The sequence below is a fragment of the Neofelis nebulosa genome, chromosome 13 (assembly GCF_028018385.1).
Source record: "Neofelis nebulosa isolate mNeoNeb1 chromosome 13, mNeoNeb1.pri, whole genome shotgun sequence".
Lineage (NCBI taxonomy): Eukaryota > Metazoa > Chordata > Mammalia > Carnivora > Felidae > Neofelis > Neofelis nebulosa.
This window is the reverse complement of record NC_080794.1, coordinates 52,911,674-52,981,882: the sequence shown is the minus strand read 5'-3', so window position 1 is coordinate 52,981,882 and position 70,209 is coordinate 52,911,674. Positions and strand designations below refer to the sequence as shown.

At 48.5% G+C, this 70,209-nt stretch overlaps 2 protein-coding genes and 2 long non-coding RNA genes across 5 annotated transcripts; 2 read left to right on the top strand and 2 right to left on the bottom strand.

Moving 5' to 3' along the window:
- The first annotated feature begins 11,938 nt into the window (after window positions 1-11,938).
- RASSF4 (Ras association domain family member 4) lies at window positions 11,939-44,528 on the top strand. 2 transcript variants are annotated; one of them, XM_058697056.1, is made up of 11 exons: window positions 11,939-12,062; window positions 22,236-22,331; window positions 24,525-24,600; window positions 33,805-33,947; window positions 35,250-35,341; window positions 36,024-36,181; window positions 39,725-39,826; window positions 40,112-40,163; window positions 40,679-40,800; window positions 41,650-41,747; window positions 43,020-44,528. In XM_058697056.1, exons 2-11 carry the CDS (start codon window positions 22,270-22,272, stop codon window positions 43,078-43,080), a joined length of 966 nt encoding a protein of 321 aa, XP_058553039.1. In that variant the 5' UTR covers window positions 11,939-12,062; window positions 22,236-22,269; the 3' UTR covers window positions 43,081-44,528. The 2 variants fall into 2 exon arrangements, with proteins under 2 accessions (XP_058553039.1, XP_058553040.1); XM_058697057.1 differs by lacking the exon at window positions 41,650-41,747.
- Window positions 22,679-27,114, bottom strand: LOC131493021 (uncharacterized). The gene is made up of 2 exons (XR_009252398.1): window positions 24,885-27,114; window positions 22,679-24,804 (listed from the first exon to the last, which is right to left on the bottom strand). It is a non-coding gene; the product is annotated as an uncharacterized LOC131493021 (long non-coding RNA).
- On the bottom strand, window positions 29,962-31,457 carry DEPP1 (DEPP autophagy regulator 1). Its single transcript, XM_058697058.1, has 2 exons — window positions 31,217-31,457; window positions 29,962-30,642 (listed from the first exon to the last, which is right to left on the bottom strand). Exon 2 carries the CDS (start codon window positions 30,614-30,616, stop codon window positions 29,990-29,992), a length of 627 nt encoding a protein of 208 aa, XP_058553041.1. The 5' UTR covers window positions 30,617-30,642; window positions 31,217-31,457; the 3' UTR covers window positions 29,962-29,989.
- A 3,701-nt stretch (window positions 44,529-48,229) lies between the features above and the next one.
- Window positions 48,230-52,816, top strand: LOC131493017 (uncharacterized). Its single transcript, XR_009252397.1, has 2 exons — window positions 48,230-48,354; window positions 50,832-52,816. It is a non-coding gene; the product is annotated as an uncharacterized LOC131493017 (long non-coding RNA).
- Window positions 52,817-70,209: the final 17,393 nt, after the last annotated feature.

The window sequence follows — 70,209 nt, the reverse complement described above, 5'->3', positions numbered from 1 at the left end:
TCCCCACCTACTCCTTTCAGCTCAGTCTGGAGCCATCCCTTGCAGCGGTATGTTTATCCTAGGAACAAACTTGAGCCTCTTTTCCTTGGATTCTACGCAGTCCCACTCTTCAGTAATCTCTCAGGGGAAACATACTCATTAGTAAGTCCAAATGGGAAAACTCCCTGCCTCATCCCCTGCGTGCACAAAATGTCAAGCCTTCTCTGTAAACCGCTCAGTCATCGAGCCTGCATCTTCCCCCTCGAAGCTCTGGGCTCAGCCAGAGTCTAGACAGTTGCTGGCCTGCTGGTGAAGAGTCAGTTGTTTGACCACCTGGAGACTGAAGGAAATGTAAGGCTCTTGGAAGACACGGAGGGACTGTCCCCATTGGCTGGAAAGGGGCTGCTTTCCACGGGATCTGCCGGGCTGGCTATCTTATCATTGTCCTGAGAAGAAGGAAGGACAGATAAGTCAAGACCTTTGTGCAGAAGAGAAGGGGAATTTAAAGAAGCCAAGTGTCATTTAAGTGAAACATGATACTTCCAGTTTCACATCATGACCAGGGTGAAAACAGCTTCATAAAAAGAAGCTTCCAGGAGACCAAGAGTATATTCCCATGGGGCTCTGCTGAGATTTGGGGCCTGAGGGAATTAGGTCATCTCCAAAAAGTCCTGCCATCTGCATAAGGGAGAGGGGCACAGCTGTATGCATCAACCGGGAGCATTTGCCCAGACTTCAGAGCGGGCCCAAGGGAAATCCAATTCTGAGTCTAAAGATAGGCTGTGCGATGTTTTGTGCAGCGTGAGTTTCTGGGAAATTTGCATAATCTCTTAGGACAATGATCTGGGACAGAGGGGAGCATTAGAACCGGAGAAGTATACTGGGAATATACTGGGGCAGCTGCAAGAGCCCCTCCAATGGACTGGTTGCCACCTAATTGATACTGAAAGCCTTTGTGAGTCTCGAATCAAATTTCCCCTTAAAGAGAAGGTCACAAGTAAAGTGGATGGGCAATGATTGTGGTGATTCATTTGTCCCTAAACAGCCGCTTCTGTCTGAGGCCGTGCAGGGCTCTGATCGGGATGAGGGTGTGAGAGCTCACTATCATTTCATTTTCCAGTTCCCAGGAAACTCGCTGAGATATTCCTAGGCCTCAGGTCTTGGGTTCCTCTTTCCAGAGTGGAACAGGTTCCTTTCTTGGAAACCAACAGCACCAATATAAACTTAGGACATAGGTTACTAGTGATCAAAGTCAATTTAACCCAACAAATATTCATTAAGCACCTACTGGTGAACCATGCAAAGTGCCGGGCTGAAGGGGTGAGTCAGGCATGCTGTCTGATCTCATAGGATGGCTGTGAAGGTCAGCCTTCATAGGAAGGTCAGCCGTGAGCATGGCTGACAAGACGCAGATATAAACGCTACAATGAAATTGCAAACAATATGCCGTGAGACATGAATTCAAAAGGAAATCTATGAAGGTAGATTTGTGTTGAGCTTCAGAAGTAGGACTAGAATATTATCAGGCACATAATTGTCCATCCTGGGACAAGGGAAGCATGGCCAAGGCCATCAGAGTCCGAAGACTGCAGATGAATTTTCCATCCGTGACAAAGGAGACTTCTGTGCAGCAGAAAGAGCGTAAGACAAAGAGCAGTATCACCAACAATGACAGTAACAACTGATGGAATTGAGACCTGAGTGTGTGCCAGGCTTCAGTGCTTTGCAGAAGGTGAGGAGGCAAGGGACAGGGAGGGATCAAGAGAGTCAGAGACTGGAGAGAACTGGCTGAGGTGCAACACGGCAGAAGGCCAGCTCCCCACTTTGGTGGTGACTGGGTTTACCTCATTTTTCACCCTTGTGCTCACATGCCCGGGCATGGTTTCTATCCCGAGCACAAAGAGCCCTCACCTCAACAGAGTGAGTCTATTCTGCAGCTGCCTTGATGAACTATCCCCACAGTTAGATTCCCTGCAGGTGGTATCAGCTTCCATTCAGAATCGATTTGCCACCTGCTTGGGTGGAAACCTTGGTGACAGTTACTGTGTCACCCAAGCAAAGTCATGGAGTTTATTTGGTTATTAATGTGATTGTTGGCACATCCTATGCAGGTACAACTATAGATAGGAACGAAGCATGTGTATTATCCATGATCATATGTCATTAAAAAATAATATTCTTGAAAAAAGAAAAGGAAAGAGGGAGGGAAAGGGAAAAGGAAAGGAAAGGGTCAGATGGGCTATCCACCCTGTCCCTACACCTGATCAGCATTGGCCTACTCATACTGGAGGGGTGGGTGCACCTTTTGGACTTCCCTCATTGGCTGATGGGCCAGAGCAGAGCCTGGGTGCTATGTCCAGCTCTCCTGCATGGCCTGCCTCCAAGCCCATGACAAAAATCCCAGCCTCAGCAGAGTGTCCCCCACCCCATGCAAGAAGGAATAATTAAGTCAATGTCACCTTGACACCCAGGGACGCGGTTTAAACACCTGGTCTACCCCTCCAGTTTCTTTCTTGGGGCCCAGATCTCTCGCTGCTCCTCCTTGCTGCACTCCAGTCCCTGGAGGCTCTAAAGGAGGTTAGCAGGCAGAGACCAGCCAGTACAGCTGGCTTCCCAAGGCTTCTCGCTTCTCACTCCCCTGAGCCCGGAGTTGGCTGGCAACTGGGTGAGGGAGTGGGGAGCTTTCTGGCCTCAGGTCGCCTTGGAGCTCTTCATTTCTCCACAGGCATTTTCAGTTCCCATTTTTCTGGCTTGGGTGGCTCCGTTTCTCTAGCTAGGGTTCCTTCACAGTTAACCAGAGCCTCCCACCCACCCACCCCTTACATGGCGCTTCACAGAGGAAACTGCTCTCCTGAGCTTCTCTCCAGACTGTTTCCCTTCTTCTCTCCCTTCAAACCCTGCTCGTTTATCACAAGGCAGCAACTTCCCCCACGCCCTCTTCAGCCCCCCTCTTGTGATAGACCCGGGATTAGAGCAGGCATCGCTGGGCTTCTTCCCAGGGGCACTGTTTGTCGCTTGCTTGCTGGTAAAGCCTGAATGTTCATGGTCAATCTATCTTCTTCCTCTTGGCCAGCCATGTTTTTTTTTTACCCATCCAGGCACAGAGGGTCCATCCTGTATAGCAACGCTCACACCCTAATTCTGGCCAGTGAGAACTGAGAGAGATGGTCCAGTACCTTCTGGGAAAGGTTTCCTTGCTACGAAAATGAGCTGCACTGGACCATATCTGTTTTCTTCTTCCATCGAATGTAGTCATGTCTGCCAGGAAATGTAAGAACTATTTTCAAATACCAGGTGAAATTAAACCGACCAATATGCTGAAGGTGACAGAGTACGGAAGTAGAAAGAACTTTGGTCCTTGAAGATGTCTTTCAGACCTTGACTTAACCTTGTAACCACCCATTCTTGGGCTATTTTACTATATGAAATAATAAAATCCACTTTGTTTGGGTTTTTTATGCCTCACAGCTGAAAGCATCTCAAGCCAGAGTGTGGTTTTTCTCTCCCCTTTGCCAGGTTTGCTGGGGAGAAAAGGTCTGATATCACCCCAAACTCTATCTTTACCCATGGACCAAATCCACGCCCTCTGCCTGCTGTCGTAAATAAAGTTTTATTGGAACTCAGCCATACCATTCATTTCAGATTGCCTACGGCTTGATTTGTGGCAGGAGGAATGGTATGGTCAACATATATGAAAATAGTTACTATCTGGCCCTTTACCGAAAATGCCAACTTCTAATTTAGATCCATTAGATAGAGAAGCAAAGTTCCTCAAAACTTGCCATGGATTATATAGGTACATTAAAACATGCAATCCTTGGAAAAGAAGGCACTGTTAATCCTGAAGAGTCTTGGAATGCCTAGCTTCTGCCACAGATACAAGGCCACAGAGTCTGTCCTGAGAAGGACAAGATGGGGTACAAAGTGTTGATCAATCTCACAGCATGTGTTGGTTAATTTTATGTGTCCACTTAGCTAAGCCACGGCACCCTGTTACATGGTCAAATACCAGTCTAAAAGTTACTGTGAAGTTTTTTGTTTGTTTGTTTTGTTTTGAGTAAAGCAGATTACCTTCCTGGAAAACATGATGGGCCTCACGCAGTCAGTTGGCCTTTCAGAAAAGACGGAGGTTTCCCAAGGAAGAAGAAATTTTGCCTCAAGACTGTAACAGAGAACCCCTGGGTGAGGTTTCGGCGTGCTGGCCTGAAGATATTAGACTCAAGACTGCAATATCAACTCTCATCTGAGTCTCCAGCTTGCTGGCCTTCCCCAAAGATTTTGCACTGATCATTCTAATTCTGTCCCAGCTGTAAGGTCGACATCTTATTTATTTTGTTGAGAGGAAGTTTCCAAAACGAAAAGCCAGGGATGATTCCCAAATGGACACAAGAGTCAAGATGTTTATTATTATATGGCACAATCCTGCCTCCAACACACAGATCCTGAGTTCACAGTTACAAAGACTGGGAAGAAACCTTGGGTAAGCCGACCCCTGTCATACCAAGAACTAAATAGAGGTGTCTCTGAGGGCAGGTTCAGAGGTGAGGTCAACCCAGCTGAAACATCTTTTTAAACACAAAGTTCACAGGTCAAGTCCGGCCAGCTTGCCACTTCTCCGTTGAGGATGTCTTACATTCCTTGGGAAACTGCACGCTTGTAAGAAGAGGTAGCGGGGCTGTACTTCCCTCCAGGACACAGCAGGAGCCACAGTCTCCAGCCGGGGAGTCTCCCCAGAGTGCTCTGAGGATGATCTGCTTTGAAATACAAAGCCCAGGAACTGGACAAATGGCCCTTGTCTGGGCAAATGCTCTGTGCTCTCTCAAGGTTCCTTTCTTTTCCATGTCGAAAGTCTCCACTTCCGTTGGCTGTTTAACATCCTGGCTTGAGGGAAGGTTCTAATCGTTGATTAGCTTGCCCCCTTGAGTCTCAGTATCTGTCTATTCATAGGAATTCTGGCTCTCAGGCAACACCAGACTCTTTGTAGAGGGAAATCCTTACTTAAGAAATTATACTTTGCAAAACCGTCCTTCTGTAAATCCTCCTGCCCTTGTACTGTTTCATGCCATGTCCAGCAAACAGTCTTTCCATTTGTTAAATGAGTCAAAATATTGAACAGCATAAAGTCATTTATTAAAATTCTAGTTCCATTGAAAATGCAACTTATTCAGGCATCTGGCATTGCCATAGTTATTTTCATCTTATTTCTGAGATATTAGCAACTCATGGCCATTACGGAGTCCACTCATAATAACTGAGTTTCTGGCAGCCCCACATTGTCAGCATCCCCCAGATCCCCCAGGAGCATAGCCCAAGTAGAAGGTGGCAAAGTGTATGAAGTGTGGGTGCATGTGGGGGGGGGGGCGGTCACATAGATCTACAGGAGGCTCAAGAAGACAGGGAAAGCCTAAGGAAATGTAAAGCTGTGCCTTCTAAATTTTTTTTTTTTACATTTATTTATTTTTTAGAGACAGAGCACTGGTCAGGGAGGGATAGAGACAGAGGGAGACAGAATCTGAACCAGGCTCCAGGCTCTGAGCTGTCAGCACAGAGCCCGATGCGGGGCTCGAACTCACAAACCGTGAGATCATGATCTGAGCTGAAGTCAGACGCTTAACTGACTGAGCCACCCAGGTGCCCCAAAGATGTGCCTTCTAAAGAAGTACATCTTCTTATCTGTACTGTTGGATGAGCCAAAATCATATATATGTATATATATCCAATGTCAGGAAACTAGGGAGGAGAAGGTGAAGGGAAAGACCTTTAACTCATTACAAACCAGACTTATTTATGCTCTCTGACTATGGATGTTCATGCCACCCTTGTCTTCACATGTCTTTTTTTTTTTAAGATTTTTTAAAAATTTATTTATTCATTTTGAGAGAGAGAGCGTGTGTGTGTGCAAGCAGGGGAGGGGCAGAGAGAGAGAATCCCAAGCATTCTCCACACTGTCAGCACAGAGCCCGATGCAGGATTGGATCTCACAATTGTGAGATCATGCCCTGAGCCAAGATCAAGAGTTGGACATCTAACGGACAGAGCCACCCAGGTGCCCCCTCTTTGGAGCAGACCTAGGGGTGGTGACATCTTTTTCTCAAGACCCAGTAGAAAAATAGGGCTTGAGCTAAGCAGATATTTTTCCCCAAAAGGAAGTTACAGCAGCAATTTTTAGCTATCACCTTTAAAAAAATTTTTTTAATCTTTATTTATTTTTGAGAGAGAGACAGAGTGCGAGCGGGGGAGGAACAGAGAGAGAGGGAGACACAGAATCTGAAACACGCTCCAGGCTCCGAGCCGTCAGCACAGAGCCCAACGCGAGGCTTGAACTCACAAACCGTGAGATCATGACCTGAGCAGAAGTCGGCCGCCCAACCAACTGAGCAACCCAGGCACCCCTAGCTATCACCTTTTAAAGCAAGCTCTCTCCGGGGTTCCTTGGTGGCTCAGTCAGTTGAGCGGCTGACTTTGGCCCAAGTCGTGATCTCACAGTTCACGAGTTGGAGCCTCAAGTCAGGCTCTTTGTTGATAGCTCAGAGCCTGAGGCCTGCTTCGGACTCTATGTCTGTCTCTCTCTGCCCCTCCATGGCTTGTGCTCTGTCTCTCTCTCAAAAATAAAAACACTTTTTAAAAATTTAAAGTAAGCTCTCTCCATCCCAGGAAACCCTGTGCCTAAGCACTTATTAGTTCTGCAACATCGGATACAAAGTTTCTCCAAAGCATAACCATAAGGCACAAACAATACGTAGTATATAAAGTGCATGCATGTGTGTGTACATGTATATGTATGTATGTGTCTGTGTAAGAAGGCAATTATGTGGCACACATTATGCAAAGTTATGTCCATTTGGAGAATAAATTCTCATTTTCAGCCTGCCTCTAGCATGGGTTAAAGAGTTCCATATATTAACCTGAAGTTGTTATTGATATGCTAACAAATGGAGTTAATGAAAACCATTTCACATAGGAAGGAAGGGTAGATGGTATGCAGATTGAGAAATCATCTGAAAACTGATGGCAAGTCCTTCTATGTGTTAAGATCATGCAATGGATGACCTCCCCGCTCAAGGATTCCATCAGACCATGTGGTGCAAGGAGCATTCTGTACTTACAGAATGCTGTAAGGCCTCTTCCTGCTGGTGGGTTTAATAAAATGGAGCCCATTAAAGGCAAAGAAAAGTTGCTTGGTTTAAACTGGATCTTACAGATCTCAAACAAGTGCAATCATCCAATTGTTTCCTAAAGAATATACATTTGAAATCGTGAAGACTTTGAAAAAGTGCCTTTAAAAATCACTTGTTCTGAATCTTATGTCAGGGAGAGTAAAGAGGGGAAAAAGTCATACGAAGTCATCCCTAGAAGGCCTTAGATAGTTAACTAGCAATTTTAATGCAAATTAACTATCTTTAGGTTAATGCAAATTAACTATCACCTTTACTGTTTTAAGGGAATGGCCTTGAAAGTGATCCTCATTATTAATAGCATTTATGTCCAATTACATAAACCTATATTTCAAGACTCAGAGAAATCTAAATTGCATCTCGACAACATGTGATTATGCCCAGGCATTTTCACAACTTGCCTCTCAAAGCACCAGAGGGAAGAAGGCAATTCCTCACTCTTCCTTGCCTTAGCTGATGCAATAAGTCACATGTGTTTTATCAGACTCGGGCTCCTGCACACTTACCCCCTCAAAAATCAAACACAAATTCGTTCTTTGTGGCTCTTTCTTGACTAAAAATGTTGGATCCATTTGTGTTTGTTTCCATGTGGCCTTTTACGGATCTTACAAGTTAGTTTGTACTGTTCACAAAATAATGACTTCTCCAAAGACTTTCTGATGCAGGAACAATATAAAACGTGAAACTGCCCCAGGTGAACAGGATAATGCCCTGGTCCTTAATGGACTTTCAAAGACCCCCTTTCCTGGGGCCATGTGCTAGGGTAAGAAGCCTTGCAGAAACTTCTGTGTGGCCTCAGCTCCCCTGAGGCCCAATCTTCCAACAGAGTAGATGTGGCTTTACCCCCACTCCTTGGTGGCACAAACACAGTGTCCCAGACCCAGATTCTTTATTCACTTTACTCACCATGTCCCCTTGGATGGGCAATTGAGCTTCCTTGAATCTGTTTTCTAATCTGAATCTGGCAGAAAAGGGGAAAAAATCATATGCCAGATATTGATTAAACACTACCACATTCCAGAGTCAGTATCTTAGAAAACAGAATCAGTCTTCCTCCCTCAAGGGGCTCGTGGTAAAGAAATGAAACATACAGCTTGCCAGAGAGTAGTACATGTGGGCCAGTGAGGAGCATTCTGGTTAGGGGACCAGGAAAGACCTCAAAGGGAAGGTGATTTGTGAGTAAAGACCTGAAGGAGGCGAAGGAACCAACCCTGTGGACCTGTGGAGGCAGAGCCTTCCAGGCTGAGGAAACAGCAAGTGCAAAGGCCCTGTGGTGGGAGTGGACCTATGCAGGAAAAAGAGTATGACCAGAGCAGAGAGAAGGAGGGGAAGTAGGAGATGAGGTCAGAGAGGCAATAAAGGGGGGAAGATCATCTAAGAAAAGAGGTGGAAAACAACAGCCTGGGGTCACGTGACCTGCCACCTGTTTTTGTAAATAGTCTTATTTGAACCACAACCATGCCCTTTGGTTTCCACGTTGTCTATGGATGCGTTCAAACTACAACAGCAGAGTTAAGTAGTTGCAACACAGGCTATTTAGCCCACAAAGCCCAAAATATTTAATATCTGTCCTTTTACAGAAAACACTTAGGAGTCTCCAGTTTAAACAAATAGGTTTATTTTTCTCCATGACAGGTCTAGAGTGGGCAGTGCAGGCAAGGTACAGGAGCCCCATGATGTTAATAAGGCCCAGACTCTTTTTATCCTTATGGTCCACTAGTCTTAGCCTATGGATGTGTTTCATCATGTTCTCAAAATAGCTGTCAGTGCTCCAGAAATAGCACATTCTATCCACATCTGAGATAGAAAGGCAGGTGAAAGAGGTATTTGTTCCTTCTCCTAGGAAAGCAAAAGTTGACTTCACCCCCACCCCCGGAATGCTTTTCCCTGTCTCTTTGCCCAGAAGTAGGTCATATGGCCCTTCTAGCTTCAAAGGAAGTTGGGAAAGCCACGGAAAGGACCGTCAAGATTGACTTAATCACTTTCAAACTTTTTTGACCATAACCCACAATGAGAAACATGTCATATCATAGCCTAATGCACGTAACTGAAATACTGCAAACAAAAGTTTCGTAAGAGGCAACTTACATTTATATTGTGTGCTGTAAACTGATATTTTCTCTTCCAGTGTTTTAAATATGAGTCACATCATCTACTCACTTAATTTCATCACCCACTGTGGGGATGGTGCAGGTGCCTTATGAAAAATGCAGTGGTCACAATCTGTCACTAGGGACTGGCACAGCTCTGCTCCAAACAAGTTCCTGGCTCTCCCTCTCTCTCTCTCAACTTTCTTCCTTTTCCATTCCTTTACTTCCTTCCTCTCTTTTCTCCAAAGAAGAGAATGGATAATGGATTGGCAACTAACAATAGCCACAACACCCACCATAAGTGAGCTGGAGACCAAATACAGTTTCATTGAATACTGAGTGAAAGGAAAAGGTGATCATCCTTCTGAAGGAACTGAGGACCCTGATGACGGACACTTGTCTTCCATGTAAAATCCAGGTGGAAACACCTATTCCCCAGGGGGTGTCGAGGGGATTGCGTGGGGTCCCCGATGTGTAGCACTAGCACAGTGCCTGACACACAGTGGGAATGCAAGACACATCAGGTTGCTTCCTCAAATGCAATCATCTCTCCAGACCGGTCCTGGCCCTGGACACAGAATCAACCAGATAAGAGGGAATGATTCATTCTCAAGGGCTGGAAAGTCCCAGGGAAATTGCATGTTACCCTGGTGCTGTGCTTACTTATCCTATTGGGCACAGGATGAATACTCAGAGGTTAAGGGCTATGTTAAATTTTGCCCACTGTTTTTGTCTGTTTGTTTTGTTACATAATTGTTTTCCAAGTTAGCTATCATACTGTGTGGTCTTGGTTTCAGTAGTAGAACCCAATGATTCGTCTGTCACGTATGACACCCAGTGCTCATCCCAAGTGCCCTCCTTAATGCTCATCACCCATTCAGCTCATCCCCCTATGTCCCCACCCCACCCCCATCAGCCCTCAGTTTGTTCTCTGTATTTAAGAGTCTCTTATGGTTTGCTTCCCTCTCTATTTTTATTATATTTTTCCTTCCCTTATCCTATGTTCATCTGTTAAATTTCTCAAATCCCCCATATCAGTGAAATCCTATGGTATCTGTCTTTCTCTGACTGACCTATTTCACTTAGCATAATACCCTCCAGTTCCATCCACGATATTGCAAATAACAAGATTTTATTCTTTTTCATCGTCAAGTAGTATTCCATTGCGTGGTGTGGTGTGTGTGTGTGTGTGTGTGTGTACCACATCTTCTTAATCCATTCCTCAGTTGATGGACACTTGTTGCTCACTGTTTTTGAAAATTTTTCAGAAGCACCAGTTACTGGCCTTAGCTTTGATGACCAGAACTTTTGGCTATGCAGGAGTGGAAGTCCCTGACCACAGGCCCTAAGCTGGCAGAGGATGGGCCATTCTCCATGAACTCATGTAAGGGCAAAGGTGAAGTATTTCTGGTTACCTTTAGCCTCCTCATTTTTGCAAGTGGGGAAATTGAGGCCCTGAGCAGTTGCAACATGGCAAGCTCATGCAGGAAATAGACAGCAGAGCCGATCTCTTGACCCCAAATCCAGCAGCAATAATTAACACAGCCCCTCTCAAGAGGGGTCCAAAGGGCCCATAAATTCAAATCCCAGGCTGAATATACCCACATTTTTCTAGAAGGTATGTATCAGGTTCTAAAATGGACATCTGTTTCTACAAAGTTAGGAACCACAGATTGAATGACACTAAAATGATTCGTGTTGAGAGTTCAAGAGAAGAGATCTGGAGGTCAGGACTAGGGATGGTGATATAAAACAGAAACTGCAAATATTTCCATCAGCCTCTTCCCCACCCCACCCCCACCCCCTCCATACCCCAGAAACAATGAGCTTCTGAGTTCTCTAAAAGGCCTGTGTGCTTTTGTCCCCTCTGCCTCTGTGCAAGCAAATCCCCATCCGGTAGGCGGTGATTGGAAGAGAAGTTTATCTCCTTTTTTTTTTTTTAAGTTTATTTTTATTTTGAGAGAGAGAGAGACAGAGAGAGAGAGAGAGCACACAGGCACACACCAGCAGGGGAGTGGCAAAAAAAAGACAGAGAATCCCAAGCAGGCTCCCCAACGTCAGCACAGAGCCCAACGCAGGCCTCCATCACAGGAGCCATGAGAACAGGACCTGAGCGGAAATCAAGAGTGGACGTTTAATTGGCTGAGCCACCCAGGGGCCCCGAGAAGTTTACCTCCTCTTTACCATCGGATCGCATTTCTTAAACTCAGAATGAGTTCTAAGAGGCCACACCAAACAGTAGGACCACACACAGGTGCCCCTTGAGCGAAAAAGATGACAACGGCCTGGCTTTAACTGATAACATCCTCCCCAGTGCACACTAGTAATTTTGGTACCCACGAAGTGGCCTTTGTTGGAAACCCAAGGGTCCTGATCACCCAAGGGTCCCAGACTCCGCCCACGCACCGGACCCTCCCGGCAGAGTCGGGACTGCTTCCTCCAAGCGTCTCCGGGCGCCCTCGTCGTGACGCGGGGCCACCTCTCCGGCCCGAGTCCCCGAACCTTCTTCGCTGCCTCTCGGGCACCGCCCGAAGCCCACCCTCCCCTGTGTGCCCGGGGCGGGGCGGGACGGACGCGGCGGCGCCATTGGCCTGCGCGAGGCGAGAGGCGGGGAGAGGCGGGGAGAGGCGGGGAGGGGCGGGGCGCAGAGGGACACATGGAGCGGGCCATTGGCCGGCGCCGGGCGAGGGGCGGGGGAGGGGCGGGCCCTACGCGCTAAGCCCCAGGGAACTGGGGCAGTAAGCGCTGCCTACACAGCTCGAGTGCCGGCGAGGGCACAGCACTGGCAGCGGCTTCTGGACGGCGCGATGAGCGGACGGTGAGTGATGCAGAGGCAGGAGAGTTTGGGGGCATCCACGGAGCACCGTCACCCCCGTCCCCGAGCCCAAGACCGCCCCCAACCATGGGCTCTGGAGCCTGGGCACCGGTGCCCCTTGGCTGCCGCGTGCAGAGTTCCCTCCCCCTGCCAGCCTGGCGCAGCCCCGGCCATTGCTGAGGGTGGGCACTGCGCCAGCCACCTTCTCCAGAGGGAAGGCACCTCAGGGGCTCAAACCTGAGCACGATGGGTGAGAGCGGCCGCAGGCTACACCTTTGCCCAGTTTGCCTCTCATCTTAGGCAATATCCTAGAAGCATTGATCTTAGTTGTGGGGAGAGGCTCCAAGAGGCTCTGGCACAACTCTCGGATTTCACAGATGGAAAACCGGCGCCGAGATAATAGCAGACGGAGGGGCTTGCCTCACCACGCCATTTACAGAGGATTTGCCTTGTTCCCAGACCTGTGCAAAGGTCATTAGCACAATATGGCACCTACTTCTCACAGCCCTGATACTTTCATTTTCCCCATTTTCAGATGAGAAAACTGAGGCATGGAGAGTTATGGAACTGTCCAGTTTCACCCAGATGAGTCAGTGGTTGAGACAGGATTTGAACTCAGACTTTGTTGGGCCAGGTCTCATTCATTTCAGCAGCTGACTTCAGAGCTCACCCTGCCCACCATCCTATTCCAACCCCCACGCCCCACCCCTCGCCGCCCCAGCTCCTGACACTCAATCAGGCACTTCTAATCCCCGAGAGATGCTTCAGTGTTTTCACAATGGGACACGGCCCTGTGGGAGGGAGAGCCTCTTCCCACACCAGGATCAGTGCAGGGTTAGTGCTGGTCAGTGCTTTCTTAAAACACTGTAAGGCAAGCTTTAGTAAACTCACTTCATAAGCAAATTAAATAAAGTCCCAGCAAGTGGGGCTAGAATTCTGGAATTTGAACCCAGGCAGGTTAGACTCCAAAGCGTCACACTTGCACTGGCAGAAGAAACCCTTCCTAGCTTCTAACTGCTCAGGGTACGGTCAAGATTTGTTGCCAGTAGTCATGATTTTAAAAAAAAGATACCCGCAGTGAATTAGTAGAACTGACAGGTTAATGCAGGTCTGCTTGCCTCCTGCTCCCCAGTATAATCCCTGAGCTGCTACCACCAGGGTGAGAGGTGTGAAAGGGAAGAAGGGAGGAAGGAGAGACTGAGGGAGAGGAGAGAAAGGGGGGGAGAGAAGGGGAAGGGTGAGCAGAGAAGATGGACCGCATTAAACTTAAGTCGAAACATTTCTGGCTGGAAGTTGTAATGGGGTGTGGTTCAGCTCTCTGTCGGTGGTGAAGTGTATTTTCAGCAGTTCTTGTCATCATTCTCTGTGTGGGTAGTGCTGGAGGTTCGACTTGACAGCGAAAATGAGGTGGACGCTACTGATTAAACATCCCCTGTGAAAGTGGGAAGGGAGGCCATATTTCCACCCTGAGACTCCGGTGGGCGGCCTGGAGGTCGAGAACAGAGTGAAGGTCCAGGGTCCCCCTGGGTCAAGGTCACCTGGACAATGACAGAGAACAAAGGACATGAACAGAACTCAGCATGTCTCAGTTCAGATCCTGTAAGTGCGAAGCCTCACGGGGAGACCCTGACCAGGAGGTCTACCGGAAGGCACTCTGGACTGGGCCTCTGGGGACCTGGGCCCTGGTTTTGAGAGCAAACTCAGCCATATGTCCTTGCTCACAGCCACTCCAGGGGAGGACTGCCACCCTCTTTGAGTCCCTTGTCCCCATCTCCAGAGCACACCCCGTTGTGCCCTGTCATGAGAGCTTCAGTTTATTATGGGTGAGCCTGCTGTGAGGCCCATCTTATAGCAGTCAGTGATTCAACTAATGAGGGACTTGAGGCTGAGAGAGGGAACGGGACTTGGCCTAAGGTCACACAGCTGAAGAATCACAGAGCAGAGCTTGAAACTCAGATCCTTGTAAAGGTTGGGTTGTTATCTGGTCACAGAGTACAGTGAAGGAAGTGTTTTGGAATTGTTTTCAAGTAAATTAAAACCAAATAGAAAGCAGCTACACTTCCCAGAGCTTCTACTCTAGTGAAAGGGGAACTTATAGTTTGCTCGGTTTTCTTTTCTGGCTGTCTGACCTCCTTCCCCAGGAGGCACTGCTGAGGGAGAGATTTGGAACCCCTTCCCCTTGCCCTGCCTGACTTTGGGGGATGGGAGCAGGGAGGCCATGCAGCCCCATAGCTGCAGAGCTGGGAAGAGCCCTGAAGATGCTCTAGATCAGCTGCCGGTACAATCTTGCTTAAACTGAGGCCCAAGGGCTGGCACAACGTGGTGACGTCACATGCCACATTGATGCTGCAGCGAAACCCACACCCAGACTTCTGTCTGGGATGCCCCTTTGCCTCCTCCCTCTCGCTGTGACACGTTTCAGCAGAGTTCTTAACCTGGGCTCTGGGAATCCAGGGGCACATGAATAGGGACTTCCCAAGGCCCCTGCGGTAGTATGCAAATTTGGTGCACACACTTGCACACTCACGCACACATGTGCATTTTTCTGGGGAGTGTGTGTTATTTCAAGAGATTCCAAAGGGCTCTATGGCCCAGAAGATTCTGAGCCCCACTATGTGTCACAAGAAACCACCTCCAGCAACTGCCCTTGGCACACAGGCCTGGTGCAGTAGATAGCAGGGGTGGGGGAAGCCACAGAGGGCACCCGGTGTGGCCCAACAGCAGCTGGCACTGAACCCTTGGAGGGCTTGCCTCCCCCGCCGCACCTCTGGCCCCAGACACTCAGGCTGTTGGTCATTCTGAGCACCTGTCTGGCCCAAAAAGCATGGCTGAGGGGATTCCTGCTTCCATAGGCAAGGAAGGGTCCCACATGGCCAAGTGTGTGTGAGAGAGCGAGCAGGAGGGTCGGAAATGGCTTTCTTGCCTCAAGCTGCCGTGCCTTGAGAGCAAGAGCAGAAGCCCAAAATCCTGCCACAGGGGGCTGGGTGAGCACTGCCTGTGTGCTCGGGTGAGAAGCCGTAAGGAAGGCCAGCCTACGTGTGGACAGAGGGCCAGGCTCTTCAGAGGAAGGGCGATGGTGTCAGGGAGACCCGGGTGCCAGAATGGGCTCAAGGAGACCTGTTGGTGGGAGCCCAGGAGGAGGGAGGATGCAGTAAAGGCGAGTTGGGGTCCGTGAGTCAGCCCAGGAAAAGGCAGTGAGTGGAGTGGCTGCTGTCTCTGCGGCCACCTCTCCTGCCCTCTCTCAGCCACCATCACCACCATCTGGAGTGCGCACAGTGTCCTCCTGGGACCTCCTTCCCAGCTACCGTGCTGAGGCAAGGAGGGCTGTGGCTGAGCCAGCGGGCAGATGGCGGCAGAGGGAGGGGGGTGGACAGCCATGGATACGGAGGGGAGGGTAAGGACAGCAGTGTGGAAGGGCGGGGGGCAGCAGCTGCTGAGTCGCTGTCTGCTGTCTGCATCCCAACAACTGGCTTTCTCAGCAAAAATGTGTCACTGAGGGGCAGCCCATGTGCGGCCAGACGTCCTCTCGGAGGCAGCTGGTACCAGCAGGCACTGCAGCTTCCTTCATGGCCAAGCTCCGCCATTTGCTGGCTGACAGGTGCTGGGGGGTTGGAGGGGGGCCCTTTAAGGCCCCTTCTTTCCAGTGCCCCCTGCTGCCCCTGGCTGGTCATGGGCTACTGAGTGGAGTACATCGGCTTCCCAGGAATGCGAGGCAGTGTCCCTTGCACCTGCCCTCTCTCTCGGAGCCTGCCTCCTTCTGGCAGGAGCATCCTGGGCCCCACACCTCTGTCCTCCTTTCTTTTGCTTCCCACGTCGCTTTATTTACACATTGGATTGTAATCATGCCTAAATAAGAGAATAATCATAACTTGATGAAGCGTTAGAACAGAGGTTACCAAGCCCCCAGATCTCACAGACATCCCCGGAGCATTTTAATTTGGATAGTGACGCATTGACCATTTTGCCAAGTGAGGACAATGACCATCTATTTTTGCCATCATTTCAGGAAAAGAGAGGGCATTGTAAGAGGGAAAAGTAGGCAGCGCGGAGTCGTGAAAGAAAAGGCTTTCAAATGTACTCAGTTGGCTTCTTGGAAACCCCACTCTCTTAGCCTTTCTTTCCCCTTCGGCCCTGGCCAGTAGGAATCGGGCTGTCATGGTGACCCGAAGGGCCACAAAGCTGCCTTCTGTGATAACCGGCTCCATGACCACAAACAAGGGAGAGATGGGCCAAGCCTAGCAGTTGTAAAGGCTTCAGTGTCCTTTGTCCCAAACCAAAGGCCAGAGACAATAGCAAGGGCAGACTGTGGTGCCTGCTGTCCTCAGCAGCCCCTCTGCATGGCTGACGGAGCAGCCACTGAAGTGGAAAGCAAAAACAGTTCACTGCTTGTTCACTGGGGACAGGTAGGTAACCATGGCTGGCAGGTCGCCCCGGGGGCCCTTCTCTGGGGGACAAGGAGCCCTGGCTGCTGTATGAGTCTCTGGTTGGGAACAGAGCCTAGTCTGGCCTGGGGAAGAAAACATGGAGACCTGAGCTGTGTGCCCTGGGGCCCTGGGGGAGGGGTGGAGGCCAGGACAAAGAGGGCTGGATCCCAGAGCCAGAGGGTTGGCCTGCCCAGCTGCATCTGTCACTCTGGTTTTTGGACTGTGCCAGGGTGGCAGGCCAGCCCCAGCCCGTCCTCTCCCCCGCTCCAGCTTCAACCAAAGTAACCTTGCTTTTTTTTTTTTTTTAAGATTTTTATTTTTAAAATTTTTAAATGTGTATTTATTTTTAAGAGTGAGAACAGGAGAGGGGCAGAGAGAGAAAGGGGGACAGAGGATCCAAAGCAGGCTCTGTGCTCACAGCAGAGAGCCTGATGCGGGGCTTGAACTCGTGAACCACGAGATCATGAGCTGAGCCCAAGTTGGATGCTTAACCGACTGAGCCACCTAGGCACCCCACAAAGTAGCTTTGCTATAATCCATTTGTGCGTTGGACTTCTGCCTGTAAATATGAGATTGTGCTTTTTATTAAAGGTTGAAAAGCACTCCACTAAGAGATTCGCTAAGGCCGTGTCCAGTGCACGAAGAGAGTGAATATTTAAAAAGGGGCAGTTTCAGGTACATGTTCCAAACAGAGAGGGATCTCTGTTTGCTTTCTTCCTGTTGCTCTCTTCTCTCTCTCCCTCCCTTGCAACTCTCTCATTCGGCACTTATCTCTAGGGCACCTCTAAGGTGCATTAACACCTCACTTTAGAGCTCTGCAAGACACTGGGCTTATCAAAATGAATGAAAATCATCTCAACATTCAGTCTGGTAAAGGACGCACAAAGGCACAGTGTTCAGATTTGGAGTGGAGATCTTATGAGTGACCGCAAGCTCAGGTCCGGAACTCAGGGAGGTGGAGACATTGTCTCCTCCGGGTGGAAGGGTGGACATGTGAGAATCAGACAGACAGATGATGCATATCAGAAGTCCGTCATTCTCTCAAAGAAGATACTGTTTTTCTAGGGGGCAAGGTTCCCTCCACATAAGGCTCAGACCCAGCCCAGCAAGTTGGAAGAGACCCCCTTTGTTGAAGTGGGCCCTTTATTGCCTACCTCCAGCCTTGCTCACTCATTTCCTATCCTCCCCTGGGACAGTGTACAACCCCATTCTCCATTCCTGCCGAGCTAAGGTATTTACTTTATGGGCTGCCTTCCCCCTTCCTTCTTCACTTGACCACCTATAATCCAGGACCCTTCTCCACTTTCTTCCTGACCCCATCCCCCAGCTGATGCCACCTGACTCCGGCTAGAGCCGCTCGGCCTGTTGGTCATGTCCTTTTAAAAAGCAGATTCTGGAGGGCAAAGTTCTCCTGAAAGCCAGTGCTTGGAAGGTTTCATGTGTTACTTTGTACCGTGCTTTGCAAATAATATTGTACAGAGCCCTAGGCAAAGCCCTGGATGAGGGGGTCTCGGCCACCCACCTCACTGTCAACCTGAGCAGCCCCTTTTAATCTGATTTGCATAAATATTCCATGTGAACAAAGTTCAGTGGAACAGGCTTCCATTTCATCTTGGCCTAGAAAGCGTTTGGGGGAGGGGCGCCTGGGTGGCTCAGTTGGTTAAGGGTCCGACTTCATCTCAGGTCATGATCTCGCGGTTGGTGGATTCGAGCCCCGCGTCGGGCTCTGTGCTGACAGCTCGGAGCCTGGAGCCTGCTTCGGAGTCTGTATTTCCGTCTCTCTCTGCCCCTCCCCCACTTGTGCTGTCTCTCTATCAAAAATAAATAAAATGCAAAAAAAAAAAAACATCGCGGGGTGGGGGCATGGTGGGGTGGGAAGGGGCAGCTGCCATCTTCGAGACAGAAAGATGCAGGACAGCATTTCATACGTAACCATTTGAATGTTTTTGCTGTTTTAAGAATTCAGAACTCTTGTTGGGGAAGCCTGGGAGGTGGGGTACAAAGAGCTTCCGTCTGTCCTGTAGATGGCACAGTAGGGGCTGGTTGCCCAGAGGGACGGCTGCTGACGAGTTTGCAACAACCAGCCCTGGTCTGTGTTGCCTGGGTGCTCACTCAGAGGGGCTGTTGTCCAGGAGCCTGTGGCCCTGGGTCCCTGAGGGTCACGGCTCCTCCCCAGCCAGTCCCCTCTGCCCTTCCCCGCCCCATTCCCACCCTTCTGGCTAGAGCCAGGGCCCATTCTTAACCTTGCCCGTTGATCATTTCAAGAAACCTCTGTTTCCTGTGCGGCACCCAGGGAGAACATGCTCCACAAGCCCCACTTGTATATTTGGCAGATTAAACTTGACATTATCATAAAAAAAAAATTATAATTAAAAAAAAAGTCTTCTATAGTTAAGAAAACGTCTAACCTGCTGGAGATCAATATCCCCATTGTACAGATGGGAAAATGAAGGCTCGGAGAGGAAAAGGCAGGAAGCTAGAGCCATGAGGGTCTTTAGCAGCCCCTGGCCCAGAGCTGTAACTGATCACTGCTTGACTTACAGAGATTTCACTTATAAGTATTCCTCCTAAATAGAGCAAAATCAGCATAGTCCCCACATGCTGTAGGAGAATCAAAGTATTGTAAACTGGGTCCTGTCATGAATCGGAAGTCACACGCCAGAGCCCCGCTAAAGGCATCTGTATTGCAAGTATGTTTTGTCTAGCTACATTTTATTTTTAACTATATAGTTTTAATTGAATAATTTACAGCCTTAGGATAGTGTAGATTATGCTGCAGTAACAGATCCCTGAGACACCAGCAGCTTAGATTTATTTAAATCCCTTTCCCAGTCCATATCCACTGTGGGTTGGCAGAGAGCTCTAGTCCGCAGAGGCGCTCTGGGACCTAGGCTGACCATCTGGAAGCTGCACCAATCGGGACATGTGGCTTTCTGGATCACCACGGCAAAGAACGGGGTCACAGGCTGGCTTGAGTGCACTAGTCTGAGAGTGACACACACAACACCTCTTATGTGTAGCGTGTGACATGTTGGTCACATGGCCACCCGGGGCGGGGGGGGGGGGGTGGGGGGTGGAGGAATGTGAGTTATCACAGGTCATCCCAGGGGCAATGTCTCCGCCACAGTGTCCAACTCCAAACAGTGAAATACAGCCTTTACAGATGCAGATTTCTGGCTTCTCATGAAACGCCAGAAGAGCTGCCCCTCCAGAGAAGGAATGTGTCTCCCTGTTCCCCATGGACTCCACTGACCAGTGTCTCAGCTGAGTCACTTTCCTAACCCCTGGAGACTTTTACGTGTTTTATTCCTATTGGGGATGCACAACTCTGGGAAAGTTGACTTTGGAGGACCCCATGAGGCTTCTCAAATCCATCCAATAATTTAGTAGACATCTATGGGCCTTTTGCTGTGTGTCAGACTCGGGCTCGGGGCTGGAAACAAGAGGTGAGCCAGAAAAGTATCATCCGTGGTGCAGAAGTCTGCGGCTTCAGCCTCCCCTCCCACCTCCCCCACTTGTACTCCCCCATCGTCCTGTCAGCTCCCCACTCAATGGGTCAGGCCCTGCGGGCCCAGAACATCCAGGAGCCCAGAACAGGTGCTAGACTAGAGAGGAGCCTTTCCTGATACTAGAGGAGGGGACCACTCTGGCAAGGGTTTCCTGGCAGAGCTAGCTTGCAGAATACAGGACAAGCAGTGGGCTGTTTTCTGGACAGAGAATAGCTCCATCAAGACCCAAAAGGAGAACAAAGCAGAGAGCACAGTAGGCGAGATTAGAGCAGCTCGGGGAAGCTAGAGCTGAGAGCAGGAAGTGAGAAGGGGTGGGAGAGAAGCTGGCTACAGAGGAGGCCAGAGGGAAAACCGCCTGCTGTTACTTCTGGGTAAATCCAGCTCTTCCCTTCCAGTAATGAGCCTGTGTAAAGCAAGACACAGTTGTGCCAGGGACCCACAGAAACAGTGTTGAGTGAGAAACTCAGATACTTTTTTCTTGGGCTGAAGCCAGCTCTGCATGGAAGTGTTTGAGGAACTCCTCAGAGAGGGAGCCTTGCAGAGCAGTTTTTTCCACTGGAGACTGAGGTGCTGAGGAACTGAAACCCGATTTTGAAATCCTATTGCCCAGCAGTGAGGCCCCCCACTCCGGAACCCCACAGTGCCCTGCCCTGTGCCCTATAGAGGTAGGGTCTGACCTCTGTCTAGATCCTGTTTTGCTTCTCTCTAGACCCAGGGAGAAGGGAGGTATTTTTAGGATGATTCTGAGGTCACTGAGAAGCCCACCTCCCTCAATTCATTCCACTTCTCCCTGTTTCCCCTGCTTCCAGAATCAAATGCTCATTCAGGCCTGACACACCAACACAGAAAGCAAGCCTGTGTTGTTTGTGGGTGATATCAAACAAGTGGGAGGAGAGTGTGTTCAGCTAGGGAGTCAGGGCCCAAGGGGACGGAGCACCCTGTCCACTTTGAGGGCATTGACACAGCAGCAGTTGAACCTGACCCCGAACCCCCAGGAACATTTGCACACACACAGAGGTGGGGAAGACCCGACTGAGCCAGGTTTGTGTGAACAGATGTTGGGGTTTGGGGAAGGAGCCACTCTGTGATATGAAGGACAGGCTGTGCGCCCTGTCTGTGCCACTTCCCAGTGTGACTTAACCCCTCAGAGTCCTAGCTGCAACTTGAGAGGAAAGGTAGAGACAGGGCCATGACTGGGATAGGGAGAGAGAGAGGTACTGTGGCTCACTGCCTGACACACGGGGGGCCTCAATAAGAAAGCTCTCAGCCAGGGTAAGTTGGAGAGGGAAAGTAGTAGAAATCTGCGCAGAAGATGCCAACAAGATAGTAAAAAACACTAGTGGATTTCCCCAGGAGGGTTTAAGAAACTCCGTGAAGCCTTCTGGGTTGTGAATACACGGTTTCATGTGTGAATCAACTAGCAATCTTATAATCTTTATAGAGATTACCCCATTGCATCGATAAGAAAAGGAAGTCTGGAGGGTCTAAGTCACTGTGCGAGATGGGTTTTAGTGACCAGGATCTAGGATCCAAATGCTTATGTTCAAACAATGACTTTGCCACCGATTCACTGGGAATCTTGGGCAAAGTTCTTAACTTCTGTCCCTGTTTTCTCGCCCATAAAATGGTATGAGGATAGTACTTACCTTATACCGTTGTTGTAAGGAGTAAAAACTATAATTCATAGAAAATGCCCAACACGGTCTCCAGCATGTAGTGACCCCAGTACCGACTAACCCATCACCAGGAGAGCCGGCCCAGGTGTGCTGGTTCCAAAGGGCCACCAGCCGGAGCTCAGTGGGAATGGAGGAGAAAGGCCCAGGGTGCTTTGCGGGGCTGGAGGAGTGATGGAGGCAGTAGCCATCATTTAGGGTGTCCCAGCTGAGGCAAGAGAGCCTGTGGTCTGAAACGTTTAGGAGACGGATCCAGATCCCTAGGGATTATGGAGAGGTTCGGGGAGGGCAGCTGTTGGGCTGGTACTGGGTGCCAGCTAGCTCAGCAGTTCTGACCTTGTCTCCCGCCGAGGGAAACGTGGCTGCCCCGTGTGGGGTGTGGGACCCCATTAAGTCCTCTGAGCCTGATCCTTCAGAGCTATGGCCACCCTGTGCCCCGGGGTGGAAGGGGGAGGGGGGAGGTGAGGCTGGAGCCACAAGGCCTGCACAACAGGGCTCTGGGCACTGCACTGGCCAGCACTTCCTTCTCCGGCTCACCTGTCTGTATGCTCTTCCTCCTCTTCCCTGCAGGTAGCCTCCCTGATGCTACAGACAAGAGGAGAACATGAAGGAAGATTGTCCACCCAGTTCTCATGTTCCCATCAGTGACAGCAAGTCCATCCTGAAGTAAGCCTTTGTGTACAGGGAGGGGGTCTGGTGGTCACTCCCTGCCATGGGCAGCCTTTGGGTAGAGGGATTCTGGGCACTTTTCATAGATAGGACGATGTGCCTGCCCCAGGGACAGTGATGGGGGCACTTCTTTCTGAAGCCTGGCACCCTGGAGATCAAGGATCTCTTTGGGTTGAGGGTTTGACCCCTGCCCCCTCAGGCCCGCAAAAGCAGGAAAGCATGGCCATGTCCGCTGTGACTCTGCACAGATGGCATTTAATTTATTCAAAAGCTAGAGCAATACTAATACTCTTATTGTGTCAAACAGTTTGGGGAAAAAAATAAAACTCAAAATAGGTTTAGAGTTGTTCTTGAAAAAAGCCTATTTTATTGACATGATGAGTTTTTAGCTTGGCTTATTTTCAATTTTATTTACTCCGTCTTACCATAAAAAAAAATGCTTGGAGTATTTATTCAAATGTATTTCTGCACTAACGTAAGTTTTCATTTTTCTCTTGCTTTTTGCGTGCTGGGTCCAAATATTTTCTAGATTTGGGCAGCTCCTATTTGCCTCCTTGAAGAAAAGCCAGCCTCCTAGCTTTTGCTGAGCTGCTTCCTGGGTCCTCCAGTTAGACACCTGAGAAAACAGACAGCATCCCATTCACAGTGCTGCCCATACTCTCACATTCCCGGTTTAAATTTTATAATGAGAATAACAGTAGGTACGCCTGGGTGGCTCCGTTGGTTGAGCAGCTAACTCTTGACTTCAACTCAGGTCATGATCCCAGGGTCCTGGGATGGTACAGCCTGCTTAGGATTCTCTCATTCTCTCTCTCTCTCTCTCTCTGCCTCTCTCCCCTGCTTGCTCGTTCTCTCTCTCTGTCTCTCTTTCTCTCTCTCTCAAAAAAATATAGTTTTGGGGAAAGTCATAATAATAGCCATAACGTGATTAATTTCAGGTGTATATATCCTAATAAGTTTATGTTCAGCATTGATACACCTACAAGCACAGCGAATATGCAGCATTGACTCTTGCAATGTTAATGCCATAACATTAACTGAACCACAGGTGAATCACTTCCGTCATCAGTTACCGTCATCCCCACATCAGGCAGCACACCAGGGCACCAACGGCGGGTTTTGCTTATCCACTCCCTGGAGTGCTCCAGTGTCAGTGAAGGCACTGCCCAGAGAGGTTCTAAAGCGGCCCCGGCCAGCAGGGGAGTGACTTCCACGTGTGGCCGCCAAGCACGTGACTTACGGGCGGAGAAGTACAGTTAATATAAAAGACAGGTGGCAAGGACATATTACGAAATACAATAATGAACAAGATCTCGTTAATAACGTTTATGTAAAACGTTCATATATTAATACGAAATACAGGTGGCAAACACTTATTACAAAATAAAATAATGAATAAGGCCTCATTCATCATGTTCATATTGATTACATGTGGACATGAAAATATTTTAGATATATTGTGTCATAAAATAAAATGCATTATGAAAATTAATTTCACCTGTTTTGTTTTCCTTCGTGATGTGACCGCTGGAAGGGTTAAAAGCACACGTGTGCCTTGCATTTCTTATCTGTTGGACTGCACTCCCCGGCAGAGCCCAGCTTGGGCGCAGGGACCGGCTTCTATCCGCTAAGGCTTCCCTTTATTCTGGGGAGAAGGAGTTTGGGCAGAGTGGCCTCCCTCAGACCTTCGGGATCTTATCGCACAGCTGTCACCTTCACCTCTTGGTCAGACCTCCAGAAAGCCAGGATGAGGAAGAGGCAGACACCCCTCATGATGCCCCCAGAGCAGCCACACCAGGCACTCACAGGAAGTAATATTGGTGGGGGGGGGAGCCGAGGGGGGAAGCAAGAGTCTTTCAAATGCCAATAATCCAATCCCGGGGGATTTATTGAGGAAATGACTCAGAAGTAAAGTACAGGGAGATGTTCGGGAACTCTTATCTGTGATAGTGAAAGCATGCAAACACCATTTGCACAATTCTATGGGCCGTCTGTGAGCTCACTTCCTTCTTTTCCCAGCCCTACACCTTACACAAGGTCTGTCATGTGGAAACCTCTAGAAGACTAAAAGGCATGTGTCTGATGGCAGAGTCTAGTCTCTAAACTGATTATGTGTGGCTGGAGAGACCAGTATCGTCACGTCCCAAAGCCTGCCACGCCCCAAGATTATATGTGTGTTTACCTTTTTAGGTCGGAGCTCTTAAGCTTGCTAAAAACTTACAACTGCTACCACGAGGGCAGAAGCTTTCAGCTGAGACATCGAGAGGTAAGGCCAGTTTCTCTTCTTTATTCATAGGTCACCGTTTATCTTGGATTGCTGAAGACAGTCCTGGTTTATACCTGCTATTCCAGGGTCATTATTAAGACCTTTCCCTTCACTCTGAGAAGTGTCCCAGTTAGGATAATGAAGTATGAGGCCGCCCATCTTCTGAGTTAGAGACCAGGTTACCAGCTCTCTCTCCCGGACGTCCTGTAAGGGGTGCTGAGGGTCAGAGCGTCCCCTCCCTCTCCCTCCCCCAGCAAGAGTTCAGAGCAGATGGAAATAATCACCTGCAGTTCTTCTCCTTCCACCTGAGATTTTTGCCTACGTGAATTGCCAGGACCCTGGAGACTAAAATCTTTAAGACCGCACAGCCAGTCCCTTCTGTGCCCAGCCCACAGCACAAATAAGGAACTCAGCACAGGGCTCGGGTTTGCCCAAGTTCACAGGGCAATCAAGAAGTGGGCGCAGTCTCTGTGGTTGCCAATCAGAATAGACATCAGAGAAGGCTTGAAACGGAGGAGAGCTCCCCAAAAGATGCTCACGTAGCTGGGCAGGTCAGAACGGGAGAAACAGGGCAGGCGTGGGGAGTGGAGGACTCGAGAGCACGTGCTGTCTGCAGACGCTGTCGCCCTGCGGACCGAACCCGTTGCTGCTGTGCAGGAAGATGGGCTCCAGGGAGCCAGAGAAGTCAGACATCTGGAATTTCATGTGCAATTTCCCAAACCTCGAAACATCAAGCGGGCTAAACAAAACACGTCCGTAGGTGAAACGCAGCCCAGGCCAGGCTACTGTCACACAGCTCCGGAGCCTGGAGGGGAGGGAAGCAGCTGGCTCCCAGTCCAGGCAGCACTGGCCTGCCAGTAGTGCGACCTAGAATTGCACCAACCTCGCACGCCACCTCCCCTGGACCCGCCGCCCTGCACAGGGCCTGGGGCCAGCCCTGACAGCTTGTCTCCCAGCCCCTCTGCACTGTTCCTTCGCTCCCGCTCTTCTTTCTGCAGAGCAGCCTCTCTGATACGCGTCTTATCGGCCACTTACCCTGCTCTGTACTGCTGCTGGAAGGGCTCTGATGCCGCCGCCCTGCTATCTCTGCTTTTGCTGTTTCTTTTCTTGCCGCCCGGCTTCGTGTCCCCCGGCCAGGCACGGTGTAGCACCTGAGCACAGATGCTGGGTGACTAACCGGCAAGTGCAGGCCCAGGGCAAGCTGAGATGAGTCCCGAGCTCCAGTGTGCTGGACAGTTTAATCTATGCTAAGCGAGGAGTTGGACCCACTTCAGTCCTTGTGCTGGAGGCATGCGATGGGGTCTTCTGGCTGCACCCTGCTTCTTAGCCCTGGGCCGTTCAGTGATTGCTGTAAGACCCAGCAGCTCTCAACAGGTGGTTTCTGCTCAGCAGCCTCAAAGTCACCTGGGAACTGGCTAGAAATGCAAATTCTTATCACCCTCCTTCCCCCAGGCCTCCTGACTCAGAAACTCTTTATCTTCCCAGCTGTGTTTTAACAAGCCCTCCAGGGGATTGCGATGAAGGCCAAGTTTGAGAACTGCTACTCTTAGAGTTTGGTCTTGACTCTTGGGATTCCCCAAGACAGTCCCCTCTGTAGGAGCAGTTGTGTGGGGAGCAGGGCTGGGAAGCCCCAAACCTGTGCCCTGTGTTTGTGTGTGATGGGACAGGCCACGTGGAAAAGTGAGAGACCCAAAAAGGGGAAGAGGTATTCTCCACGGGCCCCCGTGGTAAGAAGTTAACGCCCCGCAGTTGGGGATTTTCATGTTCCTAACCTAAAAAAGGTATGAGGACCTGACGTGATCTCCCCGGAGCCAGAAAGCACCTTGCAGGAAACTTCCACAGCCTTAGCCATCAAGGGGATGCCAGCCTGAGGGAGTATGTGTCTTCGGGAGGTGATCGCCACTATAGAGACGGGCTGTAGGCCTGGGCAGCACCGAGTTCTGATGCTGAAATGCATGACTGGTTCCTGGACACCAAGGGCCTAGCGACCCACCCACCACCCGGTGTTCAGGCCTCCGCCGTTTCTCGGAATGCAGCCCCGGGACCTCCTGGACCTCGGAGAATTCCCAGTTGCAGGCACTTGCACTGTGGGGCCACCCCAGGCCGGCTTCTCCTCAGGGGTGGGGCAGACAGGCACCAGGCACTTTGCCTCCGACTCCCTTCTCACAATACAAGAGCTTTGTGACATCAGAATGGCCATTTTCCAGACAAAGAGATTGAGGCCTTCAGAGTTGAAGTCTCCAGCAAGGTAAACACTGCAGCAAGTGGAAGGTGCCAGCGTGGCTGCAAGGCGTGGGCGCCGAATTTGTAACACAGCAACAGCATTACCAGCATTAAGCTTTGAGGGGCCTCGGGGATGCAGGCAGCTGCTTGTCACCTTCAATCAGCAAGCTAAGGGGCCTTCCAGCTACCAAGGGGCTCAGCACAGGCTGCGCCCTCACAGAGCCATGTGGGGCCCAGAAGAGACCTCCCCCCCCACCCATTGTCACTAGGTTTCCCCCAGAGCAACTGTGGCCTGACTGCCACAGTTTGGGGACACCCCCTCTGCCACCGTCTCCTCGGGGGTCCAGAGCCCTTGGAGAGATGAAGTGTGTCAGGGAGCAGGGGCCACGCCCTAGGTCAAGTGTTTCCCTGTGAACTCTCCCCCAGCTTCCAAAGGGCAAAGGAATCCCCACTCAGGAGGCCCAGGCATCGGCTTCCTCTATTGTATTATAAACTTTGCTTTTGGATACTTTTGCTTGTATTACAATGAAGAGCTTGAGCAACCTGGAGCCATCTGTGCCTTTTGAAAGATAGCAAAGCATTTTAACCAGGCTGGGTGGCTTCTTGAGAGAAAAATGGACCACCTGGAAATACCAGTGGGTAAATATATCGCTGTGATGAAAAGCAGGACCCTTATGTCGTGCAGGGGCGTGTGGCCCCCTCAGGGAGCCCGCCTCTGATGCTCCCCCTGGTGGCCGTGAGCACGCACAACACCCAGTCCCCATCCTTGGCGCCAGGCTCCTGGGCAGGGGAAGAAAGGGGAGGAGCATGCCTGGGCTCAGGGTCTCTGTCTCTCCCAGGGTGGGGAAAGTCAGGATCCCCTTCCCTCTTAAAATGACCCCCCCTTCCTCTAAGGCCTGGAGGCAGAAATGACAGGCAGTTGACAGACCACTGGCACCTGGGGTGAGTACTCTGCCGTGGACGAGTTCCCCTGAGAGCTCCAAAGCGCTTGCCAGGCTGCCCCCTGTTCAGGTCATTGTGTCCTTTCCCACTCCACTGGTGGCTGTGGGGAAGAGACTTCTCCATAGGACCCCCATCACAGGGACTCTCTCCTAGGCTGTTGTGTCTCATGGGAAGCTTGGAATAATGCCAGAAACCCCTTCCCCCGGCCCTTTATTCTTTTTTTGGTGGGGGGACACCTTCTGAAGATATCATTAGCTTCTTTCATCTCAGTACACATTAGCAGAGGAGCCAGAGCCCTGTATGATGTCCCAAATGCAGCCACGTGGTTTTGAGCGTGGGGAGAATTGGCCAACCTCACTCATCCTTAGTTGCCTCCCTCTGACCCTGGTTCACACAGCTTCGTAGAAGGGACTACAGCGAGGCAAGCCCAACCCCTGTGGGCACCAGCCAGCACCCACTCCCAGGTCAGCCCTCCCCGCCGCCTCCTACGGATGCTCTGGCTGAAGGCTGCCCCACACTTATTTGCCAGCGAAGGTCAGGGACCAGCAGGTTGTGGCAGATGCAGGCATTCGTATATGCTGTTTCTAACTCCATCTCCAAGAGTACGTGCCCCATTTCCCAACCCTGTGGGGTGTGGAGGGCAGGGTTGGTGACCGCATCTTACAGATAAGGAAACTGAGTAAATTACTTGTCTGAAACTTTTCAATGTATGGTTTACATTCTGCCTCCCCACTCAACACACATAAAAGAGGGCAGATAGGGACGCCGGCTGGCTCAGTTGGTTTCGGCTCAGGTCATGATCCCACGGTTTGTGAGATTGAGCCCCACGTCGAGCTCTGTGCTGATGGCAGGGAGCCTGCTTGGGGTTCTCTCTCTCTCTCTCTCTCTCTCTCTCTCTCTCCCTCTCTCTCCGCTCCTCCCCTGCTCCTGATTGCTCAGTGGCTCTCCCTGGCTCTCTCGCTCTCAAAATAAATAAACTTTTTTAAATGTTTCAAAAAGAGGGCAGATAAACATTTTTAAAGTGAAAAGCAATTTTAAAACAGAAAAAAAAAAGTAGGAAGGGAAGAGGAAAGGAAGAAAATAGTTTGATAGCCCACAGAAGAGACAGAGGACACTGAAGCAGGCTGTGAACTTGAATGTGGCCCCAGCTCTGCCCTCCTCCTCTCCCCTCTGTCCCTTGAGCACTGACCAGGGTCAGCCAGCTCTGACCTGGCCGAAGGGAGCAGGGTAATGGGTCCTCAGGCCTGATTCTTTTGAGTTCTCTGATGCCTCACCTGCCTCTGAGGAAGGAGACCCTTCCTCTCCCCTATTCTTCACCCTCACCTCCTTCCTTGCCAGACGCCTCCAGGCTGGAGGACCCAGGGCTGGCCCAGACCTTAGGTCATGTGAAGTGAGGCCCTGGCCGCTAGACCTGCCGGAGAGCAGGGCTCTGGACAACAACCTGCACTTTGGCCCCACAGCTGAGAAGCCCCCTGGGTGGAGGGAGGGATGGGGACAGTGAGGACGGAGCCACCTGGTCTGCAAGCTGAGCTGGTGCAGGTTCTGTCTCAGCCCTCAGCATGGACAACACACCCCCAATGACACAACAGGACTTGTGAGCTGGAGCCACTGAGATACCCCCAGGTACCCTGGTGATAAGTTCCCCCCAAACCCGAGCAGGCACATTTGGGGAAATGCTGTTTTCTCTTGGGCCACATGGAGCACAGGCTCTGAGGGTGGGAGCCAGGAGGCTGACTCTGGAGTGCCCAGGGCTTCACTCTGAAATCACCATGGGGCTGAGACCTTTGCTTCTTACCTGCCACCGACCTCATTTCCCCACCCTGAAGCCACCACATAGACAGTAGCTGCTCCGAGTATGGGCTTACAACACACCCCCCATGATGCATGTGGGTTTTATCCCACTTACTCATCAGAAACAGGTCCCTTTAATTACCCCATTCTACCCATGAGAAAACCAATGAACAGAAACATTAAGTCACTTGCCCAAGGTGATCATCCAGCAAGGAACAGTGCGAGCGGGGTCAGTAATACCACATCATGCCAGATAGGCTGTTCTCACTCTTCAGAGGAGGGGGTCTCGCTATGAAATGCCAAGGCGGGCAGCCCCTGCAGAAAGGTGTCTCCCTCTCAGAGACCTGCCGGGGACAGTGCCCACCGCAGGGGAAGAGGGCCAGAAGGTGACACAGACCAGCGTGCTCTATACAGAAGCCTTTATTGGGAGGGATCAGAGTTCATGGATCACCGGGAGGTGCAAATAGAGAGTTCTGAGGGTGCTGCCGTGGCGGGGGGGTGGGGGGGAGGCTGCAGTCCCACAGAGTGGCTTGGAAGGCCGGGAGCCCTGGTGCCGGTCCCTTGAGGGCCTTGCCAGAGAGTGCCCCTGCACCCTGGCGTCACAGAGTCTCCCTCCGGGGGTCCCTCGGGCCTTGCCACCATCCATCTGTCTCTGTGGACCCCAGGGGTCAGCAGAGGAGCCAGTCCGCCTCGGTGGGTCCCTCCTACTTGGCTGCTTTTCCTGGGACTCCCCATACAGCCAGTCCAGGGGGTCAGCAGCACCATCCCTGGGCGGTGCAGGCTGCTGGCCACTGAAGCGGGTAGTAATGTCCCGTAGGGACTCAGTAGGGCAGCTCATCTCAAAGGCCTGGGCTGGCTGGGGCGGTCTGCCGAGTTGGGCCCTGGCTGTGGCCGCGTCCAGCACTGAAGTGGGCCGTGCCAGCTGACAAATGGACTTCACATAGTCATCCAGGCTGGGGGAGGCCAGGGGTTCCTGCCCAGGCCCCCCGGGCGGCATCTCCTCCGAGGTCTCCCGAATTGTGGGCAGGTGGGCCACAGGAACCAGTAGCCGGGACCTCATGGCTGCCGGCGATGGGGAGCAGTACCCTGTTGGTGGACAGAGGACCAGCGGTGAGCGTCTGCCATCCTGTCACCCCTCCTGTGTCCCCTCCCTCACCTGAGAGGCTGCCTAGGTGAATCATGGGCCTGAGAGCAGAGTGAAGTCTGCAGCCCCAAGCCCAGGCTCGGATCTCCTGGACTCTCCCTTTCCTGCTAACCCTGGACACCGTGTGCTTAAGAATCTGTCATTCCTGTAGTTTAAGAACCTATACAAATAAGAGAACCCGGCCTAACGGACTGGAGTCAGAGGGAACCTGGGAGTAAAGCCAGTCTCTGCCAGTTCCTGACCTGGGGACCTATGGCAGGGTCACCTCTCCAAGCCCCCCCCCTTACCCGTCCATAAAACAGGGTTATAAATACCCGCTGGAAAGGATGTAAGAAACACATGGAATGACCCTACACGTGAAATCTCTTTTCGAACGGGACGCCCTCTGCAGCTATTAGCCGCTAACCGCATCCCCTGGTCTCTTGTAGCCAGTGAGGCTGTGTAGGTCCCTGCCCTTGAAGAGAAACAAAACCTTTCCATTTTATCTCAAACCAGAAGGAAGTTGCTCCCTCTTACCTGTAGCTGAGGGAACGTGGGGAGAGCAGGGATGCCGGATGAGCAAGGACAGTCCTTGGGAAGACCCACAGAGCTCAGGGTGGAGGGCTGGGGGCCCAGCCGGCTGAGTCCCGCGTCCCGCGTCCCGCGTGGAATGTGGGGACAACTGGCCCCTGTCCGGAGCGCTGGCCTCCGGGAGCCGTCTGGTGAACCTGGAGGTGTGGCAGTTGCTTTTATACTTTTCCACCAGCCATCAATTACTGTCACGAGGGCCAAAAATAGCAGTGCACAGGAAGGCTTTGGGAGGAAAACAGCCGGGTGGGGCGGGGTTTGGCCCAGCAGCCAGCCTGGAGCTACAGGAGGCCCTGGGGGATGTTTACTCTACAGGGCAGGGGAGGGAGGGAGGGAGGGGCACCATTCCTGTGGAAGAGTGGAGTAGGGGCGAGTGGAATAAGGGTGAGGGAGTGGAGGGCAGAGGGAGGAGTAGGGGGCTCCAGTAAGGAGGAAGGTGTTCGCTAACACCCAGAACTGAGGGTACACAATGACTTCCTGACTTACGGAAACATGAGGCCTTGGAACAGCACATTCTAGTCCTGCCTCTGTCTGCATGCACTTCCCCACCTGTGTGGCGAGGGCTGCCCAGAAGCCCGGAGGTCCTCCTCTGACCTTGGTTTCCTCTGATTTGACCAGAGACAGCTGCAGACTGACGGGGCCTCCCCTCCATTCCATAGGGGGCAGGCTGAGGGACAGTGGAGTCGTGGTGGGGGGACAGCGTGGGGGCTCATACGCGGCCCATGCAGGGACATAGGGCCAGCAGTCCCCAGCACAGCTGACCCCTGACCTGGGAGGCTCTGCTCTGCTTTAGCTCCTTGCTTCCAGCCCCAGGGCAATTCCCCCTGCCTCCTTCCCTGCCAGCTCTCCAGAGCCTTCCAATGGCATATCTGAAGCTTCAGCCTCAGCGTGTCGGGCCCCACTGCCCTGCTCCAGCCGTGCTCTCTTTTCCTCCTGACTCTCATACCCAGCACCTGACTGGTTTGATCTCCCTTCACCCGGGTCAGCCGGGCCGGCAGGCATGGGTCTCTGTGAACAGACATGCTGAGGTGTTTTAGGTGGGGCAGCAGCTCAGAGGAACCCCACTTTGGGTTTCCTTACTGCCCCCTCTAACTCCAGTGAATCAATCCAGTCTCTCCTTTGTTGGGAGGGTTAGTTACCTATCTGTGACTGTGAAACATCAGTGGTTATCAAAAATCACTCTGGTTTGTTGTTGTTGTTGTTTTCTTTTTTAACAAGTAGTGCAAGGCCATTCCAGAAAGCTGTGTGTACTTTTGATAACCTTGAACAAAGTGGAACTGTTTTCTCTGTGGATGGCGGAGTGTTTTAAGCGATGACTAACTTAGTATGAAGTCAACACTGCAGGGCACATCCCCCGTAAGTCCTTCCAGGGATATGAAGAAGTTTCTACAGGGTCCCTTCTTCTTGCAAGGCTTCCCATGCCTATAAGGAGAAAGAAATGGAATTTGTGAATCTAGAGTGATGTTCAAGATAGCAATGGGAGAATGATGTTCAAAGTTCACTGCCCAAAGGCTGGTATCAAAGCAGATTAGGAGCCTGGAGCTGGGAGGACCACACCTCTGGGGAAAATAAGGCCGAGAAGAGTTCAGACAGATGCTCTGAAGCAGCCTGGCCAGGCACACGCGTGGGGGCCGTTAGGCTGGGCACGAGGAGCCTGGAGGTGGTCGCGCATACATAGGAGCCTGAACTAGGTCGGAAACAGAATCAAAAAGACCTGAGGGGTGTGAGTGGCACCCCTGAGACCTGAGGGCACTCGCTGAGGGTGCCTCTGGAGGGTTCTGACAACGAGGACCTCAGAGTCTGGCGGAAGGACACAGAATGAGAGCTGTTGTAGACCTTCCAAGTGTTCGTGCCAATGGTGAACCATGGGACTGGCTGTGTCCAGGTGGTGAGGAAAGCAAGACTGGCCCTCGGGAAAGAAAGCAGCTTGGAAATATGGGGGTGGGTCTGGCCCACTCGAGTGGTTACTGTGGCAAATGGCGGCAGTGTGGGGAGAAGGGTGAGGCTGAGACCCAGCACTGAGGACCAGCAGGGAATGGAATCCAGCGCCCTGCACATGTTCGCAGCAGGACCTGGTGACCGTGGGGCCTCCTTCCCAGGTGCAGTGTGGGGGGAGGGGTGTGGGAAGGCTCTCTGCTTGGCACTGGTGTCACTGTGGCCATGCTTCTCTGGAACATGTTTCCTTACTCCTGTGTGGACGTGCTTGCTGGATAGCGGCTGGGTTCCTGTGGGACGCCTGACTCAGCCGCTCTGTCCCAGGCCGTGCCCCTGGCCAGACGAGAGCTGAGCAGTGAAAGGGCACGCCCCAGGTTTCCTCTGGTCAGTCACATGGCCTTACGCCTTGGAGCATGTAGAGGCTTGTGTACCGTCCCCCTGGGGAGAACCCCAAGGAGGAGAGCATGTGTTTGCGGCCAAGAGTGTGCAGGGCGTCCTGTGGATGACAGGCTGGCCCTTACGGGGGCTTGGGGGAGGGTGGGCAGTGACCCCCGAGGAGGGCCGCCCTGGGGACTGAGGCTAACCTGTGTCGGTCCCCACAGGAGGAAGGCGCTTTGATCATTGAGGGACTTCTCAACATTGCCTGGGGACTGAGGCGGCCAATCCGGCTCCAGATCCAGGATGACAGGGAGCGAGTGCATCTCTCGGCAGCCTCCTGGACGCCTGGACAGCCCAGCTGCCACCTGTGAGTGCCGGGATGGCTGAGGCAGGGCCAGGGGGCCTCCCTGACAACTGTTCAACCCCGCTTACTTTTCGAGAGGTTCGGGGGCCGGGGTCCTCAGTCTCAGGGCAGAAGCCCTGCTCCATCATGGGGCACATGAGAGCACAAGCCAGCCTTAATCCTTGTCACCCCGCGACTGCCTGAGCCCATGGCCTCACCTGCCAACAAGTGATCTTTCTAGATGATGACCAAGTCACCTCACTCTTGGAGAATTTTCCAGACTCCCATCACCTCCAGTTGTGTTTTTCATACATTCACGGGAACGACCTTATCTGCAAGGAGGCAAGCTACAGCCAGGGGGCTCCCCCCATCCTGGACAAAATGAATGTTTTTTGGCATCTGTTCTAGCTCAGAAATTCACACAGATTTCACCTCTCACTGCTCTGCTTTTATTTTAATATCAGAATTTGTTTTTATAAATGTACTTGGACTCGATACCAGATTTATCTTAATATCAGAAATACGTTTTAATCGTGACACAACAGGTCCCTATTTTATTGCTTAGTGGACATTTGCCTCCTCTTGCCCTGTCACCCCCAATAAAGGGCAGTTGGCTGCTGTGTTTTGCTTGCTCCTGCCTATAATGAATCCTTCTGAGAGGCAGAAATTCAAAACTTTCTCCCCTTCGAAAATTCAAGTACAGGTGCTGTTCTGAGGGCACTGAACACCACCCCCCACCGCCGCCCCGTTGCACCCCATGCAGACTTAGAGTATAGCATTTGGACGGACTTCTTAGAAAGGCTGCTAGTGCGATTCATGCGTCCCACTCCCTGGGGTAAAGCAGCCACGTGAGCAGACAGACAGCAGGACCCTCAGAGGCCCTTCTCCAGCCTGGCACCAGCTACCCTCGCTTGGAGTCCACCCTGCCCAGAGGCCCAGAGGTTAGCCCCTCAAGGTTGCCCCTGCCCAACACTCCGTCGGGCCTGAGGGAAGCCCAGAAGGCCCGCTCAGCGCTTGGCCACAGACAGCGCCTCCCCAGTCTATGCCTAGGAGTGCATGGGCACCGCCTGTGTCCCTGTGTCTATGCAACAGGGACAAGCTCACTCGGGTCAACGGGCCCGACTCCCTCTCCTTCCAGCAGACACCATGGCACTTCTTTGCTCTTCTTTTAGTATTTTGCATTAACTCGGTGTGAAATCCAGCCTTACCTCAGCCTACCCTGCTTCTCACCTTTGTCCCGTCCACAGAGGCATCCATCCTTGTCTCTCTAACTTGAGCTACTTCTCTCTGTCAGCAGCTCTGTGAGCACCATGATTGTCTTTTCAGAAAGGAGCCGCTTCTTCAGGAAGGCAAGGTCGCTGCCCAGGAGGCAAACGCTCAGACAGTGCACAGCACCGAGAGTTCCAGAGACAGCTCAGGTAAGTGGGGCCTCAAGCTACCCAGGACCGTGTCTCACTCAGCCCGGGTAGGAGCGGAGGGGCTTGGGTCAGGACTGTCTCCGAAGGACAGCTTTATGGAGGGGCACAGGATGGCTTCACTTGTCTTCAGGAACAACACTTGGCTGAATCCCTCCTCAGTATGAGGTAGTCTCATCAGCTCCTCATAGCAAAGGAAGCAGAGGCTTGCAGAGGTGACATTATTTGACATAATTTGCCTGAGTCCCCTGGACCGTGCTGCATTACAGAAAGGAGACATCAGTAGCGGGCATGGTGCCCTCCTGGCCCTGCGAACCTCTGGGACATCTTCACACTCTGGGGTCCAGACTGCTCTTCTGTCCCTCTCGCAGTCAGGGCTCAGAGGGTTGGGACAGGGCCGCCAAAGACCTACCCTGAGTGCCCAGAGACAGAGGCCCACACCACGGCCATGTGGTGTGGTGACACAGGTCATCCTGCCTGGGGGTCACCTTTCCCGTCTGCAAAGTGGGCATCACCCGAGCTGAACCCCAGCCTCTGTCACAGCAGCAGCATTCACATTACTGTCTGCTGTAGCGTGGTGCCACCACAAAGCCCCAGGAAGCCAGGTCCCATGCACGGCAGCACAGCAGGTCTCTGGACCTGTGCACCACCGGGAACCAACTTTCTCATTCATTCCTCCCTGCAGAGCCCGTGGAGGAGGATGAGGAGACCCCACAGCTGATGCGGACCAAGAGCGACGCAGCCTGTGTGATCCAGAGGAGGCCCCGGTCCCGCACGCCTGGCGAGGCCCAGAGGATCCGGCGACATCGGTTCTCCATCAACGGGCACTTTTACAACCACAAGGTGATGTCCCAGCCCGGCCTCTCCCCTGGGCCCTGAAGCTGAGGCCACGGGGAACCAGCCCCCAGCCTGCACGGGTGCAACTGTTGGGCTTTCGCTAGGCCAGGCCGCACCGAAGTCTTGTCAGAGTTCACCGTCACCCTGGCCCTGTGGACCGGGGTGGTCGTATCTGTGTCCTTATGGGGGGATGGGCTCAGGAGGAGAAAGAACTTGCCCAAAGTCACATCAAAGTAGCATTCAAAAAAACAAAACAAAACAAAACAAAACAAAGCATTCCACCTGGTGACCCCAAAGCCTGTGTTGTTTTGTTTTGCTTACCACATGCTTACTCACTGTCCATCCATTTTCATAAGTTGCATGGATTTTTGGAAAGCAATGCCATGTTTATGTCTGATGAGGCAGTTTTCTATGAGGTTTCCACCAGAGCTCAGCTGATGGTTTTGTGGGAACATGACGTGTTACTGGCATTCTTACAGGGCAGATTAGCCCCCTCGGTTGAGGTGCGCCCAGAGGCATGTGCTCCTGTGTCCCAGAGAACCTGCCCTGCTCCTGGTTCCCAGCACTTAGCCTTTTGTCCGAGTGCGCATTGTACTGACCCTAGGAAGAGATCTCCTTCCCCAGATGACATCAGTCCCTAAACAAACCGAAGTGTAAAAGGAGAAGTTGATTGTTGCTATAAATGGCATGAGTGGCAGTGTGGGTGAGGCCCCGGATGGAGTGTCCCGTAACGGGGCCACATCCTGCAGCGCTGCGAAATGGAAGCAGGGGTTTCCAGCTGAGGCAGCTGCCCGTCTTGATAGGCAATGACTCATGGGAGGGGGAGGGGGCCTGGCAAAGGCAGGTCTCAGGGTCAGATCTCAAGAACGGTTACACAGTTGAGGCCTGCCAGGAGCCACTTGAGTGCTCTGGGGGCACCCTGGACTTCGGGGTGAAGAATTCAGCAAGGCAAGCTTGTTGTCAGGACCCGCCTTCCACTCTGTGCTGGGTTGGCGGTGAGTGTTCGGGGTGACAATAGGTTATCTTTGCTAAGTGCAGGAAAACCCAGGACTATTTGAGAGTCAAGTTTCCTGAAAGGGCACAGGGGAGGTAGGGCTGAGGTTAAGCAGAGATTAAGAATGGTTTGGATTAGCCAGAGGACTCACAATCTGGCTTGGATATTCTTTAAATCTGGTTCCAAAGGGGGTTGGTCTGTAAGGCGTTATGTAAGCATATTAGATATTTATATGCTAGTTTAAGGAATTAGTCAAAAATTTTAAAAGAATATTTGCATGGGATTAGGCTCTTTGTATTTCTATATTCTTAAAAAAGGAAACTTTTGATCCATGACTCGAGGTACCAAAGAGTGGGGTTTATCTCCAGTACGTTTACCCCCCTCTTCTGAGAGAGTGACTCATCTCTAAGATGTGTGTCTGGCACATTAAGCCTTATTTTAGTCATTACAAATATCCCAGAGACACGGAGATCTGAGCACTCTGTATCCTTTAAAATGCACAGCAATGACCAGCGAGAGCTTTTGTCTCGGCCCATTGGAGCTGCTCGGGTGAGAAGGGCTCCTCAGCCAGCCCAACACTGAACCCACTAGCCTGTAATCCAGTCAGGGTGGCTCTTTCTCCCAGTGACAGATTTACCTACAGAAGGTGGGTTCCTTCTTCCAGGCAAACTGACTAAACCCCAGGACGTGAGCTAGTGTCTTTAGGAATGTTGGACAGTGGATTCCCATCTCCTGGCTGAGTAAGGGGCTCCCCCTCTCTCACCTTACTTACGATCCATTCAGAATCCGTGTCCTTAGAAATCAGGTGACACAGTATTTGAGTCACAGGCAGCAATGGGAGAAAAGAAGTTCCTAGAATTGACTTCCTGAGGCTGTTAGTTTGGATTTTCTTTCTGAGGACTGCACGCTATTACTTCAAGACTCCATCATTTTTCAAAACTGCTGTGATTCGCAGTGATGTTGACATGATTTCCAGACCGGGTTAAACTTGGTACCTGTCCCAGTGCTTTGCCCTGGGCTGTTGGATTCCAATGTGTTTTACCAGAGAGAAACCCTTGTGGTTAGAGATGGCAAAGATGGGAGCTTCGTTCCTACGTGGAGCTGGTCAGTGTCATCGTGAGAGAAGGCACCGGGCAGAAGCACTGACAACGTCTTGTTGACAAGACCTTTCTTCTCCTTGAAATGGCCTAACTCCTCCAGTCCGTATTTCTTGGGGACTGAAAGCCTATTCCGGCGTTCTGTATCTCCCAGAGTCATTCTACGTCTCAACTTTGGAGGAGGCAGGTCTGGATTTGAGTCTGACCCTGGTGCTTGGGGACACTGAGCAGGTCCTTCATACACCCGAGCTCCAGTTACTTGCTGGGGACAGCGGGGCTGGGACCACAGAGGAGGAATGTGCAAATTTGAATTTGGTGTTGGCAAGTGAGGAAGAGCTCACCTGGTGGGGGAGTGAGTCTCACAGGGAGGATCCAAAGCAAGGGCTTTCCAATGGCTCTGTCCTTTCTAGATGGGTGACCCTGACGGGCTACTTAACCTCTCCGAGCTTCGGCGTCCTTTCTTAAAAGGAGGACTAGTGACAGGTACTTCGAAAAGCTGTTGTAGGAGCCAATCAAAGATTTGGGATGAAATGCTAAGCAGGTCTATAACCTGGCTAGTGTTCATTGAGGACTATGAAGCCTCAGGCGATGCCCTGGTTGGCTGGATATATGGTGTCTCATAGGCAAAGGCAAGGAACATAATGTGAAGAGTCTGTGTGGCTGGACCACAGGGAGACGGGGAGAGAATCATCGTACCACATGTGTAAACAGTGAGAGGAGCTGTGGATGGTGCCGTTTGGGCCATGGGAAGCCTTCAGAGACTTTTAACAAGAACCGTGCTAAGAGACAGTGCTTCTCAAGTTGTCCTGTATGGAAAGCATCACCTGGCGGTTTCCTCAAAATGCGGGTTCTGATTCAGGAGGCTGGGGCTGGGAGCCAAGACTCTGTGCTAACGCAGCTGGTCCAGAACACACAGAGCTGCAAGGTGCTTGAAAGGTTGTTCCTTTGGGCAGCAGGGTGGAGAATGGATGGAAAGTGCTGAGATTGGACAGGAGAAAGGTGGGACACTTAGGCAGTGTAGACGGACAGCCTCTTCTCGGGCACTGCTGGGAGAATGGAGAGGAGTGGACGGATTCGAAAACTTTCCGTCTTAGAATCAACAGACACTTGGCAATTTGACTCAGAGACAGAGTGAGAAGGAGACTGGTCCCCCCCCCCCCCCCGCCCACCCACCCCCTGTGAAGTACTTCCATGGGACTGGCTCCTAGGATCAGAGAGCTGGCCCTGACAGCTTTGGAGGCATCTTTCTTTCAGTCCTCTGTTGCTACAGTTTCCCCAAGTGCACCCAGATGTGGGCACAGCTGTGTGTAGACCTGTGACCGGACAAGCACAGGTGTTCCCACAGCCCAGGTTCACCTGTCTCTCTGGACCACTTGGCTGACAGTGTGCCCAGACCCTGCCTGATGTCACTTCCATGTCCCTCTGGCCCTGCCCTGAACTCTCCGCCTCCCTCCACAGACCTCAGTGTTTACTCCTGCCTATGGGTCTGTGACCAACGTGAGGGTCAACAGCACCATGACAACGCTGCACGTGCTCACCCTGCTGCTGAACAAGTTCCGAGTAAGTCTGGCCATGAGCGGCCTTGCCCCGGGAGGCTGGTGGTTTGCTGTTTTGTTGGAGGAGGGTGCTGGCAAAGGCTGGGGAAGGTGCCCGTGGTTCTTGGGTAGAAGGTCTAGCAAGGTTTCCTGGACTGAAGCAGCATCTCTGGGATTTAGAGCAGGGAGAGGGGAGGATCCTTGGGGACTTGTGTGTGTAGCACTGGGGGTGTGGTTACTGCCAGGGATCCCTTTCTGTCCATCTTGTCCCAGAAAGCCGTGGTCTGACTGCCTATCACTGCCTGTACAGGTGGAAAATGGCCCCAGTGAATTTGCACTCTACATTGTTCACGAGTCTGGGGGTAAGTGTCTGCCTGTGCTTCCAGATCATGACAACAAAAGCCGCTGTCCATTTGGCAGGCTCAATGGCCGTGCTGCTTGGGCAGGGGGCCACGACGAATGCCTCTGCCAGGCCGAAACCCAGGCACCCTCGCTATGCCTCTCATAATCCCAAAGGAAGTCACCACCTCCAGCCTCGCTCAGTTGGGAGGGGTTGGGGGATGTGTGTCGGGGTCCGGGAGTTGGAGCTGAAGGTTCCCCCCCAAGTACGTTTGCCGAACCCGCACGGCCCTCTGTACAGTACTGGCCTCCCCATGGCCACTCTGCCCTCTCTGCTTCTCCCTCGGCTCCTGTTCCTCTCTGACCTGGGTCTTTGCTTTGTGCCACAATCACATGTCATTCCGGGCACCCTTCTCTTCCAAGCCTGGAGAAGATTCCTGGGCCCCCCGGACATCCATTTTCTACCAGATTCCCGGCCTGGAACAATGAGGGGCAGTACTAATGCCCCATGAATTTTGTAAATTGCCTTCTTTTTCAGAGCGAACAAAATTAAAAGACTGTGAGTACCCGCTGATTTCCAGGATCCTGCACGGGCCGTGTGAGAAGATCGCCAGGATGTTCCTGATGGAAGCCGACCTGGGCGAGGAAGTCCCCCACGACGTGAGTTGGGGCTGAGGCTCTGGGAAGCCTGCTCTTGAAGGAAGAGCTGGATGACAGCATGGGGGCCCCAAGGGCTCTGAAGGGCACCTTGGCCAGGCCCTGTCTCCAGGGGCCACACAGCTGTCCTCAAGGGCCCCAAGCCTGGCAGAGTGAGGGCTCCAGCCCTCCCTCCTCCTGTCAGTGACCACCAGCTCTAACAGCAGGCCTAGGGGAAAAAAGAAGTTGGGTCCTAGAAAACCATAGCCTGTGCTTTTCCCCTCGGCAGGTAGAAACTTTTCCTTTGTTAGAGTGTGTTTAGTTATTACCTTAAAGACCTACACAAGGGCTCCTTAACTAGGACCTACCCAGGGCCTGTGGAAGGGAGCCAGCTGGCTAAGTCTTACCACAGCCTGAGTCCTGGGCTAGGAGTGAGCACATTGCCAAACTCCCCTACACAGGAAAGGCCCATAGGGTTTGAACCCAAGGCAAAGGCCGGTGACCCTGTATCCCTCAGACCATTCACAGACTAGTGCAGATTCGTTCCACTGATAGAAACAGTGGTGTTCCCAGCCCCTCTCCCCCCCAACCCCAGAGAATACCCAGTGTGGTCCTGCTCTCTCTTGAATAATTTTCCTCACATCCAGCTTAACCTTTCGTCCCAGGGATGATAGTGGCCTGTGAGGTAAAAATGAGCCGATCCGTCCTCCATCCCAGAGCAGACAGAGTGCTGGGGTTGGCTGGGGAGGAGGGCAGCCACTTCCTTGGCTATAAGACATTGCCGGATTTGGCTGCCGTGGAAGCCACGAGGAAAAGAAAACACATGTCTGGCCTCTAATTGAAAGCACACTCAAATGTTCTTGGATTTTCTAGGTCGCTCAGTACATTAAATTTGAAATGCCGGTGCTGGACAGTTTTGTTGAAAAATTAAAAGAAGAGGAGGAAAGAGAAATAATCAAACTGACCATGAAGTAAGCAGCACAGAAGGAGCCAGTCGTGGGTCCTGAACACCAGGGCAAGCATGCAGGGCAGAGCACCCAGGCTGGGGCCGGGACAGCTCTCCCCTCGCCTTCCAGCCCTGGCTCCCCAGCTCCTCCCTCTGGCCCCCTGCTCAGTATTGACACCAAGATGGGGTGACAGTCTGCCAGAATGGCAGGCTGTGGTGCAAGCCGCCCATCTGGCCCCAGCACCTCACCAGCACGGGAAGGGCACAGCTGTTGAAACTGAGTGGGGGAGTCAGGCAGGAGTGTGGCTGGGTGCTGGGCCAAGGTAACGAGTTCTTCTGGTGACACAGCTCTGTAGGGGCAAGTGAGGAGAGGGCCTGCTCAGGGCGGTTTCAGCCTGGTCTGCACCTTTTGTGCTAGTGGGCTCTCTGAGCCTGCCCCAAAGCGGTGGCTGTTGGAGCTTTCTGTAACAGCCGATGTTTTCGGGCGCAGGGGACCCGGCCAATGGAAAGGTGAGCCGGCTCCTGGGGAAGATACATCAAGGCCCGGCTGGGCAAGGTTAGCCAAGATGCACAGCCCAGTGACTGGTCTGTCCCCCTGCAGGGTGGAGGGTGGGGCAGGGAGAGCACCTGGGGCATCAGCCAGGGCCAGGGCTGGAGTCCCCCTCCTTAGGAAGGGAAGGAGGGAGTCTGCTCACGGCCAGGGCCTGCGGTGGGGAGACTGCTTTGGATTCCGGTTTCTGGCTGAGTGATTTTTGGAAAGCCACGGCCCTCCCCACGCCCCGCGGGCTTCCGTCCATGCGGCGAGGCCTCTTCCGGCAGTCAGCAGAGACCCCCAGTCAGAGAGGACGGTCCACCGTGCAGTCTGCAGTGTCACTGTAGGGTTTTGGAGCTGGAAGGGGACCTGGGGAGCACCTGGTCAGTCTATTCAGTGCACGGAGAGGAAGCCGAGGCCTGAGGTGAGGAAGGTCGCAGCACAGGTCACTGACGAGCCTGGGCTTGAGCGCAGGCTTCCCGATCCCTGCCCTGCCACCTGTCCACTCCAGCACGCCCCTTTCGGAAAGGAACAGCGCGCTCTGCTTTTGAAGCCCAGCGGGGTGTGAGGCCCCGTCTGTCCGCTCCTCTAAGCCGGCTGTCTTGCAGGGTGTGGGCCTGGCTCCTCCCTCTCCTTGGTGGAGGAGAGATGACGGCTGCCAGCCGCGGGCCTACTGGCCCAGGCACCTGTGTGCTCCTTCGTTCTTCTCCCCTCTCCCTGTGTCCTCCCGTGTCAGCGAGTCCCCTTGACTGTGTCTCCCTCCAGGTTCCAAGCCCTGCGTCTGACGATGCTGCAGCGCCTGGAGCAGCTGGTGGAGGCCGAGTAGCCAGCCGGCACCAGCCTCTTCCGAAGCCTCCCACGGCCGGTGCGCACCGAGTGCCGGTGGCCAGGCCCTGATCGGTCACATTGACCGAGAGCCACCGGCTGAGGAGTCTAGCACACGTGCTTCTACATGTCTACCTGCCCGAGCACCATAAGTCCCGTGCCCCTGGCTCCTGGCTCACTCACAGGGCCCAGAGCCAGGCCTGAGGAGCCAGAAATTTGCCGGGTGGGGTGTCTGTGTGAGGCCTGCCTGCGCGGCAAGTAGCCCCGAAGCCGTGGCACTGGCCAGAGTATGGGGCTGGATGTCGCGGCCGGTCCTGTTCACGCCGTACCTCTCTGGCTCAGGAGAGCAGTACCCGATCGAGCCCGTGAGGCGTGCGCCCTGTCTGCTCTCCCCGGGCCTGGCCCAGGGTTTCTGCACAGCCACAAGCCCCCCACCACCTCATCCACGTGACCCACAAGATCCCCGTCTGCCCTCACCTCATGCAGCAGCTCCGGACTCTGCTGGGAAAAGCAGGGGCTGCTAGCAGACACGGGATGTGCCCTGTGTCCGGCCATCACTTCTCCACGGCATCCCTGGCCGCTCACCCCACGAGCCCCATGCAGCCTAGCACCCTGGCAGCAGAGGTCAGACCAGGAGTAAGACCATGAGCACACCATCTTCCCTCTGCAGCACTCACTCTTAACATCCTCAGTGAGACCTGAGGAATTCTTATAAGGAGCTTGCTGCAGGAAACATGTCACTTTGATCACATGGAGGAGGTGGCCCACGTGGCGTTGGAAGGGTGCCAGCCTGTGTGGAGCAGAGTCCAGGGGGCTGTGCGGGGGGCAGCCACGTGGTGGGCTCGGGAAGGCGATGGTCCGTCCCCATCGCGCTGTCCCATGGATGCCTGTGTGCCTCTTGCCCTTTCTGGTCTCTTTCTTCCACTCTCTACGCTTCCCATCAAAGGGGCACAATGAAGAAATGTGTATTTGAGGAGAAAGCGCTTTGAACCCCCCTGGGGCCAGAACAATTTGGGTTTGTCAGCTGTTGGAGAATTTCTGGAATGAACAAGAAGGCCTTTGCACAACTGTGCAACAGTTTACGTTGGTCATGTGAAGTGTTTGTCCAAACCAGAGCAAATTAAAGACAAAATTCTTTTCCCACTGGGGCCTGTGGATAGTGGATTTAAAGAGAAGAACTAGAGAGTCTTCCAGATATAAGAGAGATCCCAACTCTGCTCCGTGCAGTGGCTCCTTACTGGCCCCCATAAAGAGCAGAGCTTGGGAGCAGCCCTGTCCTGTGGATCCACTGTTCAGGGTGAACTTCGTGCCAGGGGTGCCCTGACCTAGTTCTGCCGTCACAGAGACATGCAGAGATGCCCCAGGGAGATCCCCTGCAGTTTCTGTCGTCTCTGTTCTCCTTTGGCAACATAATTTCACAGGTGCTCAATAAAGGTGTGCTGAAGTGAAGGAGTTAGGACCAAGCCTTCTTTTTGTTGTGTGTGTCCACCCTAACTCCCTGCTCGAACCTCTCAAATTTTATCCTACGATACGTGTGGCCAAAGTTGGCAAAAGAACCAACGCTGGGGGCAGCCCGCTGCTCTAGACCCCAACGTGACTCCTTCATTTCAGTGCACATCCTTGGGACTGGTGTGGGGCCTGAGGACAGAGGCAGCCAAAGGGCACAGAGAAAGAATCACTGATGGGGGTCTGTGGGCAGCCCGAATGATAAGCAAAGGGCCACCGTGATTTACAAAATCTTGGCATCAGGACCATAGGAATCTTCCAGGCAGGAGCTCAGATGGGATGGCAGCATCTCTACCTAAGAGAGGGTACAAAACAAATTAAACAGGCTCCCCCAGGTCGCTCTACTCCCCAACCCGTTATTGACAAGCTCAGGTCTAGGACAACCGCCAATCCATTGTTCAGCGGTAACTATGCCAGGCTTGTGCTCAGCCCTGGAGGGACAAAGACAGAGCCACGGTTCACCTCACCGGGAGGTGTTCAGGGGTACCCTCAATTGGAGAAGCAAGCTGGATACCCAGGAGGGTCAGGGGAACAGCAGAGCTGGACCAGAGAGGATAGAGCTGATCTAAGTCCCTGGAAGGAGGCCTGAGGCTGAGCCCGGGTTGGAGTATGTGGCACTCCAGCCTGAGAAACACGTGCCAGCATAGGAGAAAGACAAAGCCCAGGGGAAAGCCATTGGATCAGGAGACCTTCTGAAAGCAGTCCCTGGTTTCATTTTATAGTTTTTTCGGTGTTTGGGATTTTTTTTTTCTTTTTTTGCAGTTGCTACAATATTATTGTTCAAGACATCTCTAGATAAGGATCACTTTTGAAATAGACATTATCAAAATTAACTTGTGACTATCATAGCAAAGAAAAATCACTAGCAAGTTGTATAGGAAAGGGGGGAATGTACACTTCTACAGTCATCTAAGGGGTTAGCAAATCTTTTCATCAACAGCATATTTGCTTTTCAGAGGCAATTTGAAAAGCTGCTAATTCAGCTCACAGTGACACCACACTTGCAGACTTTCTCTGCTGGGCTCTGTGGTTTCCTGCTGGTTTGTGTGGGAGCTCTATTTTCCTCTTTCCATAGAGCTTACGATATTTCTCACGTGCTCCCTCACTAACTAGTATCTCAGGTAATAAAAGTATCCAAAAACAAAGTACAGACTCCTGTGAGTGAGTGTCCTCTCCTAGAACAAACCTGCCTTCCCAGGCCAGGTCTCAACCAGAGAAAATAATAAACACAGGATGAAATCAACATGATTGCAAAAGATGGCCTGGACTCAGGAAAAACAGGGTGATTTGCCCAGAACAAATCATCAGAAGGAACCAAAAAACAGCTTGTTTTTCTCATGTGATAACCATATGCCACCTGCTTGGAATGTTTACCAGAAAACGGATTAAAGACCTTCCTACTTTCACAATAAAGCTCTGTGTTCACCCAGGATACATCTGGGCCTTTAGTCGCAGGGAAACAAAGCACAAGGCTTATTCAGTCTGACCAGGTGATTTGTGGAGGAGCCAGGAGTGTGCAATGTGCCCCAAGGTGGGCAGGATGCAGGCACCCTGCAGCTGTGGAGAAGGAGCGGGACATCCTTCTTAGGTGCCCAGGTGGGCAGCGGCCCCTTTGCCTCAGTCCCTCAGCCGTGATCAGGCAGGAAGTGCAGTCATAGCCAAGCCATTCTAAGCATAAAAACAGCATATGTACATGTGCTGTATTTAGGCCCCACAAGCTGAGATTGTCTGAAAGAAAGTCAGCTGTTGACCTGCGCCTGGACTCAGAACATGCAGGGTGGGGCTCTGCTTATCCCGCCCCCCCTCACCGCCCCCCCACCCCCCCCCCCCCCCGCCAGGATTTTAATAGAATGTTTTCTACAAACCCAGGAGTGGGAATTCCCACAGTTTCCTTTCCCAGGGAACCCAAAGGAAACAGAAAGCAAAGTTTCAGGCTTGGTAGACAGAACTATTGTCCAGGGGTCCCTGTGTGTGGACCACTCCTGTTACTGTGCTTGGGTCACACGTGTGACCAGGCTCCCTTGCATTGTTGCCAAATGCAGCGGCACTCCCTGCTGAGACGGGGCTTCTGTGTCACGTGTGTAGGCGCTTCTTCCTAGAATGAGCTTGTCAAATACCACCAGGCTCAAGGGCACACTGGTCCCTGCTGGGTGGTTTCCCAGAAAAGCCCCAGCCTTCAAGGAGATGACAGCAGCTTGGGGCAGGTTATAGTCGTGAAGGTGTTGAAAGTGGCTCGATTCTGGGTAGATTTTGAAGATAGAGACACCAGACTTGAGGACTGGATTGGGTTTGGGTTTGGGGTGGATAAAGAGACAACAGCGACATCAAGATTTTTGACCTGAGCAACTAGGAAGATGGAGTTGCCATCAATTGCTGGGACGGAGACCACTGAAGGAACAGGTTGGGTGAATGTCATAAGTTCCTTTGTGGTGTATGTTAGGTTTGGGGTGTCCCATCACGCATGCAAATGGCAGCTGAGTAATCAATTGCAGATACAGGCCTGGAGTTCAATAATATTTGCGTCCCAGGATCAGGCTGGAGTTACCAAGTCGGCAGTCTCCAGCTTTAACAGATGGTATTTGAAGCCATCAGACTGGAGTAGCTCAACAGGGGAATGAGGGCACAGAGAGGAAGAAAGGTCAGATGACCCAGCACCTACCAGGCTGGAGAAGGAGGAGGAGCTTGTAAGAGAGAAGAATCAGGAGAGATCATTATTAAAGCGAAACAGGGGACTATGCTGAAAATCAGGAGACTGTTGCTGAAAAGGCCACTCCCAATCCTTGGTCTTCCACTTCACACACTGTGTAAGCCTGAGCAAACTTCTCTAGGTCTTGGTTTCCTGAACTAGAGAGTATGATCATTTCCACTTTGCAAAGGCTTTTTGGTGATAATTAAGGAGTTAAAGAAGCCCAAAATGGGGTCATTTGTGCCGCTCCCCCACAACAGGAACTCAAGACTTAATTAGTTTCAATCTGTCCCAGGACTGTGGCCTTTTAATACCTGAAATGTCCTGATGGGCACTAGTGAGGTCATCTGCATGACAAAAACCCTGCTTTTCCTTCCCTCCCCCCAAAATGTAACAACACTTTTTTTCTTTTGCTGGTAATTTATTGTCCCTCCTTCCTATAAAAATCTTCCATTTTGTTACAACTCCTTGGAGCGTCTCTACTTCCCAGATAGGATGCTGCCCATTCATGAATTGCTTAACAAAGCCAAATCAACATCTTAAAATTTACCTGAAACTAATATAAGACAGTAAATTACCCTGAAATTAAAAAAAAAAAAAAATCTTGACATTTACTTGGTAAAAAAAAAAAAAAAAATTTAACACAGGTGACTCATGAAAAACTATCGGTAACAGTTTCGGCTCTCCAGAAGTACCTCTTATAATTCATAAGTGATCAATACTTGTAGGAAGAATGAGGTCTAGGGGGTCGGGCAGGCCGGCGCTGCCTTAAGAAAGCCCTGACTGATCGGGCTTCGGTTTGCTGGCCCCGTAGGCCGCTGGGCGCCCACAAAGGGGCCCCGCCACAGGTCTTGCTGTCCCGGCGGCCTCCGGATGCCATCAGAGGGGCGAGAGCGGGAAACAAACAAGGAGAAGCATAGGGTTCCTTCTTTCCGGTGGGCCCAGCACCATAGAGGGTCGCCCCCACCGCGTTCCTAGAGCGGCAGCTCGGCGCCGACTGACGGCGCGGCCCTCACTTCCGGCGGCGCGAGGGGCGCCCAGCGAGTGAGCGAGCCAGGGTGGCGGCCGGTGGCCCGCGGCACGGTGAGTGGGCCGGGGGCGCGAGGCCCGGTGCTCGGTGCTCGGAGGCCGCTCTGGCGTCAGCTGGCCGCCGCGGGGCGGCGCGGACCCGGGCCCCCGCTCCCGGAGCCACGGGGCGGGGGCGGGGGCGGAGGGAGCTGGGCGGGCCGGGCCTGCGAGGAGCGGCCGGCGGAGGCCTCGGGAGGGCGGAGGCCTGCGCGGGAGTCCCTGCGAGTCGGGCCGCATCCCCTACGCCGGCCATCGCCGTTTCGGGACTAACTAGTTTGAACAAACGCTTGGGTAGCACGGGGCTGTTAGGGGCGACCCGCAGAGACTGACTCATTTACACCTCTAACACCCTGATGATGTAGCAGCCTTATTGTCTTCCCAGTTCTATGCGAGAGAAAGCAAGGCCCGCTCCGGTACGCGTGTTCGCACGACTACAGTTCCCATCGCTCGGGTTTACCTTAATACCTCCACCCGCCGAGGAATTATGCTGAGCACCGGGGCGGAGCGCTGGACTTGGTGTTAGAAGTTGTGGCTGCAGTCGGGTCTTCCACTGAAGAGCATGAGCTCTGGGGCCTGGCTGCTAGGGGTTGGGAGCCTGGCCGAAGTATGCCTGCCTTTCCTTAGCTGTAAAATAGAGATCGTCGCGTGAAGCTGCTACGAGAATGAAATATCATAGCACAGTCTCTGGCATCACAGGCTACCTCTCAGCATGATTTTCTCATCTGTAGTGTTCTGGGTGGATTGCACAGTCTAAAAGTTTCCTACCAGATCTGACTTCTAGAGTATGAAAAATGATTTCTTTTTTCAATGTGTAAGTCCCATTATAGCTGTTGTTTGAACACAAGACCATGTGCCTAACAAATGTTTCCTTGTAATAGATATTCTGTAAGTAGATACATTCTGTAATAGATACTCCGTAAATATTCACTAAAGGAATGAGTGGTGCCCTCTCAGTAATTGATAGTGTGTGCAGTTTGCTCTTTCTGATACTTACCGTAATTACAACAGACGTAATTATTAAATATCCAAATAAGGCCCTCAGCACTACCAGGCCTAGAGTCTCAATTATACAGTATGAGATGAAGGAAAAGCAAGAACAGTGATGTAATTTGTATTCTCAGTTATTTCCTTCATAAGCTTGTATGCAGAGACCCAGAGTAATTATTCTGATTTTAAAGTCTACTTTCTGACAAAAGATGTGGAAAATAGTTCCAATAATTTTATTACCTTTGTAGCCCATCTTATCCCACATTGTCACCTATTTGGAGTTAGTGACTTACTTGTTTATGGCCATGATTTCAATAAATAGCTAAATAGATGAAATTCATTTATTTGAATTTTCCTAGCATTTGGGTATTTACAAAATTCTGTCCTATTTTTGCATGTAAACTTGCCGCCCTTCCTTTTCTTGTGCCCTGCTCACCCCGCTTTTTTCCTACTCCGTTTTATTCCACTGTCCACTAAAAGTTCTTCTGAAATTTTTTTTTTCCTCTCTCCAAAAACAGTTCCCTTGTTTCAAATTTTCAAAGAATTGTCCTCTTTCTTGGATCATTCGAATCTAGAAAAAATACTAAAGCGTCTCTTCATTTGTATTTTTCTCATCCAGTGTTATTGAATTGATTCACAAACTTGCCACTCCCTAGAGAGGAGCTCCTACTGTCAAAGCAATTTATGCTACAAAGTTAAAGCCAAGTAGTATTCACGCAGTGAAAGTAGAATGGCTAACCAAGTAAGGATAAACAAAAATATTTAATAAAGTAGTATGATTTGTCATTTCATTTTCATTTGGATGCCTTATGTAGTCACCAGTAAGAAAGTAGAATTTTAACATGGGAGTAAATACTAAAATGTAATGATAGTCTATTACCCAAATTTTGACTGTCTTTTGGAGTTATTTCTTCTGTTCCCATGAAGATATTATTTTGTCTCAGCCTTTTCATCCTTCAGAATTCTATATCCATTTGATAATGCCTAATAAAAACATATATTTCACATTATCACTTTTATTTTGGCATGTCTCAACAGACAAAAACTCCATGGGTAAATTGGGTCGAAATTTGGGGATATTTATTAAGTTGAAACCCTGGGAATTATTAGAATTATTTTTCAAGTATTTTTCCCCCAGAATTGTCTTTCATATGTATTGGATACACTAAAAAAAAAAAACTTTTTTTAATGTTTATTTGTGAGAGAGAAAGAGAGAGACAGAGTGTGAGGGGGTGAGGGGCAGAGACAGGGAGACACAGAGTCCAAAACCGGGTCCAGGCTCTGAGCTGTCAGCACAGAGCCCAACATGGGACTCGAACTCACGAACAGCGAGATCATGACCTGAGCCGAAGTCCAGCGCTTAACCAGCTGAGCCACCCAGGCACCCCTGTACTGGATACGTTGTTAATTTAAGCATGGATACAATTTTAGTGGGTTGAAGAGGTATTAAAGTTGAATAATTAACAAATGATCTAAGTTGGCTTTTATTTTTTTCTTCTACGCAGAAAATTCTGAGCTGAGGAGCTCTAGGAGGTGAAACTTCAGAAGAAGAGAGCAGAGTGTTAAGAGTACATCTGGCTCACCACCATGAGGTTAGGAAAACCTAAGGGAGGTATTTCTCGGAGCTCAAGCCAAGGAAAAGCTTATGAGAACCCACGCAAAACAGGCCGGCAGCGGCAAAAATGGGGAATGACTGTTCGATTTGACTCAAGCTTGAGTAGACTGAGAAGAAGGTTGGATGAGAAGCCCTATAAATGTACTGAATGTGAAAAGAGTTTCAGTCAGAGCTCAACTCTTTTTCAACACCAGAAGATTCACACCGGAAAGAAATCCCATAAATGTGCCGATTGCGGGAAAAGTTTCTTTCAGAGCTCTAACCTCATTCAGCATCGGCGGATCCATACTGGGGAAAAGCCCTATAAATGTGATGAGTGTGGAGAAAGGTTTAAACAGAGTTCAAATCTCATTCAACACCAGAGAATTCATACAGGAGAAAAACCCTATCAGTGTGATGAGTGTGGCCGATGTTTCAGCCAGAGTTCCCACCTTATTCAACATCAGAGAACCCACACAGGGGAGAAGCCCTACCAGTGCAGTGAATGTGGCAAATGCTTCAGCCAGAGCTCCCATCTTAGGCAGCACATGAAGGTGCACAAAGAAGAGAAACCTCGTAAAACCCGGGGCAAAAATATTAGGGCAAAAACTCACTTAGTGTCATCTTGGAAAGCTGGTACAGGTAGGAAGTCAGTGGCTGGTCTCCGCTAAGTAAAGGGCACTGCTTCAGCCTTCTTTTAAATACAAAAATAAAAGCTGTCCCTTTTAGAACTGGAGATATTTTGTAATAGAGCACTTAAATACTGTATCCTTTCCTAGCATGGAGACATTGGGAGTTTAATGACCTTGGGCTGAGAAAAACTACAAGTCCAGCTGGTCTCGTTTCTTTTTATGTAACTTGGAAGACAAAAACCCGAAACTATGTTTTGAGAGAATATAAGATCCTTGACCTCATGTGATAATTGCTTCCTGCATCGTTTTGACAAAAATAACTATGTTTTAATGGCACGTGTGGAAGTGCAGGTATTCTAGTGACTCCTCAGTTTTAGGACTTTCTGTGGAAGTAATTAAAAGGGAGAAGAAATTAATTCCGTTAGTGTGGAAGTTCTGCAGCCGATGAGGAGATTTTATGTTTGTAAAGTTTTGTAGTATATTAACCATTTGGTATGTAAGTATGACTCAAGACTCAACATATTAAAATGTACTCCTGTTCACTTAGCTTTTGTTTTTCCCTCCTGCTTATGGACACTTATTAATAAAAGGAATTGAATTTCCCTGTCTTTCACCCAGTGCTCAATAAGAGATCCTCTAGAAGCCAAAGTGAGAACTGAAGTAGACCACAAGTCTCCTATTCCCACTAGCACAGTTCTTTGAGATGGTGTTACACTGTGCCACTTGTTTCTGAGAAGTTGGGGTGGCTTCGTGTTCACCCGTCCCCATGCCTTTGTCTTTCGGCATTCGCTTACCCTCTGACAAACTGAGCCAGCCTGTTAGATCTACATGAATAAATAATTAAACCATATCCTACCAGCACATCTCAACTTGTTAATTAGAAATCTACAATTTACACGCTTCCCTGCTTTCCCCCTTGGAGAGTTTTAGGTAACACTGGTTATCTTAAACAAATGCTTGTCGACAGTGAAAGTCATTTGACTCCAGTGTCCGTGCATCTGTAGCTCAATGTGTAGATTTTGAAATGTAAGTTAACTTCCTCTGAGTCGATACGAATTATTTATGAAGTTGGGCAAACCCGTTTCTTAACTTTCGTCAGGACAGTGCCAAGTGTCAGACATTCTGATCAGCCTTCAGCTCAGGTTTTAATTTCTATTGAAAGCTAACATTCTTCTGATTTTTTTGTATCTTTTGTAATCATACCAGTTCCTGCTGTATTAATGACATCCATAAAAATAAAGAAAATGAAATATTTTGCATACGACCACCTTCTGTTTATTTTGCTCCTGGGAAATTGTTTCAGTGATTTAGGCAACATGTAGAAATCAGAGCTTTTGGAAGAATCCCTGTTTTGCCTGTTTCTTATTTCCTCAAGCTTGAACTTGGCTTCCCTCCTGGCCTTGCATTTGAGTGCAAGTCATAGAAGATGCCTTATTGACAACAGTTTCGTTCAACAGAATATCCACAGAGTGTTTGGTGAGTACCAGGTGATTGTAGTTATCTTCTACAAAAGACTCGATCCCTGATCATTTGCTTAGCAAGTGTCCCCTGAATCACAGCCAAGTCACTTTGTAGTAGGGGCATGGCTCTGGGGCCATTCTGAGGAGTGTTATTTATAGCAGTTTTGTGTCTGGAGTAACTTCTGTCTGGGACCAACACCACTTTCTTTAATGAATTTGCCAATTTTGACAGCAACCTGCAATAGAAAGACCTCTGTATATTGTTAGATTTCATAGTTTATATTTTTACCCTGAAGAGACTTCCATATTCTGTAGAAAAGTAAAGCAAATCCTCTTCAGACTTTTGTGTATTCCCAGTTTGTGGTATGCATGTCTTCTCAGAGCCCTAAAACTGGAAGCAAATAGGTCAATAACATGGTGGCCTTTCGTAGGACCTAACGTACAGGCGGCAGCCTTCATCTGCTTTTGTGACATCTTACCAGAGAAGTATCACAGCTGCTTTAAATTGATTAAAGGATATGTTCCCCTGCTAGAAATTGAGTTACGGGAGAATGTAAATCTGACAGGCACTGCCTCTTTAAACACCGTCTCATGTGAAAATATGCTGCCCCTCAATATTCTGCTGAATCTCTACCTTCACTCACATTTACTAAACCGAATCCTTTTATCCTCCTGGCAGGTTCTTTTCTTATACAGTCTCTGGATGTTGTATTGGAGAAGAGGGGGGAAAAAAAGCTCCAAGGTGTTTTTTTAAAGTATTGTTGAAATTTCATTCGCCCTACACTAGTGAGTAAGCGGTGTTGTTCAGTGTCTTTGCCTTCCACATTCGTTTATTCAGTCATTTCATAACTATGGTAGAAATAAAGCCAATCAGGACACCCTTAGTTTAAAGGAAGTTTGGTTAAATGAGTAGTTGGGTAGAGGAACTGGGAAACTAAACTAGGAGTGCAAGCACAGGGTGCTGTTTGAGCATAAGGGCAGTTCCTCTGGCCCAGTGGTTCTCAGTTTCAAGGTGCATCAGAGTCACTTGGAGGGCTTGTTAAAACATTCCTCAGTCTGTTCTCAGAATTGCTTATCCAGTAGGTCTGGGTTGTAGCCAGATAATTTACATTTCTAACAGACTACCAGGTGATGCTGATATACTAGTCTAGGACACTTTTTTTTTAATGTTTACAATTATTTTATTTTTGAGAGAGAATGAGCCGGGGAGGTGCAGAGAGGGGGACACAGAATCTGAAGCAGGCTCCACGCTGTCAGCACAGATGGGGGGCTCGAACCTATGAACCATGAGATCATGACCTGAGCCGAAGTCCTACAGACACTCAACCGACTGAGCCACCCAGGCACCCCAGTCTAGGACACACTTTGAGAACTACTATAACCCATTACTGGAGGGTAGTGATGTGCTCACATAAAATCCTAAGATACGTAGTACTATTCATTGATAAGGATGGGCAGGATTTAATGATGAAGATGGCCCTGGGGTCTACCTACTTAGGTTTACATCTTAGTTACCTAGCAACTGGGCAGTTTGAATAATTGCCCTTGCCTAAATTGGAGAAGATGCCTATGGTTGACTTGTGGATGGAATTAAATGAACAAATGCAGGCAGAGAGCTTAGCATGGTGCCTGGGACATTGTTTAGAATTTACTGATTAGCTTATTAGACTGCCAGAGACAGAGAAGCTATTCTATCAATCTGAAATTGTCAGTGGCAAAAGTATTACTCCCATAAATTTAAAGGTGAGTTCTCTTTTACTTTGATTGAGGCAAGACCCTGGGAGAGAAAGAGATGCCTAAAAAGGGCAAGGACCATCTAAATTTCTAAGAGAAATTTTAGAATCCATTAATTTTTTGACAAGTAATGGGAGTACCTGTTCAAAATAGAAGTGCATGGCCACAAACACAATGATTATACTCCATATCGGGGAAGGAGAAGCTTTCATTTTGTTGAGGAAACAAAAATTTGTTGAGTACTGGCCATGTATAAAAGTAGGTACTGGCCATGTATAAAAGACTGGGAGTAAAGGGAGGTTACGTTTTTTTTTTTTAAGTAATTTGAAAACAGGTGATGAATATACAGTGTGATGCTATTCAAGTTGGGAGAATTTACATCTAGTACAAGAAGGAAGGAAACAATCATGAAAGGAATGACATTTATATTAGGGAATGGAACCGAAAAGGCTGTGGAGGCCAGGCAGCTAATGTAATGAGTGAAGCCAAAGACATGTGTCCTGTAAATGGGTGCCTGTCCCCTCCAAAAGATAACCCGACTCAGGTTCAACCCCTTGTTGCCATATAGAGATTCAGGCCCAGACTTACCAGCTCTTGACTTTCCAAGAGAAATCCATATTTTAAAAGTCACAACCCTTCTTGTCAGTTTGCCACACTTGGACTAAAATTTTAAGAATATGAAGCCTCTGTGTGTATGGAGAGCACGGGGGGGAAAGTCCCAGCTGCATGATGGTATCAAAGCTGCAAAACACAGAAGAATGCCCAGCGAACAGCGAGCGGCTGCTTTATTAACAGTCCAGTTTTATCCAAGAGATGTGGGAGATAAGGCTGGGGCCTCCAGAAGAACCTTAAATATTACTTTAAGAGTGAAACAGTTTGAGACGAAATGCACAAAGGTTTTTAGAGTGTAGGTTGGAAGGTGATGAACCCACGAAGGAGAACAACCCCGTTGGTGAGAAGAAAAACTCCCCTGGAAGAGACCCAATTGATTAATTGGATCCACAGGGCTTCCCTTCCTGCCTCAGGCCTCAAATCTTCTCTCCTTCCATTCCCTGCCCCACACTGACAGCAACTCCAAACTGCTCTGTAGCTTTGCTTATCCTGCAAATATCCTGCAGTACCTACTCTGAGAGGTAGACCACCCAGGATGTCAGCCTTGGACCTTCTTTAGATGCTCTTCCTTTAAACTGAATTGTAGTGATCCATGTTTCAATCTCTCTCATTCTTCCTCTCTCCTACTAGACTGTGAGCTCCTGGCTTACAGTAGTCAATCAAGTCAAAGTTTTAGTGAAGAATGGTAAGAGGGAAGTACAGAAAGAAGGTTAGAGGAAGAGGTAAGAAGTTAGTTCTGGAAAGTTGCTAGCCTACTTGTCAGCTATCATACCTACCTAGCTGAAGAGTCCCCCATAGAACTTTTCTTCCCCTATCTGCCATCCTTATCCCTCTTCTTCAAACTTTCTATCCTCTTGGAGGTCCTGGCTCATTGTGTAGTTCATTCTTTAGCCTGGCACAAAGTACACACTTATATTTGTTGAATGAATGAATGAATGAATGTGTATAAAATGGCATCAACCTTTAAGGAAAAAGATTCTCATGGTCTTAAGGGACCTGAAAGGCCACTTACTTCACCTTCCCCTAATTGGACGATTATTTTTTAATGACCCAAATTCTTCTTTTATGCTCTTTGGAGTTATAAAATACATATACATAGAGTCTATATCATTTTATGAAACCACCATTTCCAACTTTTAAATGACCCAACACTCTGCGTTTTTCACCTTAAAGCCAGATCTGGAGCATTTTAAGGACTTTGCAGACTTTAACACACACACACACACACACACACACACACATAGACACACACACACATACACAAACACACACTTAATATTGGTTTTGTGACCAAGAAATACCAGATCTCCAAAATTGGAAAGTCTGACGTTTTTGGAAGAGTTTTAAGTCTGTAATTTGGACAGAATGTTATCTAGATGATTTGAAAGGTAGAGACTTGGATCAAGTAGACCATTTGCTGGCACTGAGAGTCAAGAGGACTCTTAGAGTAGTCCACGCAGGAAGAAATTAAAGAGGGGATCTGGAGTGGGGAAGTCTTGGAAGGAGATACCGTGGTGATAGAATGGACAGGCCTGAGACACAACAGATTTGAGGTGCAAGCAAGAGAGGAAACATCACAGTGGTTTCCAGTCCAAATGACTAGGAGGTTTGGGGAGAAGACGATGAATTTGTTTTAAGAGATACTGATTTTGAGATGTTTATGGTAGTATCTGGGTAAACAACTGTAATAGAAAATTGAATATCTGTGTCTAAGCATGGAAGATATTGAGGAATGAAATTCATCTTTGCACCACCCTGTGCTAGATACTTTACATACATCAGATTCTGTATTAATCTGCTTGGGTTGCCATAACAATACCACAGGCTGGGTGTCTTAAATAACAGGCATTGTCTTCTTATTTTAGAGGCTGGAAGCCCATGATCAAGGTCCTGGCAGGGTTGTTTTCTGTTTTCTCTTCCTTGCTTCCTGGCAGCCATCTTCTCACTGTGTTCTCTCGTGGCCTCTCCTCTGTGCATGCAGGGGAGGGGGTGAGAGAGGGAAGAGAGCTCCCTGGGTCTCTTCTTATAAGGACACTAGTCCTGTTGGATTAGGGCCTCACACTCATGACCTCATTTAACTTTAATTCCCTCCTTAAAAGCCCTATCTACTAATACATTCACATTGGGGGTTAAGGCTTCAACATATGAATTTTGGGAGGACACAATTCAGCTCGCAAGGGATACTATTCCCATTGTCTAGATAAAGGAACAGACTCTGAGAGTTCAAGTAACTTATTCAACATCAAACCGGACCAAAAGGTCCATGGCCTTTTGGATGTCTTTTAAACATCTCGTTATCCCATCCTAGATCATGTGAAATGGATACACCTTTATGGCTATCAAAAATAAAAGTAACAGTCCCAACCTCCTTGACCTCAAAGAGAGAGGAGACTTGCCAGAATAGAGTATAACAGGAATGACTGTTGACTCTATACACAGCCTCCAGCTCTTCTGGTTCTCTGGCTGGATCTACCTTAGTTGCATAGACACCCATAAGTATGGATTTATTTGCCCTTTGAAAACCAAACAGATCCAAAACTAGGTTCTGTTTTACCTTGGTTCTGTGGACCTTTTGGCTGTTCAACTCTGCTACTCCAAGGACAATTTTACAAGTCTTGTCTATGGTTTTTCTTGCAGACTTTGATAAAAAGTGAATGGTAGTTTGGGGAGAGGCAAAGGGCTGCACTCTGATGGCTCACAAGTATGGAGAGCATGGTGAAGTCTCCTGTAGGAAAGCCTTTCAGTGGGACCAAAGGTCTAATCAGCTTTGGTGTCGACTATGGTCTCCTTCTTGGCAGTAGACACAGCATTCACCCTGGAAGTGAGCATGAAACAAAATGCTGCTGCTGCCCTCTATTGGCTGGGCCTCCTCACAAGCCAACAGGAGACCAGCCAGCAAAAGGACAGGATTACACATATCAATCCTCTTTCCTCATTTCATTCATTAAACACTCCCTTGTTTTCTTTGATGTTGAAAGTTATATAGCATATTAATGCAGGTTAAAGACTGTATTCCATGGAAAGTGTTCCAGAAAAAAAGGGGGCAAGGCTGAGTATTATTTATAATAGCTATGATATGGAAGCAACCAAAGTATTCATTCATGGGCTTATTTTTCATGATGTCCTCATGGATTTTGTTTGAGCTGGAGATGGACCCTATGTCATTTTCAGGGGTCTGCTTGCCTCACTTCGTACAGAAACATGTTTAGTAAGTGCTCTTGAGGAGATTTTCACCACTGAAGAAAACCAACAAATTAAATCCCTAGACTCAGAAATATGTCCACCCAATGAAGGCACCATGTGGGCAAAGGAAACAGAAGATACTCCGTCACAAAAGTCTTCACTGTTCTAAGACACTGGGATTCTTTTTTTTTCCTAATGTTTATTTATTTTTGAGAGAGAGAGAGAGAGGCAGAATCCATAGCAGGCTCCAGGCTCCCAGCTGTCAGCACACACCCTGACGCAGGGCTTGAACTCATGAACTGTGAGATCATGACTGAGCCAAAGTCAGATGCTTAACCGAATGGGTCACCCAGGAGCCCCTAGGACACTGGGATTCTTGTACTTCCTTGAACTGTCACTGCATGGGAGCAAAGGAGACATAATGGAAACCAGACTGTAGCTGATCCACATTCAATTTGTATTTTCCTTTGAAAATACCATACTCAAAATGTTGAAAACTTGAGGCCACTCTTTGCAGTCATCTGGGATTCAGTAAAGTGTCCTTGGGAATACAAACATAATTTTTAAGATTAAGCACATTTCAGTCAAATTACCTGACTGTCATTCCATTTCTTCAGTAACTTGGATATTAAATTACTTCTAAGGCACAGAGGGATAAGTAGGTACCTTTCTTGTCCTGGCAGAAGAGGAAAAGAAATCACCTGAAGTGATTGCTAACCAAACCATAGCTGTTTTCTCTGCTCCCCTCTTCTTTGCTTTCCTTGAAAGATCTGCCTGTGCTTGTTTTCCCCTTTCCTTACCTGGCATTCTCCCTTCAGTCACCATGCTTCCATCCACCCCCTGCTCAGAAAAACTCTTCTCAAGGAATTTGTGCAGCACGGGCCACTGACAGGAAGGTTCAAAGGCAAGGCTAGACCCCATGGAGAATTGAATGCAGTTGTAGAGACTGATGCCAGAGCTTTAGAGCTGGAAGAACAGTTTGCTTTCCAGAGTTTGGACTTTTGAGCATGTACATGCATTATATTTACAATTAAAATATAAATGTAAAGCCAATTACATTTCTGTAGCAAGACTAGGACAGTCTGGGGAAACAGGAAATCGGGGGGGGGGGGGGGTGGTGTCCCAGAGCAATGCCTTTGTCACCTTTGCCTGGTGGGCAAGAAGTCCTAAGGAGCATTGCATTTCATAAACATACCATCTCATCTAGTACTCATTCCTCCAATCCTTCTCCCTGTGCTTTTCTTTCCCCAACTTCTAAAGGGCTGAATTCTATCAGAGTCCATGTATGGGAACTTATTTGTGTTCAGCGGTTGGGTACACCTGGGGTGGGTATGGAGGGAAAGGGGGTGTTGAATATAAGGGGCAGTATGGTATAAGAGAAATTATGTCTGAATTGGAGTGATTAGTCCTGAGTTCCAGATCCTGTTCGGTTGTGGAATATTCACATGCCCTTAGGCAATTCATTTTTCCTCTCGGACCCTAAGTTTTCCCATCCATCAAATGAAGTCAAGTCTGACAAGTAAATCGGTTGTCTCAGTTATGACTCTATAGCTGCAGGCTGCCAAAGCCAACTTTGGCTAACCACAACAAAACAAAGAGATGTAAGGAAAGATGGCTAAAGAAAGAATTGAACCACTAGGTCGTAGGAAGGATGGTCAGCCAGGGCAACCCCAGGGATCTCAGGGTCACAGGTGGATCTTTAAGAGGCTGCCATCGGAAGTTCTCAGCTCGAGCCACAATCTGCCTGCTAACTGTGATGACAGTGCTCGTTCCCATCTTTAATGGATGTGTTTTGCAAGGGGAAGGAGGAACGCCATTTATAATGAAGGGATGGGGGTGGGGAGGGTAATTGAGAAGAGAGAAGAGACAGAAAAGACACAAGAAAAGAAAAAAAATAAAAGAATAGGACTTATATTCTTAAAACTTATAAATTAGCTCTGAAAACAATTTCTAAATTTCCAAATGAATAATCTAACAATAGTTTAGGTAATGGAAACATTGCAGTGAGCACATACTTTCTGATGTGACTACTTTAAAAGAAAAAATAATTCATCTCTCTGTATATGTTTTCATATTATGTTTGTATCCATTCTCACAGAAAAATGCTACTAAATGTTCACATTTATCACATCAAGTCTTCTGAGGACTTCCAATAAGTAATATCTATGCAGAAGTAATAAGAGCAAATTTATTTAAATTTGTTTTTAACCTCACACTTAAATTGAGAAAAGTTCATAGTCAGTTTTCCCTTAAACTTCTTAAGCTAACTCAAACACTAGTTTTAACTTTACTCTTTGTGGCAGAATTATTAAAGATATACTTTGTAACTTGCCCTTCAGACTGCATATTACTATTCTGAACACATTATTTGTTCTTTCCTGTTTATTTAGATAAAAAATACATATTTGTATATTCTTACATATAAATACATGTATACACATAAAACCATTTTACTAATATATAATTAGGAGAAAAATTCCTTATATTAATATTCTGAGGCTTATTAAAATAAAAAAATTTGTTTTCATCCGATTACACTCCTCTGTTTTGAGATCACGACTACTCTTTTATCACATAATATGAACTCTTCAATATTTTATTAACTCATGGCCTTACACTGGATTAACTAGTTCTTTTTTCTAAAATTATTTATTTATTTTGAGAGAGAGAGAGAGAGCAGGAGGGGCAGAGAGAGAGAATCCCAAGCAGGCTCCACACTGTCAACATGGCGCCCAATTCAGGGCTCACCCTCACAAATCATGAGATCATGACCTGAGCCAAGATCAAGAGTTGGATGCTTAACTGACTGAGCCACCCAGGTGCCCCCTGGCTTAACTTGTTCTAATTCATCCTAAGTTTTATTCTGGGTTTTCATCCTCCCTACTGGGAACACCTCCCCCTGACTTCTTGAAAGCATCCTCACCTCATGTTATCGGTAAGTCCAGACCCACTGTGATTTTTTTCTGAGCCATAGAATCCGTTTTCCTCCAAGGGATCTTGGTTCCTTTTACTGGGAAATAATAACAGAGATAAAATCTGGTTACTGTGGTACATGAGTCACGAAAATGGGAAAGGTACGCCTTTAAAGGATGTGTGCTCTTTCGACTTAAAAAGTTATGTAGCCACAGCCTGCTCAATATATATTAAGTTTTATGGGCCACTATGGCTTTCCACTACATAGACACCAGGCTGCTGCTTGCCTTTGATGCAACTCTAAATGTGTAGTCAGCGCTCCACTTCGTATCTTAATCAGAGTTCACTGGGCCATAGAACCAACTTAGGAGCTCTCTGCGTAGAAGAAAAGTCAACTGTGAGACAAGGTCCTGCATAGGAATGGGGATGTGTGCAAAACAAAGACCTGCACTGGCTACAGCAGGCACTAGGAGGGGGAAGGAACCACCTTGGGTTGGGAAGGGCAGGGAAGGATTTGCTAGCGTAGTGAGAGAAGGATGGGGGAGGAGAAGGCTTGTCCATGTGGAAACGTGGGCAAAGTCAGAGAGGTAAAGAAGTATGGAATATTCATGGGGCGCCTGGGTGGCGCAGTCGGTTAAGCGTCCGACTTCAGCCAGGTCACGATCTCGCAGTCTGTGAGTTCGAGCCCCGCGTCAGGCTCTGGGCTGATGGCTCGGAGCCTGGAGCCTGTTTCCAATTCTGTGTCTCCCTCTCTCTCTGCCCCTCCCCCGTTCATGCTCTGTCTCTCTCTGTCCCAAAAATAAATAAATAAATAAATAAATAAATAAAAAAAAAAAAAGAAGTATGGAATATTCAGGGGGTGTGCATAGCCCAGCGTGGCTTCTGCTTAGAGCCTATGCTGCGGGGGTAGAGGAGATGAGGTTAGGAAGGGCACAGATCATGGAGAGACTTGAATGCCCAGCTAAGAAGTGTGGCCTGATATCCTGAAGGCATACCCCTGTACCATTAGAGGGGTATAAAAATAGGGACAAAGCAGAACCAGATTTGCATTTTGATGGATGTTTTCTACATTCTTGTAGAAGAATGGCTTGAGGATGTATCCTGTTGTATGTTTCAGATTCTTTTCTCTCTCCTTATCCACTTTCTGATGCTGAGGGTATGTTATTCCAAATGATACCACTTGACAATCATAAGTTCTTTTATTCCCTTTCTGAGATTGAAGAGAAATTGACCAGATGCCTGTCCTTTCTAGAGCTGGCCTTTTAAACTTTCAAAGCCCCATAGTCAAGGCAAAGCTTATGTAACAGATTGAAGTACTCTCTTACCTTCTAGCAATATTTATGATCTTGCTAATTAGTTAATTAGCCCCTCACCTGGTTCCAGAGGAGATTTGTGGTAGTTTTCTAAAATATGCATGATCATCAACAACGGTCAGGATGGTTGTGCTGTCTAGCAGCCTCTAGTGGTTTTCTATTCCCTCCCGCTGAAATCTGTGATGATAAAAACCCACAGTCTCACTAAAACTTGAGAATGATAGACAACCTATTAGCAGATAAGGCTGGATTAAGGAAATGATAGCATAGGCTTCCTTTGGTGAAGAGCTCAGGCTTTGATTGGTGAAACAAAGACCACCTAAAAGGGCAGGAAGACACAGGTCCTAGATGTGTTTCTTAGAGCTGGTGTAACAAAGTAGGTGACTTTCAACAACAGAACAAGGATTCTTTCACATTTCTGGAGGCTAGATGTCTGAAATTAAGAGGTAGACAGGGCCATGGTCTCGCTCTGAGGGCTCCATTCCTTTCTTTTAGTTTCCAGTGTTGCTAGCAATCCTTGGTGCTCCTTGGTATCACCCCAAACTCTGCCTCCACCTTCGTGTGGCTTTCTCCCTTTTTTGTTTGTGTCTGTGTCTCTTCTCTTCTGCTTGTAAAGATACCAGTCATAATGGATTAAGGAACCACTTTGCTTCAGCATGACCTCATTGTAACTAATTATATACCCACAGTGACTCTGTTTCCAAATAAGGTCACATTCTGGTGTTCCAAGAAGGACATGAATTTTGGAAGGACACTAAACACGTACAGGTTCTATCTCTCAACCTGCTCCTTGACTCAAGATCAGTGAGAAAACAAGGTGCCATAAATTTAGTGGCTTAAAACAACACAGTTCTGTTGATCAGAAGTCTGGGTGGGCTTGACTATGTTCTTTGCATAAGGTCTCACAAAACCAAAATCAGAGTGTCATCCAGTCTATGTTATTATCTGGAGACTCCGGACTAGCATCTGCCCTGAGTCATTCAGGTTGTTGGCAAATAGTGCAGAATAATGGAAAGGAAATACTGTCCTGGAATTAAAAAGGAAAAATGAACTTACTCTGGCTTCAGACACCACCAAAAGCAGAGCCTGAGCAAGGATATGTATACAGGTAATTAACGGGGGAAATCTCAGAGAGTGGAAGGCAGACCCTTGGGAGAGTTGCTATAGAATGAATGGTTGTGTCCCCCCAAATTCATATGCTGAAGCCTAATTCCCCACATGATGTATCTAACCTACTAGGAGAGATTTAACAAAGGATCCCAGAATCACCTATGGCTAGAAGTGGTCCCTGAAAACTTGCCCCAGAGCCTTTAAGCTCCCTGGAGGTATCCACTGGGAGACCCACCTCTGTGAGATAATAAAGCCATTAGAGACAAGCAGGTAATGGCCAGACCCCAGGATCCCTGCAGATATGACCAGGGCTCAGCCTCTGCCTTACTCCAAACTCAAGTAAGAGTTTTCACCCTTACTCTAAACTTTCTGGGAGTAATTAATACTTGAGAGAAACATCAATAGACTGGTGAGCCAGAGTTCCAGGAGGTGGCCCTCCAGGGTCTCTTCATAATGGGCTGAGAAAGCACAGGCTTCTTTCCCTGACTGCTGAATTTATTTCTGCTATTCCTTGCTGTTATTTCCTTCTTTTCTTGCTGGCTTCTGCTGAGTGCCGTGCTATGGGAAACACCAGGTACAGAGGATGATGTATGATGAGTCAGACTAGGAAAGGTGGGGTCCTCTTTGGGAAATCCCATACTATTCCCACGTATTTTAAATATTGATAACTAATTTGCAAAATACATTTCCTACCTATTATCTTTAATCCCCACAATGGCCTCAAAAAGAATACATCATCATCAACAAGTTACTAGTATGGAGGTCGAGTCTGGGATACAAATCTTTACACGTAGATTCTTATATACTAGGACTTTAAGTTCTGTGGAATGGATCTCCCAAGTGTGATTCCTGGATCAAAGGGTATGCATGCTCTAAATGTCACTAGATACTGCCAAGTTCTGTTCCATGAAAGTTGTAGTGATTCACACAACCACAGCAGAGGAATGGAGCCTTTTCCCAGTGCCCTTAGCTTGCGTTAACTGTTGTAATTCTTTTTAGCGTTGGCCAATATGATGGATAAAATGTTGAATCACTATTAACTATTATTTTACTTTGCATTTTCTTGATTGTTAGTATATTTGACATGCACATTTCCTCTTCTGAGAATTGTCCTTTATATTGTGTGTTAATTTTTCTATTGAATTGTTTGCCTTTCTCTTAGGAATGATTGGTATATTAAGGATACTAACCTTTATCTGTCAGGTATGATGTAAATATTTTCTTCCAATCTATCATTTTGTACTTGATTTGTTTATATATAAACATATTTTTCTATATAGAATATTAATAATCTTTTATGTCGTTGAATATGAAGCTTTTAGTTTAGTTATTTTCTAATAATTAATTTTATGGCTTCAGTTAATAATGAACTATATGGCACAGTCATACGATGGGATATTGTGCAGCTGTTTATTAAAGGAAATCACACTGCTCTCAAACCTAAAAAAAATGCACTTCAAAATTCTTGCCTGGACAAAGGACAAACCACATGTGGTATTGACCTTTGTCACTTTTTAGATAAACCCATCAACAAATAATATCATATCAAGATTTTGGAGGGGATATCCAGACAACCAGCTTTGAGCATGGATAATTCCATTAAAAAACACAACATAGCCCAGTCATTGGATAAGGGGAAAACAGTGGCCACCTTCACTAGTAGAAAAATTTAGCTAGAGTTCCATTTGCTCAGAGGCAGGAAAAATAAACCTGTAGGTCAGGGAAGGCTATGTACAATGTGTCCTTAATGGGTATATTTACATTCATGCCTCTAGACCATGACCTGAACTTTCCTGGACATACTGGAAGAGAGGTTTATCATAATCTGGAAGACCCAGCAAAGGTGGTTGTTGAAAGGACAGTCTGATATTACTATAATTATCTTTAACTTCTGAGTTCCACAGGAGTGAAGCTCATATAAAGACCTTAATAGTTCAGAAAAACTGGGACCCTATCATTTGCAATAAATAGTAAATTCAAGAAATTCTCTCATTTGTCTTTTAGAAAATATTTTTGGATAATTTTGTATAGTCGACAGTCTTTCCCCAAATAACCTCTACCTTTGGCTGACACATAAGCTTTCCCTTAAAAACTTTGCATCCTTTTTAAACCAATTCAGTCAACAGATATTTAGAATCAGTTTTAGAAGAATAAATCAGTGAAGTATATAAGGAGATCATCGACATTTTGTATCAAGATAGGTCAATATGGACAGCTTTTTAAATATCCTGATCTAAAAGTCAGGAGATATAAGATAGAGCCTCAATAATACATTATGGAGTCATCCCTGTCTAAATGCATTGTAACTTTCCCCCAAGTGAAGCAGATAAGATTAAAAAAAATTTTTAATCTTTATTTATTTTTGAGAGAAAAAGAGAGACATGGTGTGAGAGGGGAAGGACAGAGAGAGAGGGAGACACAGACTCTAAAGTAGGCTCCAGGCTCTGAGCCGTTGGACTCAAACTCAGGAAATGTGAGATCATGACCCAAGCTGAAGTCAGACGCTTAACCAACTGAGCCACCCAGGCGCCCCTGAAGCAGGTAGATATTGACTGTCTTTATCTACTGGGATAGTAAAGAATGCTGAGCACAAGTCTGTTACACAAGAATTTATCCTCAGGTAGGACTAAGGAAACTATGAAGTTTGGATGAGGCTATATAAAAAAACAAAGTATACTATTATATTAATTACACACAAATATTGAACTGAGCCACAATCTCGTCTATTTAGCCCTTATATATAAAACAGAAGTATTACAAGGACCAGTGAAAGGGATGATTAATTTTGCTTTTAAATAATGTGGGACACTGACTCTTCCCATTACCTTTTTGCTTATATAGCTGCACATATTATCATTAATAGTTCTTTAATTCTTAGATGATGGAGGGTCTTTTAATTCAATCTCTGTTTCAGGGACCAGTTGTGGGGTTTTTTTGGTTTTTGGTTTTTGGTTTTTTTATATCTCAAGGGCCATACATTTGTTGTTGGCCCTAAGCTTGTCAATTTTTCGAAGTGCATTTGAAAATGTTTGGCCAAATATTGGAGAACCACAGAACTACAATTTCTCATATAATTTTTGACTAGGTTCCCTATTTCATATTTTAGCCCACTTATACAAAGAAAGGACAAAGATACTTTTACATTAGCTTAGAGTCCACCTGAGAATATTGTTTAAAATTTTCTTGAAACAGAATTCTAGAATCTGGTCTAGAGTTGTCTTTTTTATTTGCTTATAACTGTAGCTATTAATCTTGATAGCTTCAAAAATGACCTACTTTTCTTACTGTTTCTAAGCCTTGTTCAGTGTTTTCCATGATGGAATTTTAAAAATTATTTTAACTTTCCCACATGATAGGTTTCAATAAATTTTGTCTTCATCTGAGAAAGCTTAATTGGTTTAAATTTAGAGTCCCTGGCCAGTAAATTACTAATATAATTCAAAATCCCATAGCAATGTTTTGGTTTTTCTGTGATTTGGAAAGTTTTTTCATTATGGTTCTAATATAATTCAACTTATATTCATCTTCCTTTGATTTACGTTCTGGCAAAGCAATCTGGAGTGAGGAATGACCCACTAAATCAATAGTCTACTGGGGGAAGATGTTGAGGAGAGTAGTCTAAGTTGTGAAATCACAGCAGGTAGGGCACAAGAAGGGACAATAAGGGCCTGCGTATGAAGATACGAATAAAGTGTGCTCTTAACTTTAGCTTTTCCCAGAGGAATTTTGAGGAAGGCTGTTATGGAGTCAAAATTGTGTTTTGAGCCCTCAGCATACCAATCAAAACAACTTCCTTCTGAGTATTTGGTGTGTTTCCTTCCTTCTGGAAGTCATTCCAAGATGTTTTAACTTCACCAACTCAAAAGTTCCCCATGATAACCTTTGCAATTCTAAATCATGTTTAGTGAAATTGTACTATTTTAGAATATAAGCACGTGAATTGTGGTTATAGTGAGAATACTTATGAGTTCTGCTTGAAGAAGGTTTGGTGTGGGCACAGAGACACCCATTTGGGCACAAAAAAAGGAAAGTCTCCACAGCCAGCATCTAGTGGTCCTTATGAAATGGTGTGTCAGGTGTTTTATTATAAAACTGTAATAGCCAGGAAATCATTAGCTCTGAAGTAAGGAACTATGAATAAAGACCTCCTATATTTTTATCTTATTTTTCTTTCCCTTCCCCTCTGTTCATCTGTTGTGTTTCTTAAATTCCACATGAGTGAAATCATACATTTGTCTTTCTCTGGCCGACCTATTTCACTTAGCATAACACACTCTAGTTCCATCCACATTGTCGCCAATGGCAAGAGTTCATTCTTTTTCATCGCCAAGTAATATTCCATTGCATATATATACCACATCTTCTTTATCCACTCATTAGTTGATGGACCTTTGGGCTCTTTACATAATTTGGCTATTTTTGATAGCACTGCTATAAACACTAGGGTGCATGTGCCCCTTCCAATCAGCATTTTTTTATCCTTTGGATAATACCCAGTAGTGCAATTGCTGGGTCATAGGGTGATTCTATTTTTAATGTTTTGAGGAACCTCCATACAGTTGCTGGAGGGGAGGTGGGTGAGGGGATGGGCTACATGGGTGACAGGCATTAAGGGGGGCACTTGTGATGAGCACTGGGTGTCATATGTAAGAGATGAATCACTGGGATCTACTCCTGATTTAAATAAATAAATTTTAATAAATAAATTTAGTTTAAATTTTAAATTAAACTTTAAATTAAAGTTTAAATAAATAAATTATAAGGGGTGCCTGGGTGGCTCAGTCGGTTGGGCTCAGGTCATGATCTCATGGCTGGTGGGTTCAAGCCCCACATGGGGCTCTGCGCTGACAGCTCTGAGCCTGGAGCCTGCTTCAGATTCTGTATCTCTCTCTCTCTCTCTGCCCCTTCCCCACTAGAGGTCTGTCTGTCTCTCTCAAAAATAAATAAATGTTAAAAAAATTAAATAAATTGTTACTCTAAAAATTTTTTTTTAATTTTTAAAAAGGCCTCATGTGTTAAAGTGCTATCTTTTTTAAACAGACAAGATGGAACCTTCCCTTGGAGTGTTTTCTAGAGGAAGCATTTATTGTTCCAGCAATAAATAAAAGTAAAAGCTGGCCTAATACAAATTAGTCCCCAAAGCCAGCTGAATGGTGAATAAAAAAGTCTCAATCACTCCCCTGTCCTTATGAAGCTTCCCTTTTAACATTTAAGCTAGGGTCAAACAATATAGGCAAGAAAAAGGAGAGAGAACCTCAGAACTTTGTTAATAACAGTAAACTAAAATGACAATGTGGAAAGTCTGTACTTCTCTCAGGAAGGGTTTCTATCACAAGTTCCTATCTATTTATAATTTTAAAAACCTAAGTAATCAAATAAGGCATGTGCAAGAGGACTTACAACACCACCAGTCCTAGGAAAGCAAAATAAACACAGTTAGATTCAGTGGTAAGAAGCTCTATTAAAGAACTGAAAGCTTCTGATGACCAACAGGAACATGCACCAGTCATGATCGGACTGAGTTGACCTAAGTCACCACGATAAAAGGAACCATGGCTGATTACAATGTTGCTACAAAAAAGAACAAGGTGCCTGGGTAGCTCAGTTAGTTAAGCCTTCCAATTCAGTTAAGGTCATGATCTCATGGCTCATGAGCCCTGCATCAGGTTCTCTGCTTTCAGCACAGAGCCTGCTTCAGGGCTCTGTCCACACACACACACACACATACACACACACACACACGCCCCTCCCCTGCTCATTCTCTCTCTCTCTCTCTCTCAAATTAAATTTAAAAACTTTAAAAAAGATAAAAGAAAGAAGGGGCCCCTGGATGGCTCACTTGGTTAAGCATCCAACTTCAGCTGAGGTCATGATCTCACAGTTCGTGGGTTTGAGCCCCAAGTCTGGGCTGACAGCTCAGAGCCTGGAGTCTGCCTTGGATTCTGTGTCTCCTTCTCTCTCTGCCCTTCTCCCGTTTGTGCTCTCTCTCTGTCTCTCAAAAATAAATAAACGTTAAAATTTTTTTTTAAATAAGGGCACTGGGTGATTCAGTCGGTTGAGCATCTGACTTTGGCTCAGGTCATGATCTCACAGTGTGTGAGTTCCAGCCCTGCATCAGGCTCACTGCTATCAGCACAGAGCCTGCTTCAGATTTCCTGTCTCCCCAACACTTCCCCTTCCTGGCTTGCACTCTCTCTCTCTCAAAAATAAATAAATCTTTTAAAAAAAAATTTTAAGGGGCACATGGGTGGCTCAGTCGGTTGAGCATCCGACTTTGGCTCAGGTCATGATCTCGCAGTCTGTGGGTTCAAGCCCCACGTTGGGCTCTGTGC

Coding starts and splice junctions, on each gene's coding strand:
- RASSF4 (XM_058697056.1), top strand. CDS start 22,270: ATGAAGGAAGATTGTCCACCCAGTTCTCATGTTCCCATCAGTGACAGC. Junction 35,342..36,023: donor GAGTTCCAGAGACAGCTCAG/GTAAGTGGGGCC, acceptor TCCTCCCTGCAG/AGCCCGTGGAGGAGGATGAG. Junction 39,827..40,111: donor TGCTGCTGAACAAGTTCCGA/GTAAGTCTGGCC, acceptor CTGCCTGTACAG/GTGGAAAATGGCCCCAGTGA.
- DEPP1 (XM_058697058.1), bottom strand. CDS start 30,616: ATGAGGTCCCGGCTACTGGTTCCTGTGGCCCACCTGCCCACAATTCGG.